Raw genomic sequence first — 60,948 nt, 5'->3', positions numbered from 1 at the left:
ACCTAATTGCTTTGTTTTTAACTTTGTTAGATATATGTCAGCACGCACGCCAGTTCTGCTACACAATTATTTGATTTGCTTACTCAAGCAATCAAACAACCTAATGGAAAAAAATTAGTCCTGGTACCAGATTTGAACCCGATCCTCCGAGCTGATAGCCAAACACGCTGCCACGACGCCACGCCTAGATGTTGCCTTACCGGCAGCTAAAATTCGAAGTGGTTATAAGCTTCCTAGAATACCCGCAAGGGCAACCAGCGGCCAACAGCAAAGACGCATGTTGATTATTACTAAGAAACATTACGAAACGGCGTATAAATCAATCATGCGTTAAAATAATATCGATTTAAAAAAAAAATGAAATTCCATGTTAATAACTGTTAAGCATAAAATTTTATAAATTCTTGATTTTATCTTGAAATTTAATCAATGAATTGCTTCAACTGACTTTCAATGTGTGATAAATTCGTGGTAAGTAAATACAGTTGGACGAAATTTTATAAAGTCAAAGTATTTACTCTTTCAAAAAACAATCATTTGCGAGTTAGCTTTAAGTTGTTCTAAGTTGAAGTTTCAAAATAAATTATGCTTTCAAACTATTTCCAAGCTCCAAAAAATGATTTATTTATTATATGCCCTTTTGTAATGCTCGTTCACATTTCATATTCATGAAATGGCGGACATGTCTCAAAAAAGGCTATTCGAAGAACTTTTTGGAACTTCGAGTCCATAGAAGGCTATTTGAGATCCAATTTGAAACTTTTAATCTGAATGATGCGATTGACATGTCACAAAATAGGGTAATTGAGAAACTTCTTGGAACTTCAAGTCCATAGAAGGCTATTTGAGGAATCTTTTGTAACTTTCATGTTCATATTCGAGAAAATTTGGTACCAATTCCCTTTGAAACCTTTATTCAGCGAAATTCGAACTTTGGAGGAACGAGTTTAAGTAGATATGAGACTTTTGGTTGCTTGGGATGAGATAATGGAAAATATAAATTCAAATAATTTATGTTAGAAGAAAAGAGCGTAATCACTTAGATTTTTTTTTTTTTTTTTTTTTTTTGCCAGGAATTTACCACATTGTGGCATTCTTCCCTATTCCTATAGATTCTAGTTGTAGTGTCGAAATGTTTCTGGTCACGGCACGCAGGTCCGGCTATATGGAACAAATTGTTTCAACGGTGATCAAATCCAAATATTCCAGGAAACTGATAGTTCAACGGTACATAGGTCCGGCTTTATAGAGGAACAGAGAATCCTGATGGCATTCAAAACCGGATATTAGGGAAACAGTTTGTCCCAACGGCACGCATGTCCGGCTAATTAAGGAAACAGATTCGAGTGACGGTAGACAAATCCGGATGAATGGACAACTAGTTTAAATTTGGGATAGGAGTTTGGTACTTTTTAGAAATGTTATTAATTTTTTCTCTTCTTCTGGGCAATTGGATAAAATTTGGCGCAAATTGTCTGCCAGTTGGCAAAGGGATCTTTGATTGTCGTAGATTTGGCAGTTAACCAGTATGTGTTTTATGGTAACGGGGCAATTGCAGGCGGGGCAACTAGGGGGGTCTTCTCTATCGAGAAGGTAAGACTGAGTGATTCGTGTATGCCCGATACGAAGTCGGGTAAGTGCTGTTCTTTCTCTAGGATTAGGTCGGTCGACCCATTTTTGGGTGGTGTTTTTGACTTCCCTTAATTTGGCTGTTCGGTTTATTGCCCAGTTTTCTTCCCAGGCGAGGGACAGTCGATTACAGATGTCGCGATATGCATCTTGTTGCGGTATGGGGGTCGGTATTGGGTCGAGACTTGTGGCAAGCGAGGCGAGTCGGTCGGCAGCTTCATTGCCTGGTATGCCTGCATGACCAGGTATCCAGACAAGGGTAGCGTTCTTATTCAGGGCTTCGTTAGAGATTGAGGATATCCACGGATGCTTGATGTTACCGGCTTGAACTGCTTTCAGTACGCTAGCGGAATCTGTGAAAATAGTAGTGGGGGGGAAATGATTAGAAATGTTTAGCAAGGCGTTGAGTAGAGCATAAGCTTCAGCACTGAAGACGGAGCACTGCGATGGTAGAGCGATGCTGCGCTGGTCGAAAGGGTCGGTAATACCACATCCGACTCGCCCGTCAGCGGTTTTAGAGCCATCGGTGAAGATGTGTGATGTTGATAAATATTTGTTGTGGACTAGGCTGTGGTAAAAAGGTAAAACTGTAAGTGGGTGTTGTCCAGCTTTAATTTTGAGAGAAAGGGATAAATCAACGTGGGGTACTTTTTCAGACCAATAACGGAAGGGAGTCGTTCTTCTTTGACAGATATTTGGAAGGGAGGTGTTAGCTATTTCTGAGAGCAGGGAGTTAGTGCGGGAAATTAAAGGGACTTCATCACTGCCACCAAAGGAAAGCCATCGTAGGGATTTAGATGTAAGGGATTTGGCGACTAGATATTTGAAAGGGTACTGTCCACTTTCAGCCATGATTGAAACTATTGGGCTGGTGACAAAGGCAGATCCAATGATACGAACGCATCGATTGTACAGGGGTTCAAGTTTTTGATAGACGGGAGGACCACATCTACTTACAAAGCCCAAGCCGTATAGGGTTGAAGGAAGCATCCAGCCGTGCAGGAATCGAAACAGGGAGTCGCGATTGGCATGACTTGGGGTTTGACTTAGGATACGAAGCATATTGATCTTATTGTTAGCATTTTTTCTGACTTGGTTGAGATGAGTTAGAAAGTTTAACTTATCATCAATCCAAACACCCAAAAGTCGGGTGCAACGTACTAGTGGGATGGTTTGACCATTCATAGTTATTGGGGGTAATTTATTGACCTTTTTCCTGTTAGGGCCAAGATGTAGGAGTTTTGATTTGTCGGGAGAGAACTGGAAGCCCATGGTTGGGGCCCACCTAGCTACCTTGTCTATGGCAGTTTGTAGTAATCACTTAGAGTTTCTCAACACGCACTAATAATTGATGGACAAGTGAACAACATGCGGAATCTGAGAAAATCTGGCTACTTTGATTGGAAAAAATGTTCATTGTGTTCATTGTTGCGCGGTAACTTTTACCTATAAATAGAACGGCACTTGTGCTAATCGGGTCATTCTTAAATCGAATTTTGTGAAGTAAACATCAAGCGGAGTAAGCAACCTCGGGAAGACGGCCTTCGGTACAAGGAAAAACTCTCAGGTTACGACAATGGCGCAGTCGGCAGCAGCTACGAATCTACCATTCGATAAGTTTCTTCATGAAGACTTGAAAAAAAGTCTTCTAGGAAGAAATCTCAACTTAAAAAAAAACAAAGAGTTTGAATCCTTTTTTCGGGGTTATGTTTTGAACTTTTCAGTTAGAATGGAAAACCACGAAAAGTGAGTTTCGAAAGTAAAGACGAAATGTACTTTGTCGATATTTATTGGAATAGCTTCGGTAGGAAAGACGAAGTTATTAGTTTGTGGAGTTCTGATGGAAAAGGCAGAAACTCTAGGACGAATCAAGAAAAAGGCTCAATTGTGTCTCCGATGAGAAGGCGGAAGACCAACATAGGGTTCTGATGGAAAAGGCAGAAACTCTTTGATGAATCATGAAAACCATATTTATGTCTCCGATGATATGGCGGAAGACTGCAATAGAGTTCTGATAGAGAAGGCAGAATCTCTTAAATTGAATTGAATTTATTAAGAGCAGAAAAGGCTCAATTGTGTCTCCGATGAGAAGGCGGAAGATCAAGATAGAGTTCTGATGGAGTAGACAGAAACTCTAACGTGGAATCGAAAATATAAGGAGCAGAAAGGCTCATTTTTGTCTCCGATGATAAGACAGAAGACCGAGATAGAAGTCTAATGGATAAGGCTGAACTCTTACATGAAATTGAAAGGCACATTTGTGCCCCGTTGAGAAGGCGGAAGACAGAAAGTTGAACTCGGATGTAAAGATTTGAAACTTTATGATAAAATAAAGAAAATGGTTATCTGTCTTCTATGAGAAAATAGAAGAATGAAATCAGAGTCCTGAAAAAAATAAATGGCCGAACCTATAAAAAATCATTTGTAGGATAGATATCAGATAATGGAAAATATAAATTCAAATAATTTATGTTAGAAGAAAAGAGCGTAATTTAATCACTTAGAGTTTCTCAACACGCACTAATAATTGATGGACAAGTGAACAACATGCGGAATCTGAGAAAATCTGGCTACTTTGATTGGAAAAAATGTTCATTGCGTTCATTGTTGCGCGGTAACTTTTACCTATAAATCGGGCCATTCTTAAATCGAATTTTGTGAAGTAAACATCAAGCGGAGTAAGCGACCTCGGGAAGACGGCCTTCGGTACAAGGAGAAACCCTCAGGTTACGACAGTCGCCATTTTGATCTTTGATGATAAGCACTGTTCAATGCTTTCTTTTAAAAATTTCTTGCATTGAAAGCATCAACATACCTTCATGTCTCAACTTCAAACGCTGAAACATGGTTATAGTTTGTCTTTATTCAACCATTAAGCTGAAGCAGCAATTACGCTTTAGCTCAGCTTTTGTTCAGCGAATTGCCGTTCTTAAGCAGCCAAAATGTTTATTGGGTTTTGATCTTTGATGATAAGGACTGTTCAATGCTTTCTTTTAAAAACTTCTTTTATTAAAAGCATCAACAAACCTTCATGTTTTAACTTGTTATGAATTTACAAATCATTAAATGAAGAATTTATATGCTCCTCGCCAAGGTGCGCTTGCAAAACCACTACAATTGCATTGCCAATTTCATATCGTTACTATCTGGCCATTGAACATACGTAATGTTGTTGTTATGTTTACCCTACCACGATATGCCGAGAAAATGTAAACATGAGAAATCAGCTGTTCGTCTGACAAGTGGGGAAATGCCTTATTGAATATTGCTGTTCAGGAAGCAGACACGAATGAACCCACTCTAATTCTGACTGACTCAGCAAGCTGTTTAGATGCGCTATCAAAAGGGACTTCACGACACCCATGGATCCAATCTCTTGAAACTCAACTAACCAATCACAACATCACTTTCATTTGGGTACCAGGCCACGCTAGAATAGTTGGCAATGAGGAAGCAGACACATGTGCAAATGTTGCTCGAAACAGCTTAGCACCACCCGCTGATTTTCGAATCCCAGTTCAAGACGCTGTGCGATCCATAAAAACTGGAGCATGGAGAGCATGGGAACATCGATGGCATTCAAGCCAATCATTCCTCAGGCAAAGTAAATACACACCCAACAACTACGTAGATCAGAATTGCCCATCAGATCAACGTGTTCTTACAAGGCTACGTATAGGCACAGATAACAGATAGCGAGCCCCGAACAAAAATGTGTTGAAAACGTGTGTGAGAATACCAACCTAAGTTTCAAACCAATTCGTAAGTGGACTAACATCCATAAGATGTCGCTACCAGTACAACAATTTTTTTTGCCATTTTTTCAACACGCTTAGAAATGAATACTCATCGCTTATCTTAAAGGGGGCCAGTGCAATATATGACAGTAACACATTTTTTGTGTAATAAATTTAAAAACATCATGATTTAAAAAATTCAAATCATATTCCAACCACACTTCAATCGCTGTCATATGTCTTGTTGTATCAATATTGGCGCTGAATTGAAAGTTGAATTCCAAGTTTTGGAGTATGGGCTGAGATTTTACTATCGGTAAATAGTTTTCTAAAACAGAAAATGTGAACATAAATGTTATAATTGTAAATTATGGGTCGATATCCCGGTTGGTGTTACCTGAGATCGATAGAAGAGGACTTGTAAATCATGATTAATAATAACTTTATTCATTTCTACTGATGACTTATCCTGAGTTACAAGTCCTCATGTATCAATCTCAGGTAACATTAACCGGAATATCGACCCATAATTTACAATTATAACATTTATGTTCACAATTTCTGTTTGAGGAAATTGTTTAATGATAGTAAAATCCCAGCCCAAACTCCAAAACTTGGAATTCAACTTTCAATTCAGCGCCAATATTGATAGAACAATATGGGGCATATGCTGAGACATATGACAGCGATTAAAGTGTGATTGGAATATGGTTTGCATTTTTTTAAATCATGATGTTTTTAATTTTTTTTTACATAAAAACATGTGTTATTGTAATATATTGCACTGGCCTCCTTTAAGATAAGCTATGAGTATTAATTTATAAGCATGTCGAAAAAAGGAAAAAAATAAGTGTACTGGTAGGACATATTATGGATGTTAGTCAACTTACGAATTGGTTTGAATCTTAGGTTGGTAATCTCACACACGTCTTGAGCTCCAGCCCGAACTCTGTTCTCTGTGGTATAGGTCATACCAGACTGACACATTCCTACCTATTCGACAAAAGCTCTGCACCGATGTGCCAGTTCTGTGGTGTATTAACAACCGTCCAACACATTCTGACTGACTTCCGCGGATTTAAAGAGGCCCGAGAGGAACACAACATCAAAGGAACTGTTTTTGAAATTTTGAAAAATGAAGACTCGCAGGAAAAATCACTATTACAATTTTTGAAAAAATGTAAAATTTATGAGACACTGTAAAACTTAAACTACATTGACACGAATGCCAAAGCGTTGGTAAAGTGTCACAAATAAACAAAAAAAAAATGCTTCGGATAAAAGGCTGTAAAGAGGATGAAAATCCCGTATAAAAAAAAAAAAAGGGCTGTAAATCAGGTATTAAGAGCTCAACCTCGACTTCACTACAAAACCAATTAAAGTTCCATTATTCACTTATTGAAAAAGTATTTAAGAGTAACTCACAATAATAACTTGATAACTTATAACAATAACTTGATTATTTATTTGACCTTAGACTATTTTGAACTACTTTGAATCGTTGGATTGTTTTCAGACATCGTGTTGCGCTTTCTAAGCATTCCAGACAAATGTATTGAGAAAATCCATCATTCAGCGTTATCTGTAAAGAAAAGAATTTGTTAAGTATTTGAAACATGAGATAGAAATTTCGTGTTTGGGCAATCATATCAACAATCAAACATCGAAAAAAAACCAATTCTGTCCCACCTCCCCAGGTATTATGGAATCCAGTATGCATTCTATTTTGCTGTCCTCTGTAAAGATAGGAATCAACAGTTCGTTTTCCTTAACTGATAAGCATAGTCTGCAGTTGGATGGAGTATCATCGAAAATGTGTATGTTTGGCTCGAGCGTATCATCTAGTATATCTAAGTCATCTTTCTCTGATTGTGGAAGCATGTCGTGCAACCCATAACTAGCTACCACCGCAAGAGCATCTGCCCTGAGACTTGAGTCTCCTTCATCGGCTAAGCCATCTTCTATTTCAAGTTCCTGTGCTGATTTGTCGCACGAGAGGTTCGTTGCTCTGAGGTCATTTATTTCACCATCAAGTAAAGTTTCTTCAGACATCGTGTTGGTGGTACTTGTATCTTCCAGTAAGACATTGTAGATCCTTTCAGATGTAAGGTGCTCTTCATTGAGTGATTGGGTTACACATTGATGAAAATTATTACGAAAAATAGTTGGAGTGGGTACTTTAACAGGTCGTGTCGTTTTCTTTAATTTTCGATTATAAGGCGGATCGAGGAAACAATCTTCTGTAAAATGTTCCGAACAGAGAAAGTATTTCGTTATATTATTAATATTTTTTTCTAGTAAATCTTCCCGAGAAGCCGCTTTAGCCCAGATTGCCGCGCTGAAAGATAATGGTTTTCGTAACATCAAATACATAACTGCACAAACAAATCTTCATATTGTATATTACATACTATTCCATGCTCTTAGGAAACCCGAAATATTCTACGGAGCGATTTGTGGACACAGCGTTGAAACACGAAGCAGCGCAGCAACGTTTAGACATTTTGAAATCACTAATGATTATTTAAGTTTTTATTTTTATTATCAGTTACTAGAACGGTCCACCATACACAATAAATATTATTCGCATTTTGTACACGCTCGTTTTCATATAACCATATTCGATTCAAAAATTACCATTCTATGACATTTGCCTCGAAACTGCCAATATGGTTATTTTTTATTAATTTTCCCAAGATGAATTTTAACCATTTTGGTACTTCTGGAGTATAAACCATAAAATGGTTGAAAAATTTGACGTCTTTTCATCGCCATTTTGAAAGCGACAGTCATCGGAATCGAACGCGTTTAAATAAATTTATTATTCCACGGAACTTAATCAAGTTTACAAGAGAACACATCGAATTCGTAGGAGATCATGAAAGGTAGAGGATTTGTTTAAATTTTCGTTACAAAAATAATCTCAATAATCAACAACAACAAACAAATTCCAGGGTACCGAATGGACACCGCTTCAGGTCCAATCAAAAACCTAACAACATCGAAACGATCAGATACCGAGGATTCACTACCGGTTCCTGGCCACAGCCACAGCAAACGAATAAAGAAAAAATATCGTAACCGCTGAAACTGGAAGATTTTTCAGTATCACAAAATAGAGAACTGGAAGATACGACGTTCCTATTATTTTTGGTAAAGGTAATATCCGTTCCCTGGTTTATCAAGGTTGGTTTTCTATATGAACTTTATTTGTTTTTCAGAACACACCGCGGGTCTGATGATTTCCACATCAACAAACTAACTGGAAGCTTACGCTCCTACTAAGCCACCTCCGTTAGGGCAATCCAACAGCACAGTTCCATCGAACCTTCCGCCGGTAGCAGCAGGTGGTAGAAAAATCTGTTCTGCGAACTTTTTAATACTATCCGGAAGGAGTTTAAACGAGCCGGACTGTAAACATCACCTACTGGTCGTAGATGAACGTGCTGTAATTGCCCTTTCTGCTAAAGCTACGGCTCTAAAGAATGAATGCCACTACGATATATGAGACCACCACTTCCGTCGTTGTTCGGCACCGCCGTTTTGCTTATACCGTATTTGTTTATGCCGAGTGTTGCACTAGTGTTGCACTGGTGCACCACTAGGTGCTGTCAAACTGTTTGTTTATTCGGACGGTGTTGCACTGGTTTTGACCTGTCGGAGTTCTGCTTACGGACGGTGGCCCACCGATAATTTTGCCAGTGTTGCGAGAGAGCGTGTGAGTGAGCGAGGTAGCAATACACTGGCGAGGATTTGTGTTTGTTTTTATCGGGTACGGTGGAACACTCCACGAGTGGAGAAAACAAATACAGTATTAGTTGGTTTCGATAGCAGTCGCGGGGGAACTTCTGCTACTCTTATACTGCTACCGGGCGTTAAGGCTGTTGTTGCTGTCAATAGCCTATTAGACTAATACACTCAGAGGAAATCTTATTATAAACTTCATAAGATACATCTTATGGACCGCTTTTTTGTGTCCAAACTAATATTTCATAAGAGTCTTACGAAATTCTTTCAATATTCATACGAAGTTCTTATGAAAAATAGAAGCAGCAGCATTGTGAAAAATAATGAACACATTCATTTCATCAGCCTCGTCGTCGTACCGAGCACTAACCAGTTGTGGAGCCATTAGTTTTTCTCAAAGTTGAAAGTGATTTTGTTATTCTACATAGTAAGTTTATTTTTTGTGAACGTTCCAATTATTTGTTAACGTAAACCCATATTTTTATGTTTACTTTTCAGCATGTTGACCGGCGAAAAGGATAAGTTCAATGGACCGGGTGCGGCAGAATGACTGTTGGAACCGTGCCGTGATGTGCTGCTTATGGTGATCATGATGTAATTGTAAACAATTAACAAATTACACAGAAAATAAACTGAACGTTTTCAACATCAATTATTTTAATATTTTCTCATCAAACTTAAAATTTTCTGTTTCCATAAGACCCTCTTATGAAAAGCAACAACCTCTCATTGAAGCAGGTGTTCATCTGAAGCATTCATTCGCTCCATAAGACAATCTTATGAATTTCATAGATTTTTCTTATGGCGCCACTTCATAAGAGAATCTTATGGTATATATAATAGTATTTTTCTGAGTGTAGTATTAGTCCATAGCCCGGTCAAATATTCATTGGCTTTTTCTTTTTAAGCGGTTCAAATAAATAAAACGATGTGAAAAACTCAAAATTGTTCATTTTTTCTTCGAAAACACTCCAATCTGTAATATTTCTACGTTAACATCCCTCATTTTGCATTACGATTTAAAAACAACCATTTTCCACTTCTCCTCCAGAATCCCATTCGGTTGAAAAATAACCATATTCGAACTTCTCCCCTAGAAGTCATTTTATGCCTTCTCATGGAGAACTCATAAAATGGCATTTCCCGGGAAAAGGTCAAAAATGGTTATTTTTGAAACATAAATGGTTCAATAATTTCTAGCGTGTATTGTAAGCAGTACACGCTTCAATTTAATTAACCATTTATGTTTAAAAAATAACCATAATTGACATTTTTCCGCGTTATGTCATTTTATGACTTCTCTTCGAGAACCCATAAAATGACTTATCGGTGAGAAGTTCAAATATGGTTAATTTTCAACCGTAATGAGAAGCACCTTAGGAGTAGGAAAATGGTTATTTTTGAACCGTAATTCGAAAAGCACACACTAAGATTGCAATTTTCCGCTCGGGATATTGATTCTTCGAACCACAGGGAAATTGCTCAAATTTCACGAAATTCGAACGATAACCCACCTGAATCTCATGACACTTCATTTCTCCTGTAATTTAGGATGACATCCCTACGAGTGTACAGGAACTTGAACTTTCCCCGTAAATTTAAAGCAATGTTCTCCTGTATCAGGGTAGACACATTGCTTGTCAAATTTTCCCTCTCTTTCTTGTCTGTGTAAAAAACAATATGACTGTTTTTCTCTTTCTCACTAATGCATTAGGTTTTTTACCGCCAATCATCTCAACCCGTCTTTTTTCGGTTCCGTTTGTATTGTTATTATTAAGTTGATGGTACTCACGCAGATTAAAAGTATTTATTTATTATATTTATTTAAATGGAAGTGGAGAGCAAGCGAAGAACGGCAACAGGAACCAGGCTTCGGTAAACTTTGTACCTATAAATAATCGGTTTCAGAACGGTGGTGAAATTTATGACTGGAAGATTCGGATGTTAGATTCTTTCGCCCCGGATTGGAAGCTTCCGGTATGTTTAGCAAAAAGAACTTGACTCAGCTGTCTTGGACCTAAGTGCGAAAGGATTTAGATGCTATGATTCGCAACGGGTAAGCTATTTTCACTGTTTTCCAGTATTTTTGTAATGAAAATATTTAATGATTTTTTTTTATTTTCAGAACGACTATTTTCGTCCATTTGATTTGGTTTTGTGTTGTGAAATTGAAAAAAGTGAATTTAAAAAACCTTGAAATATATTGAAATTGTTAAAACATGAATTGTGTTCATTTGGCGTTGGTATTGATTTCTAAAGTAAATAGAATGTAGAAACAGGAAAAAGAAAAACTAAATTCACTACAAATCACAGTAGAGAAATGTCTAAGCTCCCTGCAAATTACAGGAAAACATCGGTTGGAGCCTACAGGCGAGTTTGACAGTTGTTTTCCTGAGCTATTTTTCTGTCCTGAAATCGTCCTGTAATTTCAGCTGTTGAAAATACAGGACAAAACCGTCCCAACCACAGGAAAAAAGATTAAGTGTGCAGATTGGCAAATTTGGACAATTTTCAAAATTGAAGATAACATTAAAAAAAAATACGAGTTTTTAATTTTCTTTTATTTTCTTGCTTATTAGTTTAACGCATGCTTACTGGCGGCTTATTTTAATGTTTTTCAAAAATAAATCTTGAAAATAACAAAGTAATAAATGATAGTACACTGTAAATTTTTGCCTCGATTTCCAGCAAAAACAAATGCTGGAAATGTTCATCAATCCAAATTTTTGCTGGAAACCAGCAAACGGTTTTCTAATTGCTGGGTTTTTCAGCAACCGGTTGTGTTCTTGTCATTTTTGCTGAAAAACCAGCAATCGGTTTTCAAATTGCTGGACTTTCCAGCAATTGATCTAGTTTGCTGGAAAATCAGCAATCGAGTTGTCATATTGGACTCTGTTTGTTTTCGTACGCTGAAGCAAGGTGAGACTTTATTTTACGAATTTTGGTTGGATTAATATAATTATTTTTATTTTCCTCTATATTTTAGCAACCAGACACAAGTCAAGGGTGAGTTTTTATTGGACAGATTTCATAAAAGATACTAATCAGAACTCTTTTCTCAGGTAGCAAATGATCAACACTTTGGCACAAAGCTGCCACTCCAGAGCCGGTGTTAGAAAATTAAAAAATAAAAAAGTTCTTGAAAACATAATTTAAAAAAGGAAGAAACTAATTCTTTTCCATTGCTCATTATATATGCACAGCCAGTATTGAATATTTAATAAAGAATTGAAATATAAATTTGGTACTAAATACAGCCGGTTGTTTTGAAAGAAATAGCTGGTTTCCAGCAATCTGGATTGCTGATTTTCCAGCAATTTGAATTGCTGGAAACCAGCATTAACGTTTGCTGTTTTTTCCAGCAATTTAAATTGCTGAAAATTTTGCTGGAAAGTCAGCGGGACAAAGACAAAAATTTGCTGTGTAGGTGACTTAAAATATATGAATATTTAAGTAATCTGAATCCTCGATGCCGGAGCACCAAAATCAGCCGGCCATGTTCCACTTTCGTGCAGCTTCTTATCTTTGAACCATATTTCCATGTGATTGAAGTTCCACTTGATGCGCTTGTTACGGACACACGATAGAGGGAGCTGTTGCCCTCTATTACCCCGGCGATGGTTGCTGTGGCAACTGTTGCTGATTTAGAATTATTAAGGATCGAAGCAGGCATTAAAAAAGAAAAGATATAGTTTAAGAAAAACCGGAAGAAAAAAACACGTGTTTCAAGAAAGCGGAAAGTAAAGGTTCTCCCCCACCGGCAGGTAAAAAGAACCCAGACGGCCACTAGCGACCGTAACTAACATTTGGTCCTTCTCCCCTCACCGGCAGGTAAAAAGAACCCAGACGGCCACTAGCGACCGTAACTAACATTTGGTCCTTCTCCCCCACCGGCAGGTAAAAAGAACCCAGACGGCCACTAGCGACCGTAACTAACATTTGGTCCTTCTCCCCCACCGGCAGGTAAAAAGAACCCAGACGGCCACTAGCGACCGTAACTAACATTTGGTCCTTCTCCCCCACCGGCAGGTAAAAAGAACCCAGACGGCCACTAGCGACCGTAGCTAACATTTGGTCCTTCGAAATCAAAACGCCAGTTTATATGGAAACATCTCGTCGGAAATCATAGTATAGATGCTAGAGTTACCATATAGTACATTACAAGTTCTTTCCCCTTTAGTTTCAGTATACAATATTTCGAATTTATCTTATAGTTTGATCAACATATGTTTTAAATATATCTTCCATTTCTTTTAAATATTTTCGAACTGTTTCCATTGAAACACTTATTTTAATTTACAGTTTACAACAGTGGCGACGAGTCGGTCTCGTAATTATCGCGGAATACGCTAATTAACCGCGAAATTACGTTCCCCACGCGGAAAAGACGTCGGTGTGTGATGGATTCGACTGATCCTAACCCAACTTCGGATCAATCCGCAGGATCAAATGGGACCACCAACGGGCTCCCCAGTGGACAGCAGTTCCACCCAGCTGGCATGCAGCAACTGTTCATTCGCCCCACACAGTTCGGTCAACAGCCACCGACGGGACTTACTTTTCAGTTCCCCGGGCAGCAGCAGCAACAGCAACAGCAGCAGCAATCATCGCACCAGTTTTCACCAACTTCCGACGCACTCCTCTCCCAGCTCCTCCAACAGCAGCAAGCATTTGCGACACAAATGCTGCACCAGCAGCAGGAATTCATGCGGCAACAGCAGGAAATGTTCCTCCGTACGCTATCATCAATTAGTGTGCAAATTCCATCAAACCCAGAAGTGATTTTAGATTCACTGTCGCATCACATTCATGAGTTCCGGTACGACCTGGACAACAACATTACGTTCGTGGCTTGGTACGCGCGATATAAGGACTTGTTCGAGCAAGACGCTTCCCGGCTCGACAGCGAAGCAAAAGTGCGTTTGCTTCTCCGGAAGATGGGTTCCGCCGAACATGAACGGTACGTCAACTTCATTCTTCCGAAACTACCGAAGGACTACCAATTCGATGAAACAGTTCGGAAATTGGGGATCCTGTTTGGTGCTGCTGAATCGCTCATCAGCAAGCGGTATCGTTGCCTGCAGACTACGAAAAAGTCCACCGAAGATTACGTTTCGTTTTCATGCCGTGTAAACAAGAACGCGGTCGATTTTGAACTGACTAAATTGACGGAGGAGCAGTTCAAATGTTTATTATTTGTTTGCGGCATGAAAGCGGAGTGTGATGCAGAGGTGCGTACTAGACTGTTGGCAAAAATAGAGGACCGGAACGACGTGACCCTGGAGCAGCTTTCTGAAGACTGCCAACGGCTGATGTGTCTGAAGAGAGACACTGCTATGATCGAGGGAACATCCGGACCACCAGCAGTGCAGTTCGTGGAGCGGAATTATAATCGGAAACAAATTTCCAAAAGTTCTCCGAAAAAAGTGAATTCCCCCAAAAACATTCCCCCAACCCCTTGTTGGAAGTGCGGCGCAATGCACTACACTCGCGAGTGCCCGTACAAGGACCACAAGTGTAGTGATTGTGGCAACAACGGACACCGTGACGGTTATTGTTTATCCGAAAACAAAAGTGCAAAGCCCTATCACAAGAACAAAAATAAAACTTTTCGGGCGAATGCAGTGAAAGTGAATGCAGTGCAACAAAAACGAAAATTTGTTCAAGCTGATCTTAACGGTGCTGAAGTGCAACTGCAGTTGGACACTGGATCCGACATCAGTGTGGTATCGAAGCGTGTGTGGGAGAAAATCGGGAAGCCTTCCACCACCCCTGCACTAGGTAATGCATCTACGGCTTCTGGTGCCCCCCTCCAGCTCCTTTTCAAGTTCCAGTGTGACGTCAACGTAAATGGCCAGCAGCGCCGTGGGACATTTCACGTGGTCGACAAATCGTTTAACGTGTTCGGAATCGATTTGCTTGACACTTTTGGACTCTGGTCTGTGCCGATTTCTACTTTTTGCAACCAGAGTGTCAAACCATCCACATCGTCGGAGTCATTTGAGGCAGCACCACGTTCCAAACATTCAGCATCCAGCACTTCACCACAGCACAATCGCACAGCAAGGCTGAACCATTTCAGGAAAATCGAGAGGGGAGAAGTTCGGTTCCAATAAGTGAGGATCTGAGCACATTTTGCGTAGCTCCAACAACACCGAAAACTCTTGGACAGTCTCCAGATACTTCATCGATATCCCGTCTCTTTCAACGTCTCCTTCTCCCTCATCATCAAGCTCTGCTGACCATGTGGAGTTCATATTAGCGAGCGAACAGCTGTGCAGGTGCCTCGTCGTTCTTCGCGAACCAGAAGACCGACGATCTGGTCAGCCCGCACCGGCTGTATTAAGGGAGGAGATGTTAGGGCGTGAAACACCCTACAACAATACCGCTGGGCTCACTGCGGCAGCCTTTCTGTCAGCTGATCGACGCGCCAACCGGCGGGTAGAAAACAACAACAACAACCAATCACTTTATGTTTTGTTCTGTAAACGTTAAGTAGCGACGTGATTTTACCTCGTCAATAAATCGTTATTTTAATATGTAGTGTTTAGTAACTACGTGTTATTTATTCTTTGTATCCGTGCTACCCCAGTTTACAACAACCATGAATTTCCTGGATCGTTCAGACAGAGAAAGCTGTGTATAAGCTCCTTCCAAATCAAGTGCACAAAAAATTTTACAGCCTGACAACTTCGCAAACAAATCCTGTGCAATTGGAAGAGGGTAGGTATGAGGAACTATCAACTTATTTATTGAAACCTTGCAGTCTATTACTAGTCGTATCTCGTTATTTTTTTTCATGACCACAACTACTGGCGAAGCCCATTCACTGGTCTCAACTGGGGTAATAACATTTTCCTTTTCCAACATATTCAAATGTTGTTCCACTTTTTCCCGTAATCTGTACGGTACCTCTTTTTTAATAATTCTTTATTTGAAACGGCTCATACCTTAAGGTTTTAAGGAGCCAAACTCGTTTTTGTTTTTACATTGTTTGCTTAGCTTAACACTTTGAGTTTAAAGAAAAAGATGATAGAAAGGGAAATATAGGATTAAAGGCGCAGATCGATAGTTTTAAGGTAGAAGTAGATTTCGAACATGTAGTCCAAATCTAGCACAGCTAGCACATCCCTCACTGGAACGTTAGGTGGTTTTCCTCGGGCCCGAAGGGAATCTATTAAATTCGTTCTGGCGACAAGATGGACCTCACACGACCAGACAATATGCTCGATGTCATGGTAACCATGGCCACAACTACACAAATTGCTGCCAGCAATGTCAAAACGATAGAGTACCGCGTCTAAGGAATAATGATTGGACATGAGACGGGAAAATATACGAATAAAATCCCGACTCAGGTTCAATCTATTAAACCAGGGTTTGAGGCTTACCTTTGGGATAATCGAGTGGAGCCACCGACCCAACTCATCCTCGTCCCATTTGCGCTGCCAGTTGACAAGAGAATTTCTTCTAACCAAAAAATAAAACTCGTTGAAGACGATCTCACGCTGATACGTGTCACCTTCCGTCGCCCCCACCTTTGCCAGAGAGTCTGCCTTCTCATTACCCACTATCGAGCAATGAGAGGGAACCCAAACAAAGGTGACAGAAAAACGACGTCTTGCTAAAGCACTCAAAATATCCCGTATCTTCTCAAGGAAGTACGGCGAGTGCTTTCCCGGTCTTATTGAGCGTATTGCTTCAACAGAGCTGAGACTATCTGTTACGATGTAGTAGTATCCTGCAGGCTGTGACGCAATGCTGTCCAAAGCCCAAAAGATTGCTGCTAACTCTGCTATATACACAGAGCATGGTGACTGGAGCTTATAAGATGCGCTGAAGATTTCGTTGAATACTCCAAATCCCGTTGATTCCTCTATAAGTGATCCATCGGTAAAGTACATTTTAGAGGCATCGACGTGTCTATATTTAGCATCGAAAATTCTGGGAATCAAAAGTGGACGGTGAGAGTCCGGGATCCCACGAATTTCTTGCTGCATAGACAAATCAAACTGGACAGAAGAGTTGTCGTAGTCTGGGATGTAAACACGAGTGGGAGAATACGAAGAAGGATTTACCTGCATGGACATGAAGACATGGTATATAGACATAAATCTGGTTTGAAAATTTTGCTCAAGTAGTCTTTCGAAATTTACAATCACCAATGGGTTCAAGACCTCACACCTGATGAGGAATCGGAGTGATAATAAATTGAATCGATCTTTTAGTGGAAGTATACCTGCCAAAACTTCAAGACTCATGTTATGCGTTGAGGGCATACAGCCCAGAGCGATGCGAAGACAACGGTATTGGATACGCTCGAGTTTGATGAGGTGAGTTTTGGCAGCTGACTGGAAACAGAAGCTACCATATTCCATCACTGAGAGAATAGTTGTTCGATACAATTTTAAAAGATCTTCTGGGTGAGCTCCCCACCAGGTGCCAGTGATTGATCGGAGAAAATTGATTCTTTGTTGGCATTTTCCTTTCAGATACTCAATATGGGCCCTCCAGGTACACTTGGAATCAAACCAAACCCCAAGATACTTAAAGCACCTCGATTGAGTGATCGTTCTGCCTAGGAGTTGAAGCTTAAGTTGAGCAGGTCTACGTTTTTTAGAGAAAACAACTATCTCCGTTTTCTGAGGAGAAAACTCAATCCCAAGCCCCAAAGCCCAGGAAGCCAATTTGTCTAAAGTATCTTGTAAAGGTCTGTGCAGATGAGACTCAGTAGATCCTGTGACAGACACCACGCCGTCATCTGCAAGTTGTCTTAGAGTGCAGCCTTCAGAGAGACAACTGTCGATGTCACTTACGTAAAAGTTGTACAAAAGTGGACTCAAACATGAACCCTGCGGAAGGCCCATGTAAGAGATTCTTCTAACTGCAATATCACCATGAGCAAAGTTCAGATGTTTCTCACAAAGCAAGCTGTATAAGATGTTGTTCAAAAGAGGAGGCAGACCCCGGGAGTGCAATTTGTCTGACAACACCTCTATTGAGACTGCATCAAAAGCTCCCTTTATGTCTAGAAACACTGAAGCCATTTGCTCACGTTTTGCGTACGCCATTTGTATCTCTGAAGACAGCAAAGCAAGACAATCGTTTGTCCCTTTGCCCCTTCGAAACCCAAATTGAGTATCTGAAAGGAGACCATTTGTTTCCACCCATTTATCCAAACGAAACAAAATCATTTTCTCCATCAATTTCCGAATGCAAGACAACATCGCTATTGGACGGTATGAATTAAAATCGGATGCAGGTTTCCCAGGTTTTTGGATAGCAATAACTCTCACTTGTCTCCAATCTTCGGGAACAATGTTATGCTCCAAGAATTGATTAAATAAATTCAACAAGCGAAGTTTGGCGGCATCCGGAAGGTTTTTCAACAAGTTGAATTTTATTTTATCAATTCCCGGAGCTGAGTTGTTACAAGAAAGGAGAGCAAGTGAGAATTCTACCATCGAAAAGCCGCAATCTAGATCGCATCTATTCGGTGGCACACTTCTTATGATTTTTTGCACAGGAGTGGAATCTGGACAGATTTTCCGTGCGAAATTGAAAATCCATTTATGCGAATGTTCTTCACTTTCGTTCGTGGAAGAACGATTACGCATGCTCCGTGCCACATTCCATAAAGTGCTTAAGGATGTTTCCCGCGACAAACCTCCCACAAAATTACGCCAATGCGCACGTTTTTTCCCCTTGATCAGGTTTTTAAATTGCTGTTCAAGGGAAAAATAGGTGTTGAAGTTATCCAGGGTTCCGTGTTTACGAAAAACTTTAAAGGCGTTCGATTTGTCCACGTAAAGTTTGGTGCACTGACTGTCCCACCATGGGTTGGGTGGCCTTCGACGAATAGATGGATCTAGGATGGGTTTCGTTTGAGCACCAATCGCACAATCGAAAATCAAACGAGAAATAAAATTATATTCCTCCAACGGAGGTAAAACCTCCACGGAATTGATAGCTGAGTTAATTGCGTCCGAATACTTTTTCCAGTCGATGTGTCTTGTGAGATCATATTCCATATTTGTTGAATTTGAGGTATTGACCCCATTGGTGATTGTAATTTTGATAGGTAAGTGGTCACTACCATTGGGATCAGGGATTACCTTCCACTGGCAATCCAATGATAGTGAATTTGAGCAGAGTGAGAGGTCAATTGCACTTTGTCTTACAGGAGGTCTAGGCACCCGTGTTTTTTCACCCGTGTTCAAAACTGTTAAATTGAAACTGTCACAAATGTCATAAATAAGAGTAGAACGACTATCGTCAATTTGCTCCCCCCAGACAGTTCCATGAGAATTAAAGTCACCCAGAATCAACCTTGGCTCAGGAAGCACTGAGCACAGGTCCTCTAAGTGATTTTGATTCACTGTAACTCTCTGAGGCCAGTACAAACTCACAATGCATAATTCCTTACCTCTTATAGTTGTATGACATGCAACAGCTTCAATTCCTCCTGACAGAGGGAGGTGGATTCTATAAAAGGAGTGACGCTTATTGATCCCCAAAAGCACCCCTCCATAAGAATCGTTGCGATCCAAACGAATAATGTTAAAGTCGTGGAATGGAATATCTGTTTGAGAAGAAAGCCATGTTTCAGAAAGGGCAAAAATATCGCAACTAGTTTCATGAAGAAGATGTTTGAACGGATCCAGTTTAGGGATTAAACTACGACAATTCCACTGCAACACAGTGATATCTCCGACCTCTCGGCTTAAATTAGCCATCGAGAGAGATAAACACTGATAGAAGGGGCCAAGTTTGCATCAATTGCTTCAAAAGTGTCTTTACTATAGGAAGCATTGTAGTAACAATGCCTCTTACGGATTCAGATACGTTTAAGAACGAGAAAATTCCATTCAGAATGTCAGAAAGCTTGAAAAGTCCTGACTGGGAGACTGATTCGGACAAAACCGCGCTAGTAGTTGGAGTACTCGCTGCAGCTGAAGTCCCCGCTGGTGATGTGATATTTGGTTGTGAAAAAGTCGTTCGGAATCCAGGAGGAACTAGTTTTTCTTTTTTCGGAGCTACCGACTTATTAGTGGCGCTGATTGGAGAACTAATAGTAGGGATTTTGTTTGGAACTTTGGAGGACTTAGCTGTTTTGGCTCGTTTCCGTGAGTTTGCCACAAAAACGAAAGGGGTTTCTTCGTCAGTAGTGTCCTCGTTGTCAACTGGCAGCACTGAAAAAATGTTACTTAACTGAGGTTGAGTCGGGGGAGAAGCACTCTTTAAAATAGCGGCATAAGAACGATTGGATCGTTCTTTTAAAGAGCGCCTCTCCTTATCCCAGCGACTCTTAAATGCCTCGCACACAGAGATATCATGAGGTGAGCCCCCGCAATAGACACATTTCTGTTCTATTGCTGAGCATGCTCCTTCATCATGAATCTCTGCGCAACGAGGGCAGCGTGCCTTGTTACAACAATGGGACTCGGTGTGTCCCATTTTAATGCACTTTTTGCAACTCATTGGGCGAGGCACAAAGAGTCGCACGGGAAGCCTCAACATTCCGTCGATCAAAACGTAGTGAGGGAGGGCGGTACCTGCAAAGGTTACGCGAAATGAGGCTGAAGGCGAGTACTTTTTAACTCCATTCACAACGTTGGCAGTTTTAAGTTGGCGGCAATCCAAGATTTCGACCGAAGTCGAATCAAGGCCTTTAAACTTACCAACGCCGTTGGACTTAACGTACTCTGCCTCCAGGCTCATTTCCGTTATCACGCCCTCGATCTCGACGTTTCGAGACGGAACAAAAACATGGTACTCCAGGTTAATGAACTTGCTAGCAACAATTTCATTTGCGCTTTTCCGGTCAGCCACTACAACGCGCAACTTGTCTGGTCGCACCTTTGAAATACTGGTCACGGAGGGCCATCTCGCCAGATCTTTGGTGATCTGAACCACGTTAAGACGTTTTCCATTAGGTTTGGGCCGGATGAAAACCACCCAAGGCCCAGTAAAAGATGAACCGTCTGTGTAGGTTCGGAGCCGGGTTGGTCTACTATTAACTGAGGGTGATACAAGATTCTCTTCCATAAGAGAATGGGAAGCATTTGATGGACCAGCAACAGCCGAATCCTCCAAATACTCCTCATCCTCGTAGGTGACACTTTCGTCATCATCCACAGTTAACGGGTGAAGCCCCCCGCCTTCGCTCATATTTTCCAACGGGGACACGAATGCCTTCCGTGTGGAAAATATAAGCAAAGCTTACAACTGTTGAAATCAAATAAAGGGAAAAAAGATAGAGGAGAAAAAGATAAAAAGAATAACAAGAACTCACAGTAATTTTTCTTAGCTTAAGCGTTCCACGAGTAATATTTTTCAATTCCGGCACCGGCTCTACCACGTGGTCACCCTTCGTTGGTTGAAGATGCCGACGTCTGGCGAAACGACCAATCAATCGCTGGGTCCTCCCTGTATCCCGATCACGGCAATCAGAACCAGAATCCTCGGTACGCCCTCCTCGGTACGCAAACCCGTATGTTCAGAGCGAACAAAGAGCACCCTTTTGATGATGATGATGGCCTTGGCGGTGTTGATGACCGTACGGTACCTCTTAGGCTCGTTTGAAAATAGGAACATCTTCTTTCAATTTTAAGTCTGCTTCATAGCCAAAAATAGGTTTTGAAAAATTTCTTTCAAATACCTTTGAATATTTAAGTTTAAGTTGTTCTACAACATTTTTCTCATCAATATGTGAGACATTGTTAACCCTTGAAAACCCAGTGAACACATCTCTCCAAGTAGGTTTAAATTGGTCGAGCCAATTACGTCCAAGTAATGGCAGAAATTCGTTATCACTATCTAGAATAATTAACTCCAATGTTTTTTCCATTCCATTCCAACAAACATTAACCATCGTTTTCCCGTAAATATTTAAGTTCGATCCATTAACCACTACCAATTTCTTTTCACAATATTTCACCGCCCGAATAGCAGGAACCATGGTATTACATTCATTTTCCAATGAATTCGAAGGTGATCATGTACTTAATGGTAAAAAGTACATCCTAGCCTTTAGTACAAAAATTTACACATTTCCAATTTTTCGTGTAGGGGTTTGACAGCCAGCGCGGCGATTTTGTTTTGCTTACAAAAATTTCGGTCGGTATCCAACGTATCCAACATTATTCGATGATTTTTTGGCAAAAATTACCGTCAAGTGTTTGGGTATGATCGAAATGGTGAGTTTTATCGACGCATGGAAAAAAAATATAATTTTAAAATCTATTTTTATTATCAATTTCAGCGATATAATCCCTTCCCCCGGACTGTGAAGAAGTGGAAAGAAAAATTTCTTAACTCTCCCGTAATGCGAGTTTCCGAACATTCCAGCTGGTGGCCAACTAAAAGACGGCAGCATTCTCGAGGTGTTAAAGTGTAATTATTACAAAAAATATGAATATGTTTAGTTCAAAAATAAAGATTATATAAACGAAAATTGTACACGATAATTTTATAATAAGATGACGAAATAACATTGAATTTAATCTTCCTCAAAACCATGAAAATTCATTGAAAAACTTTGAATTTCACTGTTTCCTTGAGGAAAACTGGAAGCTGTAATAACCATGAACTTGATAGTTTTGTGTTTTGAAATGCATGGAAAAAAGTTGATTTTTTCATGGTTAAGTTGCTTAACAACCCCCTTTTTTCATGGTAATTTTGGTCTAAACCATGAATTTCACTGTCAAAAACGATTAATTTTACAATTCATTTATCGTTTCTTGTACCATGGTATTTATAGTGTCAACCATAAAATCCATGGTAATGTGAAAATGAAATTCATAGTTTTTTCACAATGTTTTTCCATTCGGGCGGTAATTTAAAATATTCAAAAAATAAACGTTTTCCAATAATTGACACAGAGGCCCCACAGTCAATTTCCATTTTAAGATAAACTCCCTCTACAAAAACTCCTGTGACACATGGTGCACTGGAAGAAGAATTATTAAAAACCATCATACAAAAAAAATCACCTGAGTCGTCATCCGATGATTCGTCAGTCTGGGTATTGAACCGTTGGAATAATTCCTCTAAACGTAAGTTCTGGCTTGTGCTAATTTGATCCTTAGGCTGCTCAATATCAGCAAACTTCACCGTTGGTTTGCGATTATCATTTATCCATTTAAAACATTTTTTTACAATATGCCCAACCTTGTTACAATAGTAACAAACTACCGGTTGATTTCCGTTGAAATTACGCGAATTGTAAAATTGGTTGGCGTTTCGTGAAGCACTGTTGTTTCTTGATTCTCTAGGTCTTCTCATATCGAAATCTCTGTTAGCATTGCGGAAAAAATCAGCCCTTGAAAACCGATTATTCGATCGGCTCCTGCTTCTATTTCTAGTAACGTTACTACCGTAGTCAAAATTGCTACACTGCAAAAAATCCACATATTTGGAATATGTGTTAGCCTTATAGATTTTTGCAATTTGATTCCCATTTGGAAAATACGTGCCCACACATATAGAATTCAAGATTATAACTTTTATATGCGTCACATAACAGTTATAAAATCCCACACTTAAATGTTATGAGCGTACACTGTACTAAAACATCTGCCTACTTTAAGGCGTTTAAATACTTGCCTACTCAAAGGCGATTTTTAATGTTTGAATTCGTTTTTCGGAAGAAAATTTAAATTGATTTTGGATATCGAGACATTTCTGTATACATTTTTATTTTATATTCCGGCATGATAACTCGTACTTGCATAACTCGTACTTTTGTCTCGCGTTCCTATTTCACTAGAATTCGGATCCTCATCAATCTCCAGGACTCTTTGTCGGGATTTTTCTGAAACTTAATTGTTGAAGTTGAGACGAAAACCGATCACAGCAATCTTAATTTGAATTTGAATTTATCATAGCAATCATGTCTTTCTCGACTCACTATAAAAGCAAGCACTAGATTGTAAACTTTATCCATTAGTTAATAAACTGTTAAACTTATAACAAGTTGTGTTCTCAGTTAGTAGTTGTCCATTAGGTTATGGGCCCAGTAATTTGAAGCAATGGCCACGAACGCGAATCCTGGAATCGAGCGTCTAGTAGGACGGGAGAATTGGACCACGTGGAAGTTTGCAGTTCAAACTTACTTGGAAGTCGAGGACCTATGGGAAGCGGTGGAACCGAAAGCGGAACCGGATGGGACAGTGGAAGCGGTTGACCCGGTGAAGGACAGGAAAGCCCGAGGCAAAATTATCTTGTTCTTGGAACCCGTGAATTATTACCACGTGCGGGAAGCAGCCACAGCTCGGGAGGTGTGGAGGAAGCTTTGTGATGCTTTCGAGGAGACAGGTCTCACGAGGGAAGTGGGATTGCTGTACAAGCTGATTCGGACCGATCTGGAAAGCTGCGGTACGATGGAAAATTACGCCAACCAGATGATATCCACGTGTCACCAATTGACCGAAATTGGTTTCCCCATTCCGGAGAGGTTTGTCGGTGTGCTGTTGCTGGCTGGTTTGCCGGAAAGTTTTCAACCAATGGTCATGGCATTAAAGAATTCCGGAACACCGATAACCGGAGATTCGATCAAGACCATTTTGCTGCAGGAGGAGTCGTTGCCAGGGAACAAAACAGCGCTGGTAGCCAAGGGACGTTTCGACAAGAAAAACGGTTACCATGTCAACGCCAAACAGAAAAGTGTGCATTCTAAGCTGAAGTGTCATCGTTGTAACAAAGCAGGCCATATTGCAAAATTCTGTCCTGCGACGAAGAAAAGTGGCGAGGCGTTTTGTACGGTGCTGTCCGCTTTTCCCCTGGAAAAGACACGTGGTTGGTACCTTGACTCGGGCGCAACGAGGCACATGACGAACAGCATGGAGGTGTTGGAAGAAGTGCGAAGCTCTCACGGGACGGTGGTTGCAGCTAATAACGGTTCGATGCAGATCAAGGCCAGCGGAACGACGAAACTCTACCCGAGGTGTCAAGAGAAACGAACTGCGGTTCCGGTCCATGATGTCCAGTTCATTCCAGAACTATCGGCGAATTTGCTGTCTGTTGTGCAAATTGTGAAACGTGGTTATTCGGTGACGTTCAACAACGAAGGGTGTCGAATTTTGAACCAGGACAAACAGCTTGTGGCAACCGGCAGCATCAAGAACGAATTATTCAAGTTGGACCAGCATGATGTTTCTGGTGTGGCGATGGTTGGTGCTTCGAAAGTGTCGTTGGAAACGTGGCATAAGCGAATGGGTCATCTCGGAGTGGCCAACGTGAAGAAATTAGCCAACGGTGTCGTGGATGGCGTGGTGCTTGAGCCTGGTGATTTCGGTGACTGTGCCACGTGTGCTAAAGGGAAACAGGCAAAGCTCCCATTCAGCAAGCAAGGTTCGAGGGCGCAAAAGTTGCTGGAGGTGATTCATTCGGACATCGGCGGTCCGATGGAAGAGTGTTCGCTAGGAGGAAACCGATACTACATCACATTCATCGATGACAAGTCTCGGCGGATTTTCGTTTATTTTCTTAAAACGAAATCGGCTGACGAGGTGCTGAAGTGTTTCAAGGCGTTTCATTCGATGGCAGAACGGCAGTGCGGTCGAAAAATGAAAATTTTGAGGACCGATAACGGCAACGAATACACCAACACCGCGTTCCAGCAGTATCTGGAAGGTTTGGGTGTACGTCATCAGACAACGAACGACTATACTCCTGAGCAGAACGGGCTGGCCGAACGAGCGAACAGAACCATAGTCGAACGGGCCAGGTGTATGTTGTACGAGGCAAATCTTGGCAAGAAGTTTTGGGCCGAAGCAGTGTCGACGGCGGTTTATCTCATCAACAGGTCTCCCACTCGAGGCCATGATTTGACACCGGAAGAGGCATGGAGTGGCAGGAAACCTGATCTGTCGCACGTGAGAGTCTTTGGTACGAAGGCAATGGTGCAGGTACCGAAACAAAAGCGCAAGAAGTGGGACCCGAAATCACGTGAGTGCATCCTTGTTGGTTTCGAGGAAGACACCAAGGGCTTCCGATTTTTCGATGTGAAAACGAGGTGCATCGAGAAAAGCAGAGAGGTGTCCTTTATCAACGAGGGTTCAAGCGTTCCTGATAATCCGATAACAAATCCTACGACGAGCAACGAGGGTTCAAGCGTTCCAGTTATCCCAGTAACTTTTTCCGAAGACCAGGGCGATGCTGATGATGTTGCTGTCGTTGGTGAACCGGACGATGATGTCGTTTCGGTTAGCGATGTTGATGAAACCGATTACGAATCTGCAGATGGAAATACATCAACTGACACCGTAACTGATGTGACCGTGCTCCCTCCGCAAACCAACTCAAATCCACCTTGGTCACAGGTGTTGAGGCGCAGCGGTCGGGAGCACAGACTTCCAGGCAAGTATGCAGATTATCAAATGAAGGGCAAAGGTATTTTCGTTTCCCATTCTTCACAGAACCAACCGATTGTTCCGAGCGCTGGTGCTACCAACAGTGAGCCAGAAGCTGACTTCAGTGGCACAGCTGCTGTTTCTGGGCGAACTCTGGAGCAGTGTGAGGCACCTAAGACCTACAAAGAAGCGTTGGCCTCACCGTATGCTGCGAATTGGAAGATGGCTATGGATGAAGAACTGGCATCCATCCGGACGAATGGCACCTGGATGTTGGTTGACCTACCACCTGGCCGAAAGGCGATCGGCTGTAAGTGGGTCTATGCGGTGAAACGAGATGCAGCTGGAAACGTCATCCGGTACAAGGCGCGTCTTGTTGCGCAGGGCTTCAGTCAGAAATTTGGTACGGACTATGAAGAGGTCTTCGCGCCGGTGGTCCGGCAAAATACGTTCCGTACGTTGATGGCGGTGGCAGCGAGACGAAACATGACGGTGAAACAATTCGACATCAAGACGGCTTTTCTCTACGGTGACCTTGAGGAGGAGTTATTTATGAAGCAGCCGTGTGGGTACACCGTGAAGGGCAGCGAAGGCAAGGTCTGTCGTCTCCAGAAAAGCCTGTACGGACTGAAGCAGGCGGCTCGTTCCTGGAATCAGAAGCTGCACGACGTTTTGGAGAAATCTGGCTATCAACGGTGCAAATCGGATCCGTGCTTGTACCGGAAGTGCCACAACAAGCTTTGGTGCTACGTTCTGGTGTACGTGGACGACCTGGTGGTGGCAAGCCAAGATGCTGAGATGATCGACGTTCTAATCGGAATACTTCAGAAGTCCTTCGAAGTGTGCGCTCTGGGTGATATTCACTATTTCCTAGGTCTAGAAATAGAAAAGAAAGGCGGAGATTATTTCCTGAATCAGCGTCGGTACATCAACGAGGTTATTGTCGATAGTGGTTTAGGCGATGCAAAGGTGTCCAAGGTTCCACTTGATCCAGGCTATGTCAAGCAGGCGAATAAAGGTGACCCACTTCCGGACAACAAGGAGTACCAGAAGCTTATTGGTAAGCTTCTCTACGTCGCGGTCAATAGTCGTCCGGACATTGCGACTGCTGTTTCGATCCTGAGCCGGAAAACAAGTAGCCCATTCCAAGTCGACTGGAACGAGCTAAAACGTGTGGTGAGGTATTTGAAAGGGACGATTCAATACCGACTTCGTTTATCCAACTGCAGTGGACCAGAAGGTGTTGTCGGCTACGCGGATGCAGATTGGGCCGAGAATCGAGACGATCGAAAGTCCAACAGCGGCTTTGTATTCAAGGTGCATGGTGGAACGGTGAGCTGGGCGTGCCGGAAACAAACCTGTGTTTCCCTCTCGACGGCTGAAGCGGAATTCATCGCTCTCTCGCAGGCTACACAGGAAGCATTGTGGCTGAAGCAACTGATGAGCGATTTGAACGAGGAGGTGAAAGCTGTCTCGATATTTGGTGATAATCAAAGCGCCTTGAAGATCATCGAGTCGGAAAAGTTTAGCAGCAGGACCAAGCACATTGCTGCTCGAATTCATTTCACCAGGGACCAGATGAAGCAAGGCGAAATATCATGTATCTACTGTCCATCAGAAAACATGATAGCAGATATTTTGACGAAACCCTTACCGGGTATTAGAATAGACTATTTAGCTAAGGAGATTGGTCTGATTGCTTTCGTCTAGGAGGAGTGTTGAAGTTGAGACGAAAACCGATCACAGCAATCTTAATTTGAATTTGAATTTATCATAGCAATCATGTCTTTCTCGACTCACTATAAAAGCAAGCACTAGATTGTAAACTTTATCCATTAGTTAATAAACTGTTAAACTTATAACAAGTTGTGTTCTCAGTTAGTAGTTGTCCATTATTAATATGTGTTACAAACCTGAATTCAATCAAATGAACTATAAACTCACCTTCTGAATTGTATGAGTAAACGATTGCCGGTTTTGGAAGGGCCAACCACCCTGCCCTGAGTGTAAACGGTACCCGAAGGCAAGTCACCAGCTGAAACCCGGATGCGAATGGTATCAAACTTGGACCATTTCCGGGCGACCAATTTCTGGAACGAACGAATTCCACCATCTCGGTCAGTAGCCAGTTTTTTGCGGAGGAGAAAAGAATAAATCAATGAAGATCCACTTCTAAAATGTTTATAAACAATTACTTACTTAACTAGTTGACAATACAGCCTAAAGAGGCTACATAAACAAAGAGGCGCCGTGTGCCGATTGGAATTTTCGTTTATCTGTCAGTGTCATTCCAATCGAGCAAAAGTTGTGTCAAATCGTTTGTTTTGAAATTATTGGAACAAATTGGAATGAGAGTATTGATATTTGTATCACACCTTCAGAAAGCACTGCGTTTTCCACTGCTGTATCAAAAACAACAAGTTCTCGATTCTTCCGGTGATCCGATGTGTGTTTACGGTGATATCAACTTGGAAAACGAAATCGGTATCGAATTTTGAAAACGGCGAATGCGCCAAGACCTTTGTTTTGAGAAAAACGCATTCCAAGTTTCAGAAAATAAAATCAATTTCCTATTTAGCTGCGTACAATCATTTTCCTAAATAAGTCGCTAAAATGCTTTCAAAATGATTTAATTTCATCACCCGATCGATCAATATAGCTTTTCCGTACTAATGACTTCAAAAAATTAATAAATATAACTGTGGGCCCTTTTACCACAGACTGATGCTCCCATTTTGTTCATTCGCCAAATTGGAGGGCCCTTTTGAATTGCAGAATGACTGTTCGCCTTTTGGATCACTCATTAAAGAAGCAATATTCCAGCAAATTTCGGCTTGAATGCGGGTCCAAATGATCATATTAACACATTAGCACATTCAACGATCTTATAAATGCTGATTTGTGCTTCTCCTCGTCCTGGGAAAACAAATCGGTATCAAATTTTGAATACGGCGAATGCGCCAAGACCTTCCCGCATAATCAATTACAATATATAGAGAATACCCGCATAATTAAAAACAGTTGGGGATATAGTACTAACTATTAACTTAATATATTGGTAGCAGTACCAGTATGAAATATCTTCCAAGTATCATTTCATTATACATGTTCAAAATTTTATTACCTCAATAAATTATGACAGGATCGTATCAGTGACAGTGACAATATGATATATGATTTAGTAAGTATAGTATAATAAGAGAATAAAAATTTGCAACCTTTGAATATTGTCTCTGGACCTTATCCAGGACTCTAACAGTGTACGACAAAGTTTCCTTATATTTTCTTAGCATTAGACATTAAATTAAAAAAAAAACAACATTGACAACATTGTATGAGTTAGACAAGTCGTTATCATTTCACCTCTTGCGGATAATAACTAATATTGTTATTTTAAGATGTAGTTGTGAGCTTATGCATTTTTTCGCTCTTGGGTTCAGCATCTGCTAATTTTCACTTCACTTCGTTAAAATTTGTGTCGGCAACCCCACGCCAGGTTCGGAACTGAAAACTGTGTTCAAAATGGCTCCGAAAAAAAAGAATCACGCTGAGAAAAACACACAGAACGCGAAAAGTAAGTAAAACTATATTATATTATCGATAAAAACTAGTGAGATTAAATAAAACTAATGAAATTACAGAAACAAAGATCTCTGCTGAGCGGAGAGCGGAAAAAAATCTACTGAAAGGCTGAACAATGCAGATCTGCACAAATAGGTAAGATTGTATAATCCATGTATAATATCAGAAATAAAAAATAAAAATCTCAACATTTAAATTTTTTAATTTTATTTTATTTTTTGTGGGAAAGAATTGGAACTATATTGGTTATGGTACAGGGAAGCTCTTTTTAAAAATATTTTACAATATGCGGAACGTATGATTGAGCGTTATTTTTACTACAAACTACTATAAGCAAACTATATCCATTGAAGTTGATGAAATCTATGATTTTGTATTCCAACGTAGCTAGAACATTCAGGTAGATTGTTTTGCTCGCCAAAAGTGGATGATATTTTAACCGTATCCAATAATGTAGCATGAAATATTTGTTCGAAAAAATCGCTCTTTTTGAATGGTAAACATGCTTAACAGCCCTTTCCCCATATGGTACTTTAACAGATAATCATAATACAGATTGTTAATATGGTCTGTGTTATTGTACATATACTGTTCACTTTACAATAAACGATAACGTTTAGAGACAATATAGAATATTCTCTATATATTGTAATTGATTATGCGGGTATTCTATATTGTCTCTAAACGTTATCGTTTATTGTAAAGTGAACAGTATATGTACAATAACACAGACCATATTAACAATCTGTATTATGATTATCTGTTAAAGTACCATATGGGGAAAGGGCTGTTAAGCATGTTTACCATTCAAAAAGAGCGATTTTTTCGAACAAATATTTCATGCTACATTATTGGATACGGTTAAAATATCATCCACTTTTGGCGAGCAAAACAATCTACCTGAATGTTCTAGCTACGTTGGAATACAAAATCATAGATTTCATCAACTTCAATGGATATAGTTTGCTTATAGTAGTTTTTAGTAAAAATAACGCTCAATCATACGTTCCGCATATTGTAAAATATTTTTAAAAAGAGCTTCCCTGTACCATAACCAATATAGTTCCAATTCTTTCCCACAAAAAATAAAATTAAATTAAAAAATTAAAATGTTGATGTTTTTATTTTTTATTTCTGATATTGCCGAATTGTAAGTACGTTTTGTAAACCAACACGGATGGCAGTACGTTCTGCGATTTTGTCTGAAAATAGAAAGGTTGAATACATGTAAGAACTTTATCTATTGGATTTTAGGTTAGACCCACGAATGCATCGGTTAATCCCCCGGGTACATAAAATGCATCGGTTAATCCCCCGGGTACATAAATTTAATAAAGTAATCAAACTTACTACAGATAAACTGCAACACGTTGGGGTCCAGTTTTTTTGGGGTTGGGTACAAACGAGTTCCGTCTTCTTTTTTCATATTGGCGTACCGATGGCACGCCTGACCGGTTACGCTCATCTTTGGCAGGTTATCTGCACCGACCAAGCGAACAGCGAGCAACCCAGCAAACATGCTGTCTGTTGTCGCGCGGCCATTCAGTTCATCCAAATCTGCTACGGTCATCGGAATTCCTTCTTGCTCGGAAAAAGAAGCCTGAAAATAGATTCAAAAATAATGTAAGAAATATGTTTGCAAGGATGTATGAAATTGTTTTACCTCAGGAAACTTATTTTTGTCCTTCATCAATTGGAGTTCTTTCGACAATCGTAGTGCGTGCTCGTCCGAGGACAATTTTTCCCCCTGCACCCTCTGCAGCTTCCGCTTACTGATCTTTAATTGCTCCTTAAGCTTCTTATTTTCAGCCTCCAGAGTGAAACAATTAGTGCAGCTCACTCGATTGGTGTTTCCGACATCTTTAAGCTATAAGGAAACTTTGTCGTACACTGTTAGAGTCCTGGATAAGGTCCAGAGACAATATTCAAAGGTTGCAAATTTTTATTCTCTTATTATACTATACTTACTAAATCATATATCATATTGTCACTGTCACTGATACGATCCTGTCATAATTTATTGAGGTAATAAAATTTTGAACATGTATAATGAAATGATACTTGGAAGATATTTCATACTGGTACTGCTACCAATATATTAAGTTAATAGTTAGTACTATATCCCCAACTGTTTTTAATTATGCGGGTTTGTTTTGAGAAAAACGCATTCCAAGTTTCAGAAAATAAAATCAATTTACTATTTAGCTGCGTACAATCATTTTCCTAAAGAAGTCGCTAAAATGCTTTCAAATTGGTTTAATTTCAACACCCGATCGATAAATATAGCTTTTCCGTACTAATTACCACAAAAAATTAATAAATATAACTGTGGGCCCTTTTACCACAGACTGGTGCTCTCATTTTGTTCATTCGCCAAATAGGAGTGCCCTTTTGAATTGCAGAATGACTATTCGCCTTTTGGATCACTCATTAAAGAAGCAATATTCAAGCAAATTTCGGCTTGAAAGCGGGTCCAAATGATCACGTTAACACATTAGCACATTCAACGATCTTATAAATACTGATTTGTGCATCTCCTCGTCCTGTAAATTTTTTTTTCGAAAACTTCAATGCCCTTTTTCCATCTCGAGATAACTATTGGCCCTTTTGTTCGCGACGAAATTTCGAGGGGAAATGGGCGAATGAACTGTGGGATTACACACTCATAAAAAAAGCTATTCGCCTTATTTAAAAAATTAAATTTAACTTCACTAAAATAAGAAAAATTGAAAGGAGATCATATTTTCGGATGTAAAATGAATAGTTTAACGCATTTATGTGATTATCTGGATTTGTTTACAGTTGGCGCATTCGCCGTATTCAAAATTCGATACCGAAATTTCAAAAACTACAGTGCCCTTTTTCCATCTCGAAATAACTATTGGCCCTTTTGTTCGCGACGAAATTTAGAGGGGAAATGGGCGAATGAACTGTGGGATTACACACTCATAAAAAAAGCTATTCGCCTTAGTTAAAAAATTAAATTTAACTTCACTAAAATAAGAAAAATTAAAAGGAGATCATATTTTCGGATGTAAAATAAAGAGTTTCACGCATTTATGTGATAATCTGGATTTGTTTACAGTTGGCGCATTCGCCGTATTCAAAATTCGATACCGAAATCTATATTGAATCAACCCCTATTGACGCCGTGTTTGAAGTTTGCGTACTGCTAGACACTTGTGGACAGTATTTCACAAGCGCGTCCAGTCGGAAACGTTTGGACTATTTCCTGATATTTTTCCAACATTACTATTGGTTCAAAAAGTCGGACCCTATATTTACGAACGATGCTAATAAAGATTTGTTTCCTATTCTCGTTGACCACATGTATAAGGTATCATCAAAGATAGTGTTATACTTAAGTATAATCCAGTTTAATTTAATTTGTTATTTTTAGGAATGCTTTAAAATTTGCGACCGAAACTCAAACTGTACGCCAGCTATGACGCCGCTAAGGACGCTGTTGAAGGATTGCGCAAGCAGCTGTACCCTGAACTTTTGGCTATGAAAGATGACGACGACAAGAGTTTAAAACCATTCCGGAAAACGATACTGATGATAAGGATGACACGGTGACGGAAGATTGCACATCAGAGGCTTTTGGCGAGTCCGACGACGACGATGACAAGCCCAGAAATGCTAGGGACGAGGATGAAGATGTAATGGATGCAGACGATTTAGATAACGACTACGATGATGATGAAAACGGTTTTGATGCTGATTTGGATGGTATAGTTAAGAATTCACCTCCGGAGAAAACTGCAGAAGATCTGGAGTTTGAAAAAGAATTCGAACGAATGGCGACGGAGAGTTTCCGTGAGCGACTGAAAGAACCGTCTAAGTTGAATAGTAAAGACATTCCTGTTCCGATCACCATGCGGAGTAGCAATACTAAAAAGACCTACGAGCAACTACAGGTTGATTGTAACGGTTTTATCGTTTTTCGAAGCAGTTGGTTGAATTTTCCAGACCAAGTCACAAAACGAAACTGAACCAACTTGCCAATAATGCCATCTCTGCAGCTGGTATGTCATCCAAGATAAGCAACACCGGTGGCGACTCTTCGGAGCGGAATATAGCTTGCCCGCACAAAGGATGCAACAAAATGTTCAAAAATAATGCAGCCATGAGAAAGCATCTCCACACACATGGTCCCCGGGTACATGTCTGTGCGGAATGTGGCAAATCGTTTGTGGAAAGTTCAAAGCTGAAACGTCACCAGTTAGTACACACCGGAGAGTAACCATTCCAGTGCACCTTTGAAGGTTGTGGAAAATGATTTTAACTTGATGTCTATCTAAGAACGCATATACGGATAAACACTGGTGATCGGCCATACGTGTGTCCTTTTGATGGTTGCAATAAAAAGTTCGCTCAGTCTACCAACCCCAAATCTCACATACTGACGCATGCCAAAGCCAAGCGTAACAACAGTAGCGGAGGTGGTGGAAAAAATAGTCAGAACGGTTAGAATCTTTTAGCCCAGATGATGCCTTCGGGGCAGTCGTACGTCAAAATGGAAACGGTCGAGATTGAAAACGATTTCCAGTACATAGTCTACACAGACTTAAGGCCAGGAATGAAAACAAACCGGGTCTTTCGGAATAACGAAATAAACAAGGAATTTACCAAACCTTTCATGGAAACAAATCTCAGGAGGGAGAAGGGATAGCCGAACAGGAGTAGTGAAAATCTGTTCGATCTGTTGAGATCATTATTGCGCAGAGTGAATATAAATATGAATGTTTGTCGTGTAAATTATCGAGGATTGCGGAGTATCATCACTTGCAGAATATGTTGAACTCGAAAAGAAGTCTTTCCGAGCACTGTACCCTGCTCATCAATGATGAGCAAAAATATTTCATTTACTTACAAAGAGTTGATGTAAAATGTATTGTAGAATATTGAAATTTTCTTTTTCTAGAGTAGCTTTTTTTTAGCAAGGAGCGTTTCAATAAATATAATGTGTTACGTAAAACATTGAAAGTAACTTCTTGATTAAATTTTTAAAACTTTATGGAGCTATTACTGTTTCAACAATAAATAATCATGTCTGTAAAGAACCGAAGAAAATATCAGGCCTAAATTATCAGGACGGTAGTCGCAAATTTGTGCTGTAGGTTTGCAACAACTTTGGGTCAATGGTGTTTGAAAATATTGGGCGCTTAGAGAAGAACCAAAACGCCCTTGAGCTAATAAAAAAGGCGATCATTCGAGCCAGCTGGGGACGCAAGGCCGAGTTGGATTTGGTGGCTGATTGTGTCAAACGTTGCACACGTGATTCAAACGTCCTGGATGGCAATGATGTGGAAGACAGAACGTCGATGTACCGTATAACCAGTGACCACGAGATTAGCTCGAAGACGGCCTTCCGGCCTAAGGAAAAGTGCTTCAAAATGTACGGAATCAGGCAAGCTTGAATGTTCAGCTATTTTTAAAATCCGACCATCAAACGGTTACGTGTGATTTCTTCAGAGTATTGCAAAGACCCAGCAGTATGTAAACGATACGGGAGATTTTTGTTGAGCCCAAAAAAAAATTGTTACTTCAACCACTGTGAGGGAAAAGATTCTTCGAGCAAAAATCGAACTTGAGGGCGTCGTCAGTAATTGAAAATAGATGAGCTGGTGGAACAAGAATGCATATAGTATCATATAGTATCAAATCAATTCTGAAACCTGAGAATTAAACTTTGGAAGGTTTTCGTGTTTCAATAAAATAACAATCAAAGTAACAATGCTAACAATTTTTATTAACAAAAATACTATAAAAATGAATAGTGATCAAACAAAAAAAGAATATGTTTCGTAGAAAGTTTACTATGAAGCCATTGATTTGCTGTCATATTTCGTTTTCGACATTTTTTTGCTTCATATGTTTTTAATCGGAACAAAGCAAATTTATTGATGAGTTTTTCTTTTATATTGTGGCAATTTTGAAAATGAAGTGCTTGAACAGTGCCAAATTTAGCAACAATATTTTCAAAATGATTGCTTATAGTTTTGTCTGTTGATTTCATATAGCTTCTAAATATGTTTTCTAATGCTATAAAAAAGAAAAATGTTTCCTTGTTAGCATAAACTAATGAGTTTCCAGTGAAATCCTTAAGAATAGTAAATTTACTGAAATTAGCTATGTATGGTTCAAAGGAAGCACATGTGTCAACACAGGCTTTACAAACCGATCCCTTTTTGGCCACTTTATGTACCATTAATCCTGCAATGTGATACAATACGTTTTGTTCCGATTCATTAAACAGGTTGGTTGGATTCAATACGAGAGCAACGTTCGAAGATTCATTCTGAACATCAGCCTTGTTCTGCTCCGCTAATTCACGAACGTTCTTGGGAAAGTCTATCAACCATTCGCTGTCCTCGGTTGCATACGATGCTCCAGGCACATCCGTCAAATATTGCGAAACACAAACTGATTTCAACAAATATTTGAATTGCAATGCAGTAGGTTTTTTTTGCCTTATTCTTATTTGAGAAAAAAGATTCTCGACGCAGTCCTGCGTAAACCGACCCGTGAGCAAAAATCTATATGTTCTCTTTTCTAAGAAAAAGTCTTGAAGCCGGAGTACAGAATTCGTCGCCAGGATAATGGACGATTGCCACGGTTTCCACTTTCTTTGAGAGCCTACTTCAATGGAATGAATCAAATGCCTGAAGTTTCGAAGGAACGATACCGTTCCATGATAAGTATCGATATTGGCTGAAAAAACAAAGATGCATTAAAAGATATAACCTTTTTTTATTATCCATGCTTACTTTTACTCAATGCCATCTTGAATTATCTGTTCGACATCAAACCAAACCACTTCGAAAGGTTTTCCACGAAATAGGCTGTGGCGAGGACTTCAGGTCGGTTGGCTACGTGACTATAAAATCGCAAAGCCGATGCTACATTCGAATTAACAAATTTGAATGAGTTGATGACTTTCATAGCATTGAACTTTGAGCGCTTTTTGAAATCTACATCCTCCGGCTTGAGTTTGGATGCCACTTTAAGAATGTTATTTTTTTCGAAATTGACCAAATCAAGCAAGTGATTTATGTTAACTTCTGATGTGGCCAGATGGTTCTGTGCGAGTACATAAGGTGGCAAAAATAAAACTTCATTCCCCACCCAACCTTGTACTGCGGATTTGAACACATGGACAACATCTGGCATGATTTCTAATTTTCGGCCGGGATCGATGGGAAGTTGTATGGCAGCGCTGTCAAGAACATCGGTCTTATAAAATTTCAGGCCCACGTCGTTCCATAGCTTCTTATTGCCAGGTGCGCAGTCAGACGTAATAAAGTGGACTTTACATCCTATGTCCTCTACGTAACCTAGCAAGGTCCATATGATGTCTTTGAGCTTCCTCTCTGCCACAGTGTGCCCGGTGAAGTGGTATGCTACCACCTGCTTCCACCTGCTTCTAATGCCAACAAGCATGAACACTAAGGCATGGCTGGCTAACACACCTGGATCTCCTATGGTGACATCTCCTATAAATTTGCCGGAAGAAATGCAGTACGTTCGGGCCTCTTCAATCGACATCTCGTCGAAAACAATACCGCAGTCTAAATCCGCATCGTCCATTGAGTAAAGTTTAAGTTTTAGTAGCTCCAGTACATCATGTAGGATACCACATTCAAAACACAGGTCCTCCATCCTTCTTTGCAAAGTTCGCTCACTTGGAAGTGGATACTTTCGACGTTCATGCTCGTACCCTCTTTTTCCACAAGCGAACTTTGTCTTCAAGCTCTCGGTGATCGTAGCGCTGCTCCATTCTTTCGGTCGGTTTTTATCAAACAACAAAACATCGACTTGATCAGCGTTGAATGTTTTGTTTAAAGCATTCAACGCTAAATCTTGCCGAATGTTTTGCTGCTGAATAGTGGATTTTTCTTTTTTGAGCTCCTGCTCTAACGATCTACATTTTGTTTGTAGTTTCTGAATACGCCTGAAATATTCAATGGAGATCGACATTAGATGAATGAACTTGAAAATTGTTTCAGAACTTACTCTTCATAAATTCTCTTAGTATTCGCACAGACTCGTGCATGTTCTGGGAAACTGGAATGACGTTCCTCCAAGGGCATGATATTGTGCTGCGGATTAAAAATCGCTTGCCTGTTGTAAGCTGCTGTGGTGGTACAATTAGATGCCAGAAATCCGACATGACAATCGGGATTACGGATTGATGAGGTGTTTGTGATATGAACACAACCGGATGACTGAGCCTTGCGATTTTCGGGTGGAGATGGAAGGTCAGAAATTTGCGCCACGATGGGATACAATGGCAGCGCACCTCTGTTCTTCAAAATCTTTCCATTAGCTGAAGCCATATATAAATCCTCAGAACCGAAATGTAGCTGAATTCGTGGCCATAGTATACAAGATAATTTTAAAAATGTCTTTTTAATTAAATATATACTTACACTACACAATCGGCTACTGTCCGTTATATGGAAATCGGATGGAAGCCCACAGAATATGAGCCATTGCTCTCGCTGTTTAAGGTCAACCGGAAACCGAAAAAAAGCTATGTTTTTGAAACATGGTGAGGTTTTGTTACCGCAGTTTTTTGCCAAACATTTCATGTTTGTAACTTTCCGTTTTTTTTTCGATGACTAAACAATGTTTATTAACACAACTTAACGAAAAGTTTTTCAATCACAAACTTAAAGGAAGAACTTTGAAAAACGCAACCAAAACAAGTCATGTGAAATTTTTAACAATGACAGTGTTGCTTGCATCTGACTGATCTAACCGCCGGGTTGCTATATATGTATTTTTTCTAATGGATTAGATGGCGTATCTTTGTTTACTATAGTGTCTTTACTTCTGTCATAATACAACAACACCGCGAACAAACTGCACGGCAATTCCGGGTGGTTCGGCATCTGCTGCTGGGCCTTGGGCTGGGGAGTTGAGTTGGCCTACAAAAAAAAATTGCTAAAAATAACAAAACACAAAAATAAATAAAAACCTACCTCCAAGGCTTGATCCAGCAGCAAAATGCGCAGTTGGTCGGGAAGTTGATCTTCCCCGGTAGCTGCAAACCGATGAGGCCAAACCCAAGCTGATACGTATGCCAGATTGGGGGTGCTTTGCTGCCATAATTGTACCTTTACCAATCAATAGATTAATCTCCATATCGTCGACATCATGCAGGACCAACTGAAAATGGATAGAGAATTGAAAGTTATTTTATGGCTGTTTTTTTTTAAGATTTAGTAATACACCTACCACGGAATGATTCGTAAGTGTGACATCATCGCCGATTTTGTTATCATCTTGCAGCACCGACGATACGCTGGGAACACATTTCATCCGCATCCTGCATTGTTCCATCGTCATCGTGGGATACCTATTGGCCAGGTGAACTCACAAGTCCCGCTTAATACCAAAGACCTGGAACAACCAAACACATTTTTTTTAATAAAATCAGTATTAGTGGAAAAATTTTACCGAAACTGACCTATGAAACTTTGGAATTGAAGACGCTGCTTGAACTGCTGTCATCCTTGGCACCAGAATCTGCATTCGGGTTGTGGTATTGTACTAGTGCTGCCTTGAAGTAGTTGTCTTACACTCAGCCTCGAACTATTCCTCTTCGTCATCGTCAGTATCATTGTCTAGGTCTCCTCCGTTAACCAACTTCCGGTTCCTGGTCCAAAATCACGTCAAGAAGTGGATTAACAGATTTGCCATTCAGCTGGATATGGAAATCATCTTCCACCAAGATCCGATCATTATCACTTAAGCTGCTGCCTGTTGCTATCGTTGTTTGCCGGTTGCGACTCATGACAATTACCATTTGCCATATCGTTGCCATTCGTCAAAGCCTTGATCCGGGTTTCGAGGGATAAACAGATTTTTCAAAGTTTCTGTGACCGACAAAATCGATGACAAATAGCACACAAGCACCTGCCAACCGAGCCGAACGACGTGAAAAAAACATTGCGAAAACGTTTCGAATCGTTTTCGATTGACAGTCCCGTCCAGTGATGTCAACCTTCCAGATTTTGTCTGGATCTTCCAGACTTTTTGAACATTCGTCAGTTGGCAGTTGGCATCTCTGGTCCCGCCAAGTAAAACTGACAGAATTCGAATCGAAACCGAACCGATTAGAACTGATCGATTTTGATTTCTGTCATTGTATGGCAGCGGAGAAATGGTCAGGAAATCCAACAGAATTCGAAGGGAAACGGGATAGATTCAAACTGACAACTAATAGTTTGACAGTAATCGGTCCGGTTGCGATATTCGTTCCGATCCGGGAAGTTAAAAAAGAAAAAAAAGTGCGCGGAAAATTTGTTTATTTTTTAACTTCAAAGAGGAATGGTACTGGCACTGGAGGTCTGGTCCGCATTCCTGAAGAAACCTTATACTTCGGTTACGGTAAGATGTTTGTAATTTTAACGTAATTAAGGATTTTAATTTTTATTACACATTTTGTTTTCAGAAAGATCAACGGCAGGCGGGCCCTAAAAGGTGGGATTATTACATTCCCCATCTTTTCTGGAAGTTCCTACCATTACCACAAAGGTGTTTGCGGTAACTTAATCCGTATCCTATCGATCGGTGAAGATGTTTTCCCCAGAAGGCAGCAGAATTCCAGGTAAATTAAATCTAGTAGTTTTTGCAGTTCGTGAATTAAGTTTAAAAACGATTTTCTTCGCGCAACCAGGTTTGCCATCGCCGTTAATTCTCACCGGTAGAAAAAAAGGCGGCTGGAAGCATACCGTTGCTGGCCGGAGGCTGATAAGGCTTAAAAAGATGCGTTGGACTATAGCCAGCTCGGAGATCTCAGACTAGCCATTCCACTGCGCAGAACGGTTCTTTCCTGAAGCAGGCAAGCAGTGAGCTCATTGTTTGCATGCATGTACCTAGCAGTTCCAAGAAGAATAAAATTAACAACGACAAAATAAATAAAATTACAAAGTGTTAATTTCGATGTTTTTCATAAATTCCGAAAATCCTTTAAACTATTAAAATGAACTTGAAAACAAAATTTTCTGCTTTCAATTTAATTGCTTTTAAATAACCTATTTCGAACCTTGAAACTGTTGTTATTTTGAACCGGGTATTCATTCTCTTGATCCCAAAATGTTTTTTTCGTTTTACCCAAAAAAATATTTATTTAGATAGAAATTTTGATTCATTTTTAAAAAGAGTGTATTTCATTTCCAATCAAACGATAAGTTTAAATTAAATCGATATTTTCAGTCAAAGTTATCAAAAATATATTTGTGCATTTTCCCAACCAAAATTTTTATTATTTTCGGCCGAAATCTTATTGTTTTTAAAATATATTTTTTCTGCGTGTGAAATTCACGTAGGTTTCACATGATTTTCAGGATGGCAAAAATCTATGTACATTTTCACGTAGCGCTAATGTGAAAAGTTTTTTCGGTGCGTGACTTTAGATTTGAGTCGTTTAGCATTAATTATATAAATACACCCAAAATTCAGCCTCTGTGCCAATGGCGTGTAGGCAATTATATAGCATCATTGGTACAAGAAGATAACGCGACCGGTGCTGATTCGATTTGCTCCCACCGGCATTAACCTCCCAAGTTAACCGAAATGCGTATGTCTGAAAGAAACAAAATAAACCCGAGCCGACTTTGATGCCCGAATTGATAGCAAACTGAGATCATAATAAGGTGGCAACAGCAAACTGACAGCATGTTTTGCTGTAAAATTTTGTACGAGAGCAAAACTAGGCATAATTAAGGTTTCTTAAACCTTTATTTTACAGCAAATTGATGCCACATCTAGGTATCAACAGCAAATGATGAGCACAATTTGGTGTAGAATTTGTAAGAACCGTCTTACCACTTCCGCCGGCGTCTCAAAGACTCCCTTTTCTTTGGGCCTCAGGGCGGCACGCTTATCCACAAAAACAAATCGCAGGGAATATCAGTCGAATGAAAGAAAACTCCCAAAATTTATGCTTCTCTATGTGTACACGTATATTGCCAGACTTTACACTGCTTGCCCCCCACTTCCTTAACTAAAGCTAACCTGTTAGGGACCTTGCCCTTACTGCTGCTGACGAAACCTCGAGGACTGATGGTGACCTCGATAGTTGTTCCTGGAGGGGTTGCGTTCCAGCACACGGGGGCTTCCGTCGTGGGAACCCCGACAGGACGTTCCAGGCTACCTTCTCCTCGGAACAAGATGGCTTCCGTCGGTGCACCAATGCGGCCTAGCGATGGGTACCAAAACAATGGCTGGTCTAACGACGACGCCGGAAACAAAGGCTTTTAGCCTAAGCCAAAGGGGTCCTAATGTGAGGACAAACAAGGATGAGCGGGTATTTCGGCAAGGGTCTTTTGCGGTCCACTGGCTTACCTGATGTCCTTACTCACACCTTTTCCAATACTCTTCTCACAGTTTCGACTATGGTTGACTTTTTAATTGGTTTTTAGTCACAAGGTAATGTTCGCGCTTTGGTGGTTTTTGGAAGAGTGGACGAGGATCAGCCAGTGTTCTTTGACCGACCTTCACCTATCATTCAGGTCGTTGCCCTCGCCTCGGCGCTCTTGCTTTAGAGTAGAGTTTTGTCGACATCGTTACCATCGTTAGCTATCTGCTACCAACGGGTTCAGCTGACGGCCATCTGGTGGTCAAGTTCCTAAGCTTGGTCGGTGTATGTGTCTGACAGCAGGGGGCTTAATCATCTGGGGACTGCTTTTGGGAGAGAAAACTTTACATACAAATGACACTCACTGCGATATACTACAAATAAACAAAATTTACATTTAACGCGAACAATCTATAAAACCTCATTGGAAGTGTCATCTGGCGCTTACACTCTCCCCCGGCTAGGGGAAAAAAAATATTTGCTAAGTAACTACGAATAACTACGAAGAAAATATTTTTTTTCGCAAACCGCAACATTTTACGTCTGAGAATACGCTAACAACGAATACCATGCTGAACCTTTCCTTCCCCATTAAAATCCGCTCGGTCAATTTACGACATATTTACGGTAGCTCTTGGAACATTCACTAACGATGTACTAGGTTAAGGTGTCTGAATAGGAGTGAAGCACGCGTGAATACGCTTAATATTGATTTTGGAGTATCGGGGTCATAAGGCTTCAGCGTCGTAAAACGACTCCGCTCTGTTTAAAACTAGGTTTTACTGGCCATCAACGTTACTCGAACTCCGGCCTCCAGCGATTAAATTCCACAAAGGGAAACCTCCCACAATACCGCTATACCCACTAGAAAAGCTTTAAAAGTGCAAAGGCGTATAAACTTAAACTAACTAAAAGAATACACATTCCAAGTTTTTATTATTTTTTTTTTTTTACAAAATTTTGAACAATTTCGCCTTTTAAACGCATTTAAAATAAATAAATAACATTCCAAATTCTAAAGAACTTTATTTCAACTGTATCAGAAAAAATTGCAAAACTATTTACATTTAAGTACGGTCGGGAGTAATCATTGAACAGTGCTCGTGAAATATTTCAAGTAGGATTTTCGAACATGCGGGCGAACCCGGGCGAAATTGTGAGCTGTCAGTTTTTGTTTGTGTGCGTGTTGGAAAGAAAATTCAGACCAGTGCTAAACGAGAAAAAGTATTAATGGAGAACAGGCTACATGTGGCGGACTGGTTCGGAGGTAAGTTTTTTGAAAATTATTAAGTGCGCCGGCTATAGAAAATCGCGAATCGTAGTTCTGAGGAGTCTATTGGCCTATAAATTCCTTTTTTTTGCATGGGTGATAATTTTCCGTTTTTGTACACTTTCTAATTTCATCCTTTTCCATCCGAATTTTAATGTGCAACGTGGTTTAGTTTGAAGGAACGGAACGGATTTAAGGAAACAGGAATTGAATTGAGTTGTGAACTGAGGCTTAGAAGTGTCTATGGAGGTATTTGCCAATTTGGACTGTAGAATTTCTTCCAATTCCAGAGATATTTTGATGATGCAATTTTCTTTCCTGACCTACCATAATTTCCATTTGACCTTGACCTAGAGCTTTTTTTTTTAAATTGCATGCAAGTTTTGGACTTAGTTTTTTTTTCTTGCCTGAATTTTTATGACTTATCTACTTATTGATCTATTTGCAAACTATTATATAACAAATTAAAATTAAAATTGATTTGTTTCTACCTACATTCTACTTAACTTAAACTATTTTTATTACAGAACAACGGACAATTATGAAAGGAACGGCTAATGATAGTATGTTTATGATGCAGTACCCTGAATTGACTTGGATGATGAAGCTTGATGCATGTATGTCGGCCAGATGCTGTCGCGTCGGCTTTGGATCCCAGTTTTCATGCCAAACACTACTAACAACTCTAAGGAGGACCAGTAGTAACTATAGATGGACAACTGAGCTCAATTGCAAAAAGGATTTCAAGTTAAGCTAATCTGGAACCCTGCCTTGTTTATCGTGGCCCTTTTCACCCACGAGCTGGAATGCTTCCCTGACTAAAAGGTAATGCAAATTGTTTTATATATAATTTGTCCTTACGGACCTGACCTAGATTTGCTCAGTTGGTTTTATTTAAATGTATTTGTTGAAATTTGCGTTAATACTTCGATTTATTCTTGACCTTCTGCTTTTCCGTTGCTTTTCTGTTTCCGGCAATTTAATGGGCCTGATATGTTTACAAGTTAAAAGGAGCAAACGAAAAGTTTACAACCTTGTCAACCCTGAAATTAATCGCTGCAATACAAATGTTTTTAAATTCTAATTAAATGAATTTTTTTTTTATTCTTTTTTTTACGATACCGGCCAAGCCAGAAATTGATCTCGGTGCTTTACGTGGTTGCGTTAAGCCAAATTTAATGTTTTGTTTTTTTTTTAGTTTTCTTTTGTTCTTTCTATGCTTTGAGGTCAGCGGCTGAAAATATGCCAAGCGATTTTCCTCTTAGATCCGCAACTTCATAGGAACTAGTGCCCTTTTTCCCAATAATGACACAGGGGACATATTGTGGGCCTATTTTGGCGTTAAAATTATTACCGGCCGATGATAATCGGAAATTTTTTTTATATACTCGCTGACCGATATTGAAGGAAGGTGAATACCTTTTGTGGCGGAGATCGTAGCGTTTTTTATTATCGTCATAAGACTTTTTAAGATGCTCGCATACTATCTCCCCTATCTTTTTGCTTACACCTCTCCACCTTTCCATTCGTTCTGCTTCTGATTCGTCCACATTGGGTTCTAATTTATGATCCGAGCCTTTCGATACTATGTTGTGACCAAAAATAACAGAGTGTGGAGTGAATTTAGTTGAAGCATGGATCGTATTGTTTAACACGAATTCCATCTCCGATATTTTGGAATCCCACAGCTTTTGGTCCTGTCTAACGTACGATCATATCATACTATTGATCGTACGGTTTAGCCTTTCTGCAGGATTAGCCTGACTCCGGTGTCGCGAGTTCGCCCAATGCTGAACTTCGTATCGGGTCAACAAGGCTTGGAATTCTTTGGAAAGAAAAGAACTCGCATTATCCGAGATAATGATTTGGGGAGTCGCGAAGCGTCTAAACCACAACTCTTCCAGAGTTTTTCATAAACTCGTACTCGAAATCTTTCTCACAGGAACAAGCAGGCAATACTTTGAAAAGATATCCATGATAACTAACAAATGAGCATTACCATGCTTGCTCCGTGGCAGCGATTGAATATAGTCCATGCAAATCAACTGAAAGGGTCGGGTAGCGATTCTTTGCTTCCCCATTTCAGGTACGCTCGAGATAGTGGAGTGCTTAATTTCCTTGCAAATTTCGCACTTCGCGATATATTTTTTAATATCGCTACTCATGCGAGGCCAGTAATATCGCCGTTTTATTATTTCAATGCACTTGTCGAACCCGATGTGTAAATTCTGATTGTGTTCTTGATGTAAGATTTCACTTCGCGCGGAAGCCGGAACACAATGTTTCCATTCGAACCTGTAGTCCATTGTGTCCGCCTTAGATGCCACAAATTTGAACAAATTCCCATCCACGATCCTGAAGTCCACATACTTCTCCGGATCGGCCTTAACGGCCGATAAGAGTTTACTGAGCCACCCGTCCTCAGACTTAGTGTCCAGAGTCTCGATTGAACGGGATAACGCATCGGGTACTATATTGTCTTTCCCCTTCCGATGCCGGATGTCCATGTCGAATTGCTGTAAAGTGATGCTCCATCTACTAAGACGGGAGGATGATCGCCACTTTGCTCGCATAATAAAAGTTAGAGCAGCCGAATCAGTCACTAAGGTGAATTTAGATCCCTCTACGTATCCCCTAAACTTTTCTATGCTGCGAAGTGCAGCCAAACCTTCCTTCTCAGCAGCGTGGTATCGCAATTCAGCCCCTTTCAACTTCTCAGAGAAGAACGCTATGACCTTCTCCTCTCCATCATGCGTTTGAGTTAGGACACCGGCTATCGCGTTATCACTGGCGTCCGTTTGGATCACAAAAGGAAAGGCAAAGTTGGGGTTAGCCATAACCGGAGCCGAAATAAGCCGTTCCTTTATGGCTTGGAAGGATAATTCTGCTGCCTCGTTCCACTGCACCCTCTTTGGCTTGTTTTTGAGCAAGTCAGTGAGGGGTGCAACTATACTGCTAAAGTTTTCGATGAACCTACGGTAGTAATTCACCATACCGAGGAATCGTCTTAGCTGTCTGACTGATTTGGGTACCTGATATCCGATGATCGCCTGAATGCGATCAGGATTAGGTCTCAAACCGTCCTTTGAAAGAATGTATCCGAGATACGGTAACTCTTGGCAGCAGAATTTCGACTTTTGAAGGTTAATTGAAAGGTTGGCTTCCCCCAAACGCTTCGCCAATTCCTTCAGTTTCGCGATGTGATCCTCGAACGTCAGTGTGGCTACGACAATATCGTCTAAGTAGACAAATATTGCCGGTTCTAACGCACCATGACCTAGCACACGGTCCATACATTTGCTAAGCGTAGCCGGACTTCCAACCAGCCCCATAGGACAGGATTTGTATTGAAATAACCCCCGGCCGGGAACCGAGAATGCAGTATACTTCCGTGACTTAGGATTCAAGGGAATCTGCAAAAACGCTTGTGATAGATCGATGGTGGTTAGAAACCTCACCGGTCCCAGATGACTTAAGATCCGGTCCTGGTGTGGTAAAGGATACGCATCACGTTTGGAACGTTCGTTCAATTTGCGAGCATCTAGGCACAACCGGACTTCAGATGTATCTCGTTTCGCCACCGGAATGATAGGCAATGCCCAATCGGATTCCGATGGTTCCACAATATCATCTCGAATCAAGTTGTCTAGAGCTCGCTGAACCTTTGCGTGGATATGTGGGCTCCAGGGGTAAGGATTTTTTCTAACTGGGTCTAGATTTTTGCATTCATCTTTTAGATCAATGACATGTTCAATGACGTGGGTTTTTGTAAGCTTCCCAGGCGCCGCAACTATGAAGCGTTTCTTGACCTCTTCAAGCTGCTGTATTTGCTCCGAGGTCAACTTCTCCTCCTGGTCCGTTTCACTGGGAATCTCGTCATCAAGTATGTCCAATGGTTGGTTCGGAATATTTGGACTTATTCCGAATTTCAACCAAAAGTCATAACCCAGCACACACCTACGTTGCAGTTTTGGTGCAAATAAAACAGATAAAATTCTAGTAGAGCCGTTAAATGTAATAGGTACATCAGCACATCCAACTACTTCCAAACTATCACCAGATGCCGTCTGCAAATTAACAGACGTCGGTAACAAATTGAGATCTAAAGATTTTATTATTTTATTCGCACCAAATCCCAACACAGTTCTAGCTGCTCCGCTGTCCAATAATCCGATCAACTCAATCCCCATCAGCTGGATTTTCACAAATGGTCTGGCATCTCCACTAAGCTGAACAAGCAAAGGTGAAATCTCGTCAACTTCCGTAGCAGCCTCCATTTGAGAGTAACCCAACTGATGTAAAACTGCAGTTAGACCAGAAACCGAATGAGCCTGAGGACTTTCGAGATTCTTCAGCGGACTACCCTGCCTCACTGGGTAGTCTTCTGTAAGTTTTTTGACTCGCAGAAAGGACATTCAGAGGTAGCAAACCCTGGGAAGCCACAAGACCAGCAGAAAAAATTCCTATCCTTGGGACAGTTGTGGAAATTGTGCCCATGTTCATGGCAATTGAAGCAAACCCCCGGTTTTATAGGGATGTATGCCCTTACAATTCTCTGTAACGCACTTGTCCCCGAAGGACCTGGTTTGGGATTGGTATCTTCATTTTTGTTACAAAGATTCGTAAAGTCCTGCTGTTGTGGTTTCTGGTAATAATTATTATCACCTCCTACTCTTTGTGAATCATTCTTTTGATCCCACGATCTATTATTTTGTTCGTTTTTATACTTTGGCTTGTACGAGCGGTTTTGATATTCCTTCTGACGATTCTGTTGACGGTTATCCCGCCATCGGTCGTTTTCTTGGAGTTCTTCGACACGAGCCGGAGGTCTTCCTTGAAATCGATCATTCTTTTGAACGTAACCCTGTCCATTGATGGCGTCAAATTTCTTACCAAACTCTCTCATTTTAGGTATGGTGTCTATATTGGCAGCTAACATGGCGATCTTACAATCATCTCGGGTGTTACGGAAGAGAGCGTCAAATTTCCGGCCGTCATCCCACTGATACGACATGCTCCGGAAAATTCGCACCATATCCAGGTAATAATCTTGAAAAGTTTCGCGAGTACCTTGTCTCCGTGCATGCAACATTCTTTCATATTGAAAATCTATGTCAACGGGCAAAAATTCATTCTTAAGTTCACGCACAAGATTTTCCCACGTTCGCAACTCGTTGTTTTCGTTGACCTCCATAAACCACGAGCGTGCTTTTCGTGTGAATAAATAGTGCGCGGAGGCAAAAAGTTCGGCTTTGGAATAGCCTTCAGATCTTGCGTTGAATTCTACTTCCTTAAGGAATTCGTTTAATTTCCGACCGTTATCCATCCCGTCGTAGCGCAAAGTCCACTTGTGGATAGGTAGATGACTTTCACGTTTTACGTGAACGTCAACCTCCTCCCCCGCATGCACTGCGTCTACGTGGGTGGATTTCGGTCTGAAGTTATTCTCAAAGCTCTCCAAAGAACTGCACCTTTCTTTGAGCCAATCGCAAAAATCTTGATTTATCGGACTTTTTACCGGTTGCAATTTTATGTTTGGCGTTTCCTTTGTATTAACTCGCGTACTGTTCGTTTCTTTGATATGCAAATTTTTCTCGATGGGTTTAGGTGCGTTCGACATTTCTAACGCTTCTATCCGTTGTAACAGTTGGCTAACCACTACTTTAAGCCTTTCGTTTTCAGATGCCAACCGAATCATTGTTTCATCCCTTGGTTCATTCGTAGTGAAGTATTCATTCTGTTCTAGCTCATCTTCTAATTCGTGTTCAATCTCCTCTCCTTCATTTTCTCCGCCCTTATCATTTTGTTCCGTTTGCTGGTAATTTTGTACATCTGGTATATTTTCAATTTCTCTATCAATTTCTTTTTCTAACTCCTTCTGAAAACTTTCATTTACTAGACTAAGTTCAGTTTGCCGGATTTCTGCGATAGGTGAAACAATTGAGTAAAATTTCACTAGCAGCCTCATGCACTCAACTGCGATCATCGTCAGCAGATTCAAATTTTCGCCGCTTCTAATGTGAGGTTTCAGGCGTTCCATACGGAAAAAATATGTATCAGACGTGTTTTAAAAATTTGGTCTGGGACTTTTTTTGCTTTAGTCCCTTCCAGAAAATCTTTTATTTGTTTTAAATTATCATTACACCAATTAAGTTCATCAGTTTCTGATTCCCAACATGACGAATAATGTGTTTCATTTTTTTCCATTTCAGATTTGAGTAGCCCTCGCAACAATCGTTCCCGCCTAGAACGCGATTCATTAGGTATGAATGCATTTCTAACATGCAACTCATGATGCAGTTCTTCATCCGTTAGATGACCGGTGTTTATGCAAGAATATAATCTTTTTAATTGAGGTAAATCCATTTTTTTTTAATATTTACCGAATATAAACGCGAACTAGAAAAGAAAATAGCAACTAAAAGTTCTAAATATAGTTTGCAAAATATTAAACTTATTTGATTAAAAAAACTCGCCAGCAACGCTCTCAGTACACTAGGAAAAAAAAACAGTTTTTTAAATAAATCTAAATAACTAAACTAACAAGGCCAAATGAAAATGTGTAGCTAATCAACGCTGAATATAACGATACAAATTAATATTATATAAACACGATAAAAATAACTGAGAATTGTTTTTTTTTTTTGGTGTATAGCTGGTAATAAAATCGCACAAGAAAATTTCTCCAATCAACACATGAATCAAAGTTAATAAATAAGCACTTAGAATGATTAAGTAATGAGAACAGCACTAATAAATATCAGGTTATTTTGGCGGGCCTTTTGATTTAAAATTTCACAACTTCACACAAAACAAATAAGATTTTAGGAATGACCGATTTTGAGATAAGAGAATGTGTTTATGGATTTCAAATACTTTCAAGCAATCTTGTGCTCCAAACTTCTTCAGACACCAGAACCCCTCTATCGAAAAATGAATATTTCAAAAGCAGTGTAAGTATGAGGTAAATTGCCAGAAATAATAGCAAAAATTAACTTGAGAAGGCTTGGATGTTTTCCCAGAGACGTACGCAAGATGCTAGTTACCCTCTGCAATATGTTACGGTAAGACTAAAGAACGTTGGGCGCCAAATATGTAAGAACCGTCTTACCACTTCCGCCGGCGTCTCAAAGACTCCCTTTTCTTTGGGCCTCAGGGCGGCACGCTTATCCACAAAAACAAATCGCAGGGAATATCAGTCGAATGAAAGAAAACTCCCAAAATTTATGCTTCTCTATGTGTACACGTATATTGCCAGACTTTACACTGCTTGCCCCCCACTTCCTTAACTAAAGCTAACCTGTTAGGGACCTTGCCCTTACTGCTGCTGACGAAACCTCGAGGACTGATGGTGACCTCGATAGTTGTTCCTGGAGGGGTTGCGTTCCAGCACACGGGGGCTTCCGTCGTGGGAACCCCGACAGGACGTTCCAGGCTACCTTCTCCTCGGAACAAGATGGCTTCCGTCGGTGCACCAATGCGGCCTAGCGATGGGTACCAAAACAATGGCTGGTCTAACGACGACGCCGGAAACAAAGGCTTTTAGCCTAAGCCAAAGGGGTCCTAATGTGAGGACAAACAAGGATGAGCGGGTATTTCGGCAAGGGTCTTTTGCGGTCCACTGGCTTACCTGATGTCCTTACTCACACCTTTTCCAATACTCTTCTCACAGTTTCGACTATGGTTGACTTTTTAATTGGTTTTTAGTCACAAGGTAATGTTCGCGCTTTGGTGGTTTTTGGAAGAGTGGACGAGGATCAGCCAGTGTTCTTTGACCGACCTTCACCTATCATTCAGGTCGTTGCCCTCGCCTCGGCGCTCTTGCTTTAGAGTAGAGTTTTGTCGACATCGTTACCATCGTTAGCTATCTGCTACCAACGGGTTCAGCTGACGGCCATCTGGTGGTCAAGTTCCTAAGCTTGGTCGGTGTATGTGTCTGACAGCAGGGGGCTTAATCATCTGGGGACTGCTTTTGGGAGAGAAAACTTTACATACAAATGACACTCACTGCGATATACTACAAATAAACAAAATTTACATTTAACGCGAACAATCTATAAAACCTCATTGGAAGTGTCATCTGGCGCTTACAAATTTTATATGATAGCAAAACTAGGCATAATAAAGGTATCCATATATTTTTATGAATAGAAGCCTGAGACCAAAATTATAGCATAATTTGCTGTACAACTAACCCAACAACAAAATTCAGCATAATTGAGGTACACTTAATTTTGAAAAAAAATTAAAATTGTAGCCTCATCTGGCAAATAAAATAAAATTCATTTTTTTTCTTCTTTGAAAGAAAACATTGATAGCAGAAATAGGCAATGATAAGCTATCCATAATTTATATATTTTTCACAGCGAAAACTAAATCATTCAATTTCGACCATTGCTTAACACACAAATTTATGTTGTGTTTGGAATACACAACGTGGTTTATAAAATTGCAAACCAAAAGCAAGCAAAATTAGGCATCATTTAAGCATCCTTAATTTTTACACAATATAAATCTGAAATCAAAATTATAACAGAATCGAATAAAGAATGAGTTCATTTAATAGAATAGACATTGATAGCAAAACTGGGCATCTTTGAGCTATTTATATATTTTTTAAATAAATTTCTTTTTCATGTTTATGAATCGATACACAGGCAATTGAAACTCCTATCACAAAATAATTGTTAATGGCGTAGTAACCCTTGTATGCAATATGTTATTTTCAAATTTTGATCTCTAGTTTATTTGTAATTTTTTCTTTGAACTACATCGGTAAAATAACCTTATTCTTTTTAATCCTTGGTCATTTCATAGACAGCAAATTAAAATTTTATCAAAAACTTTAAAAAAAATTATTACTGAGAGACTGTTTTTGAAAAAAATATGAAAAGTTTAAGTGAGTTCACTTTACATGGACTGCGAAACATAACACGAAATTTGTCTTTATTTAATAAAAAACGTAAATAGTAATTTCTCTGTTATCTGAATGAAAAAATCACAATGAGTTATCTTGTACTATAGCTAAATATTATGTAAAAGTCCTTGAGGTTTTTTCTCACATTTTCAGCTTGATTAAGTACTGTGAAAGATTTCAAACTATAAGAATACATTTAAATTTTTAAAGAGTAATTAAAAATATATATTCTACTCTATTTAAACACTCAAAACTATACCAAAAAAAAATACTGTTTTTTGGCATAAATCGTTTAGATAGAGGTCAATAAAGTTACACATTCCATTGGCATCACATTTTTCTCAACGGTTTTAAATTCATGCAGTAGAGGTTAATTTAATTTTTAATAGAATGATTTCAACTAACTCCAACTCACAATTTTTTTTTGTCAAGATATAACCGTAAACAAAATATTTTTTCATTTTAATGTAAAAATCGAATCTGCTCCTCGAAAAACTTGAAACATGAATCGAATCGTACTTCGTTTTTTTATTCCACAGTCATTGTGTGTACTGAATTTAAAACAAGATTGAGAACTTCACATATGTACCTGCTATAACGCATGGATTCATAAAAAGAAATTTCTATCCAAGCTTTTTTTGCTATCCCGAACAAACAGGCTAATTTTCTCAGCAACCAAATTAACCGTTTGGACGAGGTTCGGCTTAATGGATTTTATGTTAAAGTATTATTAATTTAACACAAATTTAAAAAGTAACATAATTGATTTCTCGAGCGTAAAATGCGTAGCGCTAGCCATATTTTTATGTTACTGATCCAACATGAATATAGTAAACAAAACACACCGAAAATAATTTTCACTTAAAATGTAAGTGACGATTGGAGTGAATTTGCGCCATTTGTCATTTCATGTGAATTTTAAGTGATCGTCAAGTGAATTTCAAGTGAGCGGCGAAGTGAAATTTAAATTAGCAGCAAAGTGAATTTTTGAATGAATGCTCAGGTCGTTTAAATCTTTTAGTAAAGAGAATTTCCAGGTGGAATTTCGGCATTTTAATAAACCATTAACTTTGTGATTCAATTCAATTTATTATTGAAATAAAAAATGGAAAAAATTCAGTTTCTTGCAACTAATTTATTGGATCCAAATAAATGTTCCGACTTGAAAAACCCCATCAGTTTTCGACTCAAACAGGAAATTTTTGTTGTTGTTTTCTGCAAATAATAATAAAAAAATTAGTTGTTTTGAGTATTCACTTGATTTAATACTTACTTTTATTTTCGTTGAGCTTTAAAATTCCATAAAAAAACATAATTGGATATTGTCTTCAGGACTTGATGGCTTGAAAAAGTAGAAATAAAAGAAAAATATGATTTAATATTTTGGTTACGGTTTATTCATCACAATTTACCTTTTATAACAAACAACCATCATGGCAATACTTTCATCGAGCTCTGAATTGTTTTCATACTAATAAATAGCTTCTTTTCTGCGTCTACTAGCGCAAACACAACTCGTTTGAGTTTCCTTTCCAAACCACAATAAATACATTCAATCCCAACATTGTTGAAATGCGCTATTCGTAGATTCATTTTAATTTTAAGTGATCGCTCAAGTGAGCGGAAAGAAAGTGGACGCCCAGTAGAATTCAAGTGCCAGTCACTTAAAACTCAAGTGATGAGTAAGTGAATATTGACTCGCTCACTTTAAATTTAAGTGAGGGGTAAGTGAAATGTACATGAGTCACTTGAAATGAAGAAATCCACTGAATTCTTACTTTTAAGTGAATCTTCAAGTGTATTTTAAGTGTGATTTTGGGTTCAGTGCAGAAAAGCAACAAAACAAATTCTTTATCACTGGCTGGTAAAAAGTGTTTGCGATGCGATGGATCCCGGCAAGATCTCTTTTTTTCGCTTTTGGCACGGACCAAGATGTGATCCACAAAGCCAAGCAAGATCTCTGTTGGTCATGGAAGATGACTGAAAGGATAACCGGTTGGTGAACGTAGGTGAATTCAGGAACATACGGAGTAGCATGCATGCACAAAGCCGGAAGGTAACTACTGCAGCTTCAGAAAAAGGTAAGATTTACGATACCACCATCAATTATGTATATGTATATATTCAATAACTTCAATTACATAATCTTCGTCACAGGCACTCAACAAACTCCAGCAGCTGCTCCCTGCCCGAAAAAAAAACCCATTTTTCGGGGTTTCGGTTCAGGGGTGCCAGGTGGTTTTGATAAAAATCAGGACACCGCAATGATAAAAATCAGGATTTTTCAGGACACCACTAAATTGATGAAAATAACATGCAGCTATGCTTAGATTGCATAACTAAAGGCGAAATACAGGTGCTGAAGACGCCTAAAGTTATGCAACTACAGCGAGAAAAAACTTGGATAACATCGAAAAACACTATTTAAATATCATTTGAACCAAAGATTATCATCGATTAAACTAGTTTAACTGTTTTGTAGAAGATTTGTTTGATTTTCTCACCATTTAACAATAAATTTAGTTAAAGTTTAGATATTTTTCAAAAATCAGGACAAATCAGGACATTTTAAACGTCATTTTTAAAAAATCAGGACAATTCAAGCGTTTTTGAAAAATCAGGACGGCCTCTCAAAAATCAGCACAAATCCTGAAAAATCAGGACACCTGACACCCCTGTTTCGGTTGGCGTGATTCTCACTAGCGGTTATTATTCAGTTACTGGTACTGGAAAGTTGTGATTGTTAGTAAGTATTTTAATCGAAATTTATTTTCTATAAATAACAATTAAACTTTATAACTAATAAGTGAATCGTTTTTTTGCGGCTTAGGCAAGTCTTCCTCATTCGACTACCAGTGCTCCAAACGGAAACAAAAAAAGAGGAGCCAATTTAATCAATGCATCATCATTCTATTTCCATTGGAAAAGGCGAACAACTCTGATGGCGGCTCGATAATACTTAGCGGTAACATCACAAGTTTTTATGAAACCAGTGCAGTTCTCTGTGAGCCAGTCCTTAGAATTTTCAAAGGTACAGCGTGGGTGTTGCAAAGTAGCAGAGGTAAGTATGTAATGCATATTTATGCTTTTTTCCAAGAGCAACCAAGAGTTCTGAACCATTTTAAAGCGCCTTTGGATCTAACTTTGGATGAATACAAACTTTGTTTTGGTTAGTTATAAATCTGGTTAATTATAAAGATCTGCAAAAAGGCGCTTAATTTTTTTCTCATTCAAGTTCTATCCGATATGTCTGATGTTTGATCAAGCTTTTGGGCGTTTAGCTGGATTCATTCGGAATTCGGAAGATTGATATTAATTTTTAGCTTTTCCGAATGCTTTTCTGTAGAATTACTCTACTTTTTTTGAATTCATAACTCAATAAAAAATATATTCGAAATGATATTGATTATCCTATCAACATATATGTACCAATCACAAATTTTAACTCCTTAAGGTATGCAATGCATGTGATTACCATATATGCTTTTAAGGAGTACATTTTGTTGGCTGATATTTCGGGTCGCTCAATTTTTTTAAAATAGTTTTTCAGGCTTCTGTAAACAGAACAGTTTTTTTTTGTAAGAAGGATTCAGACATTTTTTTATCTGACATTTATGTAATAAAATAACTCAAAAATTTGAATATTTCTAGGCCTCAAAATTTACGGTTTATTTCATTGTACTATGAATATTCTTCCTTCGATTTTAAAACCATTGCATAAGTGAAGGCTGTCATAACTGTGTATGAATCCCGGAATATTTGAATAATATTCATATGTTCTTTGTTTGTACGGGTATAGTAAAAAGTCATAAGATTAAATTTTAATTATGGCTTCAATCTTTAAAAAAATAACACAATTTTCGAAGATTTCACCATCTTATCTAAATTCTATCAAAATAACTGTATTATTGTCAAAATAGAACACTGATAGACGCACTTTAACTTAACTATATAAACTATTTTCAATAAATTGTACACACTAGTGATATATTTTTGCCTTTTCAGTTTTATCTAATACATACAGTTAAAAACAAAACTTTGGATAAGGAAAATCGCCTTCACTTATACAATCGTGAATGGTGATGATTCATAATACATAGACATGTTCTTTTACAGGAAAGCCTGCTCCTTGGTTTACACTACGAATGATTGAAGATGATAAAATACTTTTCTTGATTCGTGTGCTAGGTTCCTAACCAAATGCGTTTAAAATTTGTTTCAAAGATGTACCAGTTAATCACATAATTGACCGTTCACAGTCGCACTCACACAGGTTTCCAAACCCTGCAGTTCCATAAATTTCTACTGCAGTGATATTTTCTCATCAAACTGTGAAGTGTTATCTCACTATTCGATAAGATTTGGCAAAAAGTCAAGTGCTGTATTTAAGTCTCAAACATAAAAAAAAAATCAAATCTCAGATAATAGAAAGTTTTAAGCAAAAAAATCTTTGCAGTAATGTAAACTTTGCGACTTACTGTATATTGAACTTAATTTTTAACAAACTTTAAACGCATTTGGTTAGGAATCACACGAATCAAGAAATAGAGGTTTTCCATCTACAGTCAATCATTGTATAAACAAAGGCGCAAATTTTCATGTTATATGAACATGGTCATGAATACAGATAACGCCACCACTTCTGATTATGATTGCATAAGTGAAGGCGATTTTTATTACCCATAGTTTAACATGGTAGGTGCAGTTCTGTGCATAGTGACGTATGTAATGAATATTAAAGGCGATATTCATAATATGAATACCCGTTCAGACTTAAATTGCAAATCCACGTGAACTTTTTTGAAATAAAAGACTTAAAAACTCTACAGGCATACATTTCAGACAAAATTATCGCAAAATTTGCTATCACGCCTAGAGAGTTAAATTTGCTGTGATTTTGCTCGACATAAGGAAGCTTCGAACATATTCAGCAACATAATACCAATTTTAGCTTAAACTTAGTCCTTACCTATGTGGTTTATCTATAGGTGGGAACAATCAAAAACTTTAGTGTTAGTTCGTTGTATCCATACAGTTGTTTATGAACGATTGTGACGTAACGCGACGCCATCACGGAGTCAAGTATAAGGCGTCCAATTGTAGCCATAGAAACTCACTAGGAGGAATGTTTGGGACACAAATAAAGTTGTTTATTATTTTGAACTAATAGCGTCGCGTACTAGGCGTCAGGAAGAAAAAGCGTAAATAAAAGGGTGCTTTGATTGAGATTTTCGAAAATACATGAAACTTTGTATGTCGTCGGTGAATGGCGTCTTCAACGTCGAGACGCTCATGAACGTTTGTGACGTAGCAATCAAAACATTGAAAAAACTGATTCTCACACTCGTGCAAGGGTGTTCTTGTCCCCACCTATAGATAAACCACATAGAGTCCTTACCACACCTCACTTTTAAAAGATTTGAAAGCATAATGATGTCAAATTTTGCTGTACATGAAAAATAAGTGATGTCTTATATTGGCATCATCTTGCTCTCCAAGCTCTCAAAAAACGAGGTGTAGTTATGGTCTCAGTTTTAGCAAAATTAGGTATCACTTTGCTAACCAAGTATGAAAATTTGTGCTCTCATTTTTGCTGTGTACCACCTTATGTCAAGCAAAATGAGAGCAAATTCGGCTCTCAGGGCGTGATAGCAAAATTTGCTATAATTTTGCCATAAAAGTCTGCTCGGGAAAACGTTTTCACGTCCCTCCCTATCGCATCACAAGACGAAGAAGGATAGAAATAATTACCGGCCAACACCAGGCAGCCAGCGAACCGAGCACTGTGCGTGTGTAGCAAAAGCAACAACAAAAAAATTCCTTCAATTCAATCCGCCGGTAAACCACCACGGCCAAGCTGTGCATGTGTATGTAGCAAAAGCAACAAAAAAAACATTGCTTCAACTCAATCCACCGGCTAAGTGCATGTGTATGTAGCAAAAGCAAAAAAAAAAAACATTTCTTCCACCGGCAAACAACCACCGGCCAAGCTGCCCTGCTTTGGCAGCTGTGTATACACTGCCGGCCAAAAGTTTGGGATCACCCACTAAAAAACATGCAAATTTTGATCGTTCATATCTCAGCCGTCTTAGGACATATTGAAAATCTTCTGATCTTATTTGAAAGATAATGAGCAATAGCTATCTCGGAGGTATTTTGCCCAAATATAATGTTTTAGTTTTGAACTTAAAACTTAACCTAAAGTTATAACATTTTCAAAAAATCGCACTCAATATTCAAAGCCGATCATCTCGGGATAGGGTGGACCAAATCTCAAAATTTGAGTGGCATTAGAATCCCTATTCTTTACTTCTCAAAACACAATCAAAAAAATTTGAGAAAAAAATCAAGAATGTATTTTTAATTTATAAAATAGACACTTGAGTTATCGTCCAAAAGTTTGGGATCACCCCTTTGTATGGTGAGATTGGGATCATTCTTATAAAAACATGCAAATTTATTTTATTCATATCTTTCTCATCTAACATCGTATTGCAGATCTGAAGGGTTCATTTGGAAGTTAAGGAATTGTTGTTTTTTAATAAATTCATTCAAAAATTATATTTTGAAGTGATAACCATAAAAAAATCACCTAAAATTAATTGTTTTTTTGAAAGTTCCCAGATTTTTTTTTATAGTTCTCACCTTAAAATATAATTTTTGAATGAATTTATTAAAAAACAACAATTCCTAAGCTTCCAAATGAACCCTTCAGATCTGCAATACGATGTTAGATGAGAAAGATATGAATAAAATAAATTTGCATGTTTTTATAAGAATGATCCCAATCTCACCATACAAAGGGGTGATCCCAAACTTTTGGACGATAACTCAAGTGTCTATTTTATAAATTAAAAATACATTCTTGATTTTTTTCTCAAATTTTTTTGATTGTATTTTGAGAAGTAAAGAATAGGGATTCTAATGCCATTCAAATTTTGAGATTTGGTCCACCCTATCCCGAGATGATCGGCTTTGAATATTGAGTGCGATTTTTTGAAAATGTTATAACTTTAGGTTAAGTTTTAAGTTCAAAACTAAAACATTATATTTGGGCAAAATACCTCCGAGATAGCTATTGCTCATTATCTTTCAAATGAGATCAGAAGATTTTCAATATGTCCTAAGACGGCTGAGATATGAACGATCAAAATTTGCATGTTTTTTAGTGGGTGATCCCAAACTTTTGGCCGGCAGTGTATGTAGCGTGTGTATGTAATAGCAGGCAGTAAGCAAAGCACAGTTCTCATTCAATGGGTTTCCCATTCCTTCACTCCCGTCCCTCTTCCCGTTTCCATAGCAAGACAAAGGACTACCTTGAAAGGCGGCCAAACACCAGGAAGCCACCGTTGTGCGTTTTTTTTTTTGATTGATCGGTGGCCGGAAGCCTATGACAAATATCCCTCGTCCTGCATGAAGCTCAAATAGTATACTGGTTAAGACGTCGGACTGGCAAGACGGTGCAGTTGATGATTTGAGTTCTACTCTCCCCACGGCACTGTGGTTTTTTTCTTGTTTCTTGGATGAATTATCCAATAGGAAGGAAATCCCATTAAATGTTTTTCTTGTTTCGCTTGAATGTAGTGGTCATGCATCATTTTTGTTGGGAGCTCGAGTCCTTATGCCAGTTACGGTTTTTCAAACATACCGTCTTCGGCACAGTGCACATTTCATGGCATTATCGGCACAGAGATATGCTAAATAGGCATTGGATTTTTGCAACCTGTTCTATGGGTGTAGTAACAATGTTAAAAAGGAAGGTAAGAAAGCTGGATTGCCATGCCAGTACACCCAAAATTCAGCCTCTGTGCCAATGGCGTGTAGTCAATTACATAGCATCATTGGTACAAGAAGATAACGCGATCGGTGCTGATTCGATTTGCTCCCACCGGCATTAATCTCCCAAGTTAACCGAATTGCGTATGTCTGAATGAAACAAAATAAAAACGTTTTCACGTCCCTCCCTATCGCATCACAAGACGAAGAAGGATGGAAATAAATACCGGCCAACACCAGGCAGCCAGCGAACCGAGCACTGTGCGTGTGAATGTAGCAAAAGCAACAACAAAAACATCCTTCTAATTCAATCCCTTCAATTCACCGGCAAACAACCACGGCCGAGCTGTGCGTGTGTATGCAGTAAAAGCAACAACAAAAAAAACATTCCTTCAATTCAATTCGCCGGCAAACAACCACGGCTAAGCTGTGCGTGTGTATGTAGCAAAAGCAACAAGAATATATTCCTTCAATTCACCGGCAAACAAGCACTGGCCAAGCTGCCCGGCTTTAGCAGCTGTGTATATGTAGCGTGTATATGTAATAGCAGGCAGTAAGCAAAG

At 39.4% G+C, this 60,948-nt stretch overlaps 3 protein-coding genes, 3 long non-coding RNA genes and 1 pseudogene across 6 annotated transcripts; 5 read left to right on the top strand and 2 right to left on the bottom strand.

The window, feature by feature from the left end:
• Nucleotides 1-6,808: 6,808 nt before the first annotated feature.
• LOC129738896 (uncharacterized) lies at nt 6,809-7,975 on the bottom strand. Its single transcript, XM_055730226.1, has 3 exons — nt 7,778-7,975; nt 7,056-7,704; nt 6,809-6,948 (listed from the first exon to the last, which is right to left on the bottom strand). The coding sequence occupies exons 1-3, from the start codon at nt 7,867-7,869 to the stop codon at nt 6,826-6,828; spliced, it is 864 nt and encodes a 287-aa protein (XP_055586201.1). The 5' UTR covers nt 7,870-7,975; the 3' UTR covers nt 6,809-6,825.
• A 5,538-nt stretch (nt 7,976-13,513) lies between these two features.
• LOC129737820 (uncharacterized protein K02A2.6-like) lies at nt 13,514-15,229 on the top strand. Its single transcript, XM_055728981.1, has one exon. The coding sequence runs from the start codon at nt 13,514-13,516 to the stop codon at nt 15,227-15,229; it is 1,716 nt and encodes a 571-aa protein (XP_055584956.1).
• A 6,825-nt stretch (nt 15,230-22,054) lies between these two features.
• Nucleotides 22,055-22,558, top strand: LOC129738900 (uncharacterized). The gene is made up of 3 exons (XR_008735675.1): nt 22,055-22,124; nt 22,185-22,312; nt 22,378-22,558. It is a non-coding gene; the product is annotated as an uncharacterized LOC129738900 (long non-coding RNA).
• An 8,237-nt stretch (nt 22,559-30,795) lies between these two features.
• On the bottom strand, nt 30,796-32,329 carry LOC129738898 (uncharacterized). The gene is made up of 4 exons (XM_055730228.1): nt 32,018-32,329; nt 31,713-31,916; nt 31,400-31,649; nt 30,796-31,251 (listed from the first exon to the last, which is right to left on the bottom strand). Exons 1-4 carry the CDS (start codon nt 32,030-32,032, stop codon nt 31,178-31,180), a joined length of 543 nt encoding a protein of 180 aa, XP_055586203.1. The 5' UTR covers nt 32,033-32,329; the 3' UTR covers nt 30,796-31,177.
• Nucleotides 32,330-33,714: 1,385 nt separating this feature from the next.
• Nucleotides 33,715-35,645, top strand: LOC129737818 (polycomb protein PHO-like; annotated as a pseudogene).
• A 4,591-nt stretch (nt 35,646-40,236) lies between these two features.
• Nucleotides 40,237-40,993, top strand: LOC129739806 (uncharacterized). The gene is made up of 3 exons (XR_008735973.1): nt 40,237-40,450; nt 40,515-40,670; nt 40,740-40,993. It is a non-coding gene; the product is annotated as an uncharacterized LOC129739806 (long non-coding RNA).
• Nucleotides 40,994-43,619: 2,626 nt separating this feature from the next.
• On the top strand, nt 43,620-50,391 carry LOC129740316 (uncharacterized). The gene is made up of 4 exons (XR_008736203.1): nt 43,620-43,689; nt 44,220-44,517; nt 48,604-48,733; nt 49,905-50,391. It is a non-coding gene; the product is annotated as an uncharacterized LOC129740316 (long non-coding RNA).
• The last annotated feature ends 10,557 nt before the right edge of the window (nt 50,392-60,948 follow it).

The sequence above is a fragment of the Uranotaenia lowii genome, chromosome 1 (assembly GCF_029784155.1).
Source record: "Uranotaenia lowii strain MFRU-FL chromosome 1, ASM2978415v1, whole genome shotgun sequence".
Taxonomy (NCBI): domain Eukaryota; kingdom Metazoa; phylum Arthropoda; class Insecta; order Diptera; family Culicidae; genus Uranotaenia; species Uranotaenia lowii.
The sequence above is the reverse complement of the archived record's forward strand: the minus strand, read 5'-3'. Positions and strand labels throughout refer to the sequence as shown.

Bases quoted from the DNA above. Each gene is read 5' to 3' on its own strand.
- LOC129738896 (XM_055730226.1), bottom strand. From the start codon at position 7,869: ATGTCTAAACGTTGCTGCGCTGCTTCGTGTTTCAACGCTGTGTCCACA. The intron at 7,705-7,777 runs GTATGTAATATA...ATTATCTTTCAG, and splicing joins TTTCCTAAGAGCATGGAATA to CGCGGCAATCTGGGCTAAAG. The intron at 6,949-7,055 runs GTGGGACAGAAT...TTTTCTTTACAG, and splicing joins ATTCCATAATACCTGGGGAG to ATAACGCTGAATGATGGATT.
- LOC129737820 (XM_055728981.1), top strand. From the start codon at position 13,514: ATGGATTCGACTGATCCTAACCCAACTTCGGATCAATCCGCAGGATCA.
- LOC129738898 (XM_055730228.1), bottom strand. The intron at 31,650-31,712 runs GTAAAACAATTT...ATCTATTTTCAG, and splicing joins ACAAAAATAAGTTTCCTGAG to GCTTCTTTTTCCGAGCAAGA. The intron at 31,252-31,399 runs GTAAGTTTGATT...TTCTATTTTCAG, and splicing joins CGTGTTGCAGTTTATCTGTA to ACAAAATCGCAGAACGTACT.